This window comes from Argentina anserina, chromosome 2 (assembly GCF_933775445.1).
Source record: "Argentina anserina chromosome 2, drPotAnse1.1, whole genome shotgun sequence".
Classification (NCBI taxonomy): domain Eukaryota; kingdom Viridiplantae; phylum Streptophyta; class Magnoliopsida; order Rosales; family Rosaceae; genus Argentina; species Argentina anserina.
Genome location: NC_065873.1, coordinates 12,565,846 through 12,635,999, shown reverse-complemented (window position 1 = coordinate 12,635,999; position 70,154 = coordinate 12,565,846). Strand labels below are relative to the sequence as shown.

At 37.3% G+C, this 70,154-nt stretch overlaps 6 protein-coding genes across 6 annotated transcripts; 2 read left to right on the top strand and 4 right to left on the bottom strand.

The window, feature by feature from the left end:
- Positions 1–3,049: 3,049 nt before the first annotated feature.
- Positions 3,050–3,541, bottom strand: LOC126784796 (egg cell-secreted protein 1.3-like). The gene has a single exon (XM_050510309.1). The coding sequence runs from the start codon at positions 3,512–3,514 to the stop codon at positions 3,050–3,052; it is 465 nt and encodes a 154-aa protein (XP_050366266.1). The 5' UTR covers positions 3,515–3,541.
- Positions 3,542–15,666: 12,125 nt separating this feature from the next.
- LOC126784768 (cellulose synthase A catalytic subunit 2 [UDP-forming]-like) lies at positions 15,667–21,733 on the top strand. The gene is made up of 14 exons (XM_050510271.1): positions 15,667–16,129; positions 16,715–16,910; positions 17,014–17,246; positions 17,336–17,438; positions 17,532–17,709; positions 17,803–18,069; positions 18,155–18,500; positions 18,653–18,790; positions 18,881–19,006; positions 19,094–19,306; positions 19,483–19,750; positions 19,907–20,103; positions 20,206–20,556; positions 20,690–21,733. The coding sequence occupies exons 1-14, from the start codon at positions 16,049–16,051 to the stop codon at positions 21,269–21,271; spliced, it is 3,279 nt and encodes a 1,092-aa protein (XP_050366228.1). The 5' UTR covers positions 15,667–16,048; the 3' UTR covers positions 21,272–21,733.
- A 273-nt stretch (positions 21,734–22,006) lies between these two features.
- On the bottom strand, positions 22,007–30,990 carry LOC126783967 (uncharacterized). Its single transcript, XM_050509488.1, has 10 exons — positions 29,616–30,990; positions 28,852–29,496; positions 28,645–28,713; positions 28,436–28,507; positions 27,668–27,923; positions 23,690–23,937; positions 23,408–23,557; positions 22,835–23,167; positions 22,529–22,723; positions 22,007–22,410 (listed from the first exon to the last, which is right to left on the bottom strand). Exons 1-10 carry the CDS (start codon positions 30,988–30,990, stop codon positions 22,169–22,171), a joined length of 3,585 nt encoding a protein of 1,194 aa, XP_050365445.1. The 3' UTR covers positions 22,007–22,168.
- Positions 30,991–31,030: 40 nt separating this feature from the next.
- On the bottom strand, positions 31,031–31,697 carry LOC126783966 (uncharacterized). The gene is made up of 3 exons (XM_050509487.1): positions 31,588–31,697; positions 31,432–31,550; positions 31,031–31,282 (listed from the first exon to the last, which is right to left on the bottom strand). The coding sequence occupies exons 2-3, from the start codon at positions 31,546–31,548 to the stop codon at positions 31,031–31,033; spliced, it is 369 nt and encodes a 122-aa protein (XP_050365444.1). The 5' UTR covers positions 31,549–31,550; positions 31,588–31,697.
- Positions 31,698–57,793: 26,096 nt separating this feature from the next.
- On the bottom strand, positions 57,794–60,672 carry LOC126784778 (NAC domain-containing protein 82-like). Its single transcript, XM_050510283.1, has 5 exons — positions 60,577–60,672; positions 59,728–60,223; positions 59,314–59,591; positions 58,582–59,172; positions 57,794–58,265 (listed from the first exon to the last, which is right to left on the bottom strand). The coding sequence occupies exons 2-5, from the start codon at positions 59,882–59,884 to the stop codon at positions 57,978–57,980; spliced, it is 1,314 nt and encodes a 437-aa protein (XP_050366240.1). The 5' UTR covers positions 59,885–60,223; positions 60,577–60,672; the 3' UTR covers positions 57,794–57,977.
- Positions 60,673–61,315: 643 nt separating this feature from the next.
- Positions 61,316–64,243, top strand: LOC126784783 (NAC domain-containing protein 82-like). Its single transcript, XM_050510290.1, has 4 exons — positions 61,316–61,554; positions 61,660–61,937; positions 62,260–62,670; positions 63,761–64,243. The coding sequence occupies exons 1-4, from the start codon at positions 61,398–61,400 to the stop codon at positions 64,067–64,069; spliced, it is 1,155 nt and encodes a 384-aa protein (XP_050366247.1). The 5' UTR covers positions 61,316–61,397; the 3' UTR covers positions 64,070–64,243.
- Positions 64,244–70,154: the final 5,911 nt, after the last annotated feature.

Genomic DNA, 70,154 nt, shown 5'->3' with positions numbered 1-70,154 from the left:
AAAGAAACTGATAAATTAATGGAGAAAATGACCATTTGATATTAATTTGGCTCACTCATTGCCCATTTATATGACACAATTCAAATTGTGATCATTTCAACCATGTACCCAATTAAAACAAAACAACTAGACAAGACATTTTCTAAAGAATGTCGGCGTTTCTCTCTACCAGGGTTTTCCTTAGAGAGAGACTAACCGGAATTTTGAGTGGTGGTGGTGGCGATCTTCTTCGCCCAGTCCATGGTGGATCGGATATCTCAAGACTAGAAGAGAGGGTTTTTTTCTTTTTCTTGCGAAGGGGAAGATTTTGGATGGTGGCTGAGGCACCTATCAAGTCTTCGCGGAGGGGAGAGCCGCTTCTCTTTTCAGACCCCACGGTAGTCAAGCAACAATGATAAGCTCTTTAGGAGGTGTTGGGGTTCAGACCAAGGTGTTGTTTAGGGTCTAGTTGCATCGATCTTGCGTTGAAGTGGCTGACTAAGGATGTTCTTTTCTTGACGACGGCGGCGTGCTCTCAGGGTCCAGGTGGCTAATCAGATATGTTTCTGGGTTAGTTGGTTCCTAAATGACGAGACAGCTTTCGTCGGCTGGTTATGCTTCAATGGCGGAGATTCGGGTTCATGCTATGGGGGCGGACATCGGCATTCTAATTTCAACCGGGATTGCTCTTTGCTAGGAGGAAGAGGGAGGCCAATATGGGCCGGGGTCGAGTTCATAAAGCTGCGTCTAGGCCAGTTTTTGGGATTCCCTGGATCTACTTTGGATTTGGGCCTTCGAGCATGGGCATTTAGACCTGGGTCTATACTCTGCTTTGGATTTTAAACGCTTTTAGCTAATTAGATTATGTCCTAGAGTTATGTTTTTGGCGTAGTTGTAAGAAGAATCGTGCATGATTTCGTAGAATGAGTAGTTAGACCTTATGCTATTTTATCATTGTGAGTATGCTCACAATTCTTATCTACTTGGAGATGATAGTATGCTCATTGTGAGTATGCAATGGATATCTAGCATTTAATCTTTTTTTTATAACCAAGTGGTTTCCTTAAAAAAAAAAAAAACATGTGCCTAATTAGTACAAAAAAAAATTATTATGTTGTATATTTTTTAGAATATTTTGCACTCATATATTCATAGATTGAGAAAATTGATAAAAGAGAACACTAGATTGGAACCTCATTGGAACCTCATTGGACTCCTGTTACCAATCGCCGTATTTCGGTCAATAATAAATTAATGACCGCAATATCATCTATTAATTAGTTATCAACCCCAATAAACATGTTATTGTATTAATTGTAGTAACTATAAACAATGAAATACTAACTCCTAGTAATGTTCAATAATAAATTAATAACCCTATGTAACGTCTCATAATAAATTACTGACCCTCACTCAATAAAGATCTTTTTAGTTTAAAATGATAAATAACTAATATCCACTAACTTCATTACTAACTCTCAGTAATCCTGAATAATAAACTTACCACCAGTTTATTGAGAGGTTACTTACCTTGGTATCATATAAATTTGCTGACTTCTAGTAAATTATATAATATAATTGATTTAGTGACCACTAATAATCATGTTATTGACCTGGAAATGTGATTGTTGGCCTCTAGCGCATAGTGTACAATTGATTACTCACCCCCAAATACATGATTTTCAAATAATAAAAAAGAATAAAGAAGAAGAAAGTGTAAAGTGCTCTCTCTCTCTCTCAAGTGTTAATTTCTACCTCGCTGAACCTGAGGAAGAGCACAACGATTATGACGTCAACACCATCCAGAAGGATCTCAAGTCTGATAACAACCTGTCTACATCGCGATCAACATCGGTGTGAAGGCGGTTTTGTTCTAAATTTGCATTTATTAATACATTATTTTTGTTCTATAATTTACAAATTAACTAAACCTCACATCAATTGACACATAATGTGGGTTCCAAAATGGGCTATCTAGCATTGCTCCTATATATCTTTAATCAAAAATAAAATAAGGAAATTACAAAGTAGTAAATATAATCAAAATAAATATAAATAAAAATGTCGAGACCGAGTCTTAAGTAATGTCTTTTAGCCCTCTCATTATGGCGTTTTAGCCCTAAACTAGATGGGTTGGAGATGGTTTGGACTAAAATTTAACATTTTAGTCCTTAATAAGGTTGAGTTGAAGATAACTTAACACGTTATAAATTATCAGCTTTGAGAAAGAACTACAACTAATATATAACTAGTTGGTGTGTGCTTTTGTGATGGAACCATTCAAAGCCTCAAAGGTATTCTAGATTATCAACCACTATATTCACTCCATTAATTTGTATGATTCATGCATGAATGATGCAGAAAGTTCGAATAGCAGGTTATGAAGAGAATGGTAGCTAGGTAGTTAAAACTTAAAACCAAAAGAAAAATGGAGCCCTTCCTCTCTTTGGTATCATTTGTGTATGCAATTAGTCGATCTAGAACAAGTTTAAACCATTGCCCTTCATTCAAAGCTAGCCTTTGAATCAAAGGCGACTGCCAAGCTACTGTATATTACTCGATATTATATGCCTATCACAGATCGAGCTCTTCACTGCATGTTGGGACTGATCGATATGCTTATATTTATCATATTCAAATTTCGAAGATAAATCCACCGGAGATTCACTTCTAACTATGCTGATAGTAGAGTTTAGATTGGTTTGGCTATGATCAGATTGTCTCAGATTGCGTAGTTCTTTGATAAAAGGGTTCGTCGATCAACAAATAATTCTGCCTATGATGTATCATCAGAGTACGTGAATTATTCCATGAGATGAGTTACTTGACTTTAAGTAGGGTTTATGATTAAGCAGTTGATGATAATGGATATATGAATATATAGGATTCATATATGAAATGGAAAATGTGTTGCTGCAATGGCAATACGATTATTATTTTGGTTTTATTTAGTAGTACTCTTCATTAGTTATACACCTCGTAAGTGTGAGGGAATTAAGACATAACAAGCAGCAAAGAAACCCTAGAAAATAGTGATTCCAAAATCACCATAACTTATATATATATTTCTTCAAGGAGCCATCTCATCCTGATAAGGAACACGAAGTGCTCGATTAGGGTGAAAAACGGACGGTGGTGCTGGTATGGAAGGAGGAGAATGATGAGTCTGTTCAGCCTCGTCGCAATAACCTCTGAGAATATCAGTCTCTTGGATGGTAAACCCTAAAGAACCAAGCAAGGCAGGCCAACACTGGTGCTCGATTACCCGAATAGCTTCACAGCATCTATCACCCAAAGTAGTCTCGCCATTCAGGAAGAACAATATAGCCTCACCGCTACACGACTGGAGCTGAAGGAAAGAATCCCAGCAGTTGGATGAGGATTCTCCATCCAAATTCAACCTAGCAGCCAGGCTCGGATTGGACCCGGTTGGCTTGTTCGTCACCAAGGGTCGATAAGCAATAGCCATGAAAGGAATGGTCAGGGCAATGAGAGCAGTGAGAGTAAGGAAGAGGTTGGAAGTGTTGGAGGCCATTGTGATTCTGTGATCCTGGAGACGATGATGTGTGAAGGGAAAGAGGAGAAGCGAGGGTTTAAGTAGTGATGGAGATGCGAAAGCGTTACGTGCATGTGGTGGTGAAGAGGCTCGTCACGATTCATATGCAGTTAATGGATATTAATCAAGAATGGAAGTGATAACATGACACAGTATCATAGATAATTAGTGACGGTTTTGTGATGTTTGGATCCCCTTGGGCTATATTCTGATTTTTGTGCTTTTCTTTGTACGTTGAGACTTTTGGTTGGAATATCTGGTTAAGTACTTGTATGATTCTTCAATCCACACATCTTCCCCATCAGTTTTATTTTATAATTTCTAGTTATTTTTCAATTTTTACCACATTGGATCGCCTTTGCAAAATTAATTTTACCGTACAATCATTCATGATCGAATTTCAGACGATCCACATAATTCAGTTTCAACAAGGTACTTAATTATTTTCAGTGTCTTTGTACCAATTTCGATCCTCTCATTAGCATGATCATTAGTACCATTCATTTTCGATTTTCACCTGAATCCTGATCGCAGTAGCGCACCAACAAAATTTTAGTTTCTAGCAACTGCTTTCTTGATCAGAGTCTAATTAATATTTGTGGATTGAACATCAATTGTCGCTGTAGTTTAGTGGTGAGAATTCCACGTTGTGGCCGTGGAGACCTAGGCTCGAATCCCTACAGCCACATCTTTTTTGGGAAGGCCGGGTTTTTTATTTTTTTTCCATTATGTAGGAACTACCTTCCCCCATAGTAGTAGGAGACTAACTCTAGTTTTTCTCTTTAGATGGTGTGTTTGGAAATAGGGAGCTAGCTTTTAGCCTCTTTAGATGCCTAGAATCTTCTCTTGAAATAGGCAAGTTAGCAACAACAAACAGATTAAAACATCATGCGATCACTTTCTCAAAATTGTGAGAATCCTTAATCCACGAGATCAATCATAACATCTATGGATATTTGAATGAATAACTCAAAGGAAAAAACTTGTATCCAACTTAGTATGTATGCATGTATCCAAATTCTCATTTGTTTGCACATTCGGGGAATACAAATACATGATTTAAACTGTTCAAAAGTTTAGTTTATCAGTAAAGATCATTTTTGTAAAAGATCAATGTAAATAAAACTCGTTTGCTCAATCGATTGAATCAAACAAATGAACAATTATGGTAAAAGTTAGTAGCTTCATGATCATCGTCAATTTCTTAAATGCAATCGATTATGAAAATAATTTTTGTTGACACTAATTTTTCGCATAGATGATCTTTATTGGTTTATTTCATTTTTGAACGGTTTCAAATGTTTATTCACATTGTGAAAAATAGAAAAATGAGACTGAGTTCGGACGCAAATGTACATATTATGTTCAATGCAAGATTTTTTCTAAATCAAAAGATAAGGGAGAGATGTAGAATTAATAAATTTACCTAGCTGTTGTTGAGCGACACACTTTAGCGAAAGAAGAAAGAGAGAGCATTCAAGTCAGCGAGCTCCTTATCTGAGGGAGATAAAAATGAGTACTCGGTTTAACACTACTTAAGCAAATGAATTTGAAAAAAAAAAAACATGGGCTTACTTAACCCCATTACAGTTTATATTTGTTAACACCAAACATTACTTTGTACACCTTAATGGACACAATCCTGGTCAATACCAGATAACAAACAATGCACTTGGGGTATAAATGTGGATTTACACGTCGAAAGCAAGTTTAGAGTTCAGTAAGCCCAACCCATATAATTCCAACCTAGTTATATGCTAAGATCTCAAAGTCAATAAACCAGAGACAAAACAGATTCTTAATGGATTAGTTAAACACCAATTAACAACTGATAAGGAATAGAGCAAATATTGACTGCCATTTCCAGTCACAGACACAAACAACAGTCTTCTGCAACCCATATATGATATATCATACAATAATATTTCCCTAAACAAATAAAAACAGCAAGAAAACAAAAGAAACGAAAACGCAAACAGAAAACAAAAATAAAAATTGTAACTAAAATAGAAAAAAAAAATTTGTATCAAAATAGGGAAATGGTTGAGAAATGAAGTTGAATATTTGAAAGCACCGCCCTCCTTCCATTTCCCCATGAAAATCTCGCGCGCTTTCCACCACCGACAGAATAGCACTTCCCCACACAGAATCCCTTAATTTTTTTTATCAACCACTAATATTCTATTTGCATCTATTTAATAAATATTAACAATCAAAATAATAATTATAATAATATAACTATTTGTTGGTCCACCCTGACAGCTACTGAAAGAAACGAAACAAACACAAAATCAATTCAACCAAAACAGCCAGCCCAACACGTGCTACATTTCTTTACAAATTATTAAATCCGTCCTTATAATTCCAGTTTTCCTAATTTTCATGTCATTTTATGGGTAAAACAAACAAGAACACTAGCCACATATTAGTTTTGCTGTTTGGGTTTGATGTGATGATGTCTCTTGGACGAACAAGTCGTAGTTAAAACTTAAAAGTGTAAGGACGTCTTGGGAAAACTTCATTGATCAACGCTTGTCACGTTTGTCAATAATCACATTTGATAGGCGAGCGATAATTCTACATCTGTTCTGTTGTAAAATTTACTTCTCAACACATAAGACCAAATGGAGAGTTTAAAAATAAAAATGGAGGACGAGTGTACAACATATATAGTAATTATTGTCAATGAAAACATCAAAGAAAATAAATATAAGCAAAGTTATGTTGAATTTTAGTTTGAGTTATCAATATTTTAGTCAGTAGAAGAAAACATTTATAGCTCTAATTACTATACGTCCGCTAATTAGACCTCTAATTAAAAAGCTGATGCAATGATAATAAACTCGTTCTTACATGTCAATTCATTCTTTTATTAATCAGTCTTGAATAAAGATTATATGTCAAAAATCTGGTAAATTAACATGACATTACGTAATTTTCAAACTCCAAATAGGCAAATATGGGTAGCTGTAATAATATTACTAATTTTTCAAAACAAATTTCTCTAACATTGTCAACCGGAAAAAAAAACGAGGAAAATATTTTAAAAGAAAAAAGTACACAAAATATTTCTACGACCAGACGAAGACACATCGAAAAAAATCAAAACAGCCAGCTGGATCCATCAGTTCACCAGTTCAGAAATCTAGCCTTTATTCTCCAATGAGGGCCCGCACTGGATACGTACTCGTGTGGGGCCTTCGACAAGCGAAGCGGTGGCGTCATTAATCTTAATCATATCAAACCGTTTTGACTGTGCGTCTGTGACTCACTTTGATCAATCATCAAAACCATCATTAGGGTTTTCACTAAACCAAGCCACGTGGAGGGCGTTTATCTTCCGTGCCAAGGTTATGTTCGGATGACACGCGTGGCTTCATTTCTACCTCTTAGCTCTGTGTGTAAGGGCGAGTGACTAGTGGACACGTGTGGACTAACTAATTAGTTACTGAATATTAATCATGGTCCTAACATCCATAATCCATCTGCTAATTGTTGTTGTTTTTTTTGTTTGTTCTGAAGCTAAATTGTTGTTCTAGAGGTCAAAATTATGGCACTATACTATAAATATTACTACACAGGGTTTCATATACACTACACATAGTTGATGTAGCTTTAATTAGCTAGGGCTTCTTTCCAATTTCTACTAATAACGATGTTCAATAGTTTGACTTGATTTATTTATGGGATCTTCTATTCATACCTCCTAAAACAGTAATTATGAGACCTTCGTATATTTTCAAATTAGTGTTTACTTTTTCAATTAATGTGAAATTACCAATACAGATAAATATTAAAAAAAACAAAGACTTCAACAACATACATTTGATTTCTCAATTTTTTTTCTTACAATAATAATTTCAAAACAAAATTCTCCTTCATCTAATTAAATTATGATATAGTTTTCAATAAATCACATATATCCTAATAAAAATACTGTTCTCACTTTGTATACGTTTTTTTTATAATTTTTTTTAGCTTTTTTATACTTCCAGTTTATTTTATACATCCAATATGAATGCATTTTGTTGTTATGAATTGTAGATAAATTTTATTTGTTAATTTTACTGTTATTTTGTTCGAGGTCGAGATGCTCGATATAGTTATAATAGGATTGAATGAATTTTTAAAGTAAAAAATAGAGTTTTATTGATTTTATTTGACTAGGCATTTTGGGAAAATCTGAGAGATTTAAATAGTATTTAATTATTTATCAAAATAAATTGAAGGTCTAGTTACTTAAAAAGTCCAAATATATATTTTTAGATATGAATAGAAGCTCTCTTTATGTACGGCGGCATTAGAGTTGGTAATTCGTGCCATGTTTGACCGTAGAGTGGTCTGAATGATCTGATGGTTACATTACTTACATAATACATAAATAGAGGTAGTTATCTAGCTTTTACAGTTTTACTATCCATTCTACAGCTTTAACCATTGTAACAATGGTAGATCTAGAGCTGAAACATAAGTGAGATGATGAAGAAAAAAAATTAGCATGGTTTGACCTGGGATTTGACACTCAAGCTGATTTTTGGCTTCCTTTCTGATTCCCCACTGCGACTAATAAATACGTACGTGTTCGAGTTTTATGTTATGTGCTAAATACCTTAGCTTGTTAACTAATTAAAGTAGCTATGGCGGTAAGTAGGTTCGAGCCGCTCATGTTTAGTTTGTGTTCGGCTCGTTTTAACGTGTTCCGCTTGAGCTCGTAAAATTAAATGAGTCGAGCTTGAGCTCAATATTTAGCTCGACCTTAAAAATGAGCCGAGCTTGAACAACAAGTATTCGACTCGTTTGACTCGTTTAGCTCGCGAGCTAAGTCGAGCTTGTTAAAAACTCGGCTCGTTTATTAATTAAGTTTGACTTATTAAGTTTTATAGTATATATAAAATATAATTTTTATATGATATATAATATTAAAAATATTATATTAGTTCGAAAAAGCTGAAAAGTTTATTTCTATAATGATTAGTTTAAAAATTTAAGTTCTATAACGAGTTTGATTTTTTATTTTTACAAATAAAAGAGATTTTGTGTGATGTTATAAAATTAAATTTTAAATTTTCATTTTAATTTCTAAATTATTAATTTTTAATTTTATATGATTAAAGCCGGCTCGATTTGAATTTGATCTCATCTAATAGCCGAGCTTGAATATAAAATACAAAAATCAAATTTTGACCCAGCTCGAGCTGGATCGAATGAAAACGAGCCAAACATAAACAACGTAATATTTGACTTAGCTCATTTGCACCCCTAAAAGTAGCATATACATAGCTACACATGAATACTTAAAATCGAGTACCATGTATTGCGAGAAAGAATGGCTTTCAAAATGCTACTTTATTGCGAGAACAAATGTACCATGGTATTTGCACTAAAGATCTAGAGAGGGATCGATATGGCTATAAAAATGTGTGCAAGAAGGTGACTTGGTCCATGCTCCACTAGGGTTGTTTCCTTTGAAGTGGAAACCATCTTACTATACCACACTAGAAGTCTAGAATAGTGTTCGTGTTTGTAAATATATTGCTCATGGATTGTGATCCAACAAATAGTAGTATATAATATATATGGGACAGGTAAGGGTGGAGTTGCTCAAAAGAAAAGCTAGAAAGGCACTAACTATTACATTCTCTCGGTAACAATTATTGGGTTTGATTGGATTTCCTTAGCCATTTTCACCTTTTCCTTTACCCTTTTCTTTCATACTACGTATTCCCTGTTGCTTGCGATTCAAATAATTTGCACATGAAAAAGGAGTAGCAGCACTAGCCAGGTTTCTTTTCTTCCACCTGCAAATAAGTCTGTCATTTGCTTTTTTTGCATCAGATGAAATGATACTAGGTAGAATAGAGATCAATATTTGCACTGCTAGGGTCCGGTTTTTCTATAGCCCTAGGTGCTCGTTGATGTCGCATTTCTCCATTCAAGTGATTCAACAATGGTACGTGGAAGAGATCGATGACGCGATGTCATTGATCCAGCTCGATATTGGTCGTTCATTGATGCATAATGTACTCGATTCTCTTACGCGACTGGTTTTTCGAGATCATATTTTTCATTAATTCTTCTAAGTAGTACGCCCGATTATTGACTAGAAAGAAAAACTGTATGAAGAGGCTTGCAAAGACTGTACCAAAATGATAACGTTAAAATTTGGTGCAATTCAAACTTGAAAGGAAATGGGTGGAGTTTGATCGACTTATTTATTGTGGGTAGAAAAAGAAAGGGGCCATCTAGTACCTGCAGCACAGTACCAAAATGATAACGTTAATATTTGACCTTGATGATATGTACTAGTTGGCGGTCGTGCTTTATAAAACACGTCCAGTGCTTCTTAAAGCCAAAAGCTATACAATTGTACTGGGGGACATTATTGGAATAATAATATCACAAACTTATATTGAGGTCTATAGGCAGTTAGGCAGATTAAGTTACCAAACTAGATACACTATCATATATTCATATTTTAATAATCGTTTTTTGGTCGAACATATTTTAATAATCATATGTGTAGTAGTTGGTAGGATAGGCTTCTAATGCCTTAATATTTGACATTGTACAACATGAATGTCCAAAGGCTCCTCTATTTGACACATTTCTTTTCGTATAAAAAAAATCATATGTGTATTTAGTATTGACTAAGCTAGCAAACTCCAATTAGAAGAAGCTAAACATATACAACCTGATCAAGTGACTTAATAGCTAGGGGACTAACATACAACATGAGATACATTATACGTAACTTAGCTAGGCATGTATTCTATAGAGAAAAGTACATGTATATTAAAAGAATCAAAGAGTTACAACTCAAAATTTATCAAAAAAAAAGTTACAAACCAGGGGAGATCAAAATAGTGAACATACAATGTCACATACCCCTTCTTATTAAAAAAACCAACAATTACAAGTTTACAATGGACAAGAATCTAAACGTAATTAAGGTTCAAAATATCGGTATCGGTAGATATATCGTTTTTTTAAGGGATATATCAGAGATATATCGGAGATATTTCGGGGATATTGGAAAAAATATATTGTTCATGTTCCGAAAATTATTTATTTATTATTAAATTACATATAAACATATATAATTATTAATTTTACCTAATACAAGAAAAATGCTCTATGTACTTAAAAAACGCACATTGGTCAACAAAAATACAATATTTTGCCCAAGACATACGAGCTATATAGTACGAATTGTAATTGTTAACATGATAGACATATATCTCTTTCGAGCTACTAATAATTTCTCTAAAAAGAGGATAATAAGGATAAATCCAACTTGATAATTGATCATATACTTCTCCAAGTTGATCATAATCGTAAATAGGATAACCAAATTGATAGTTTGACTTCATGTGATTCGTTTGACGTCCCACTATGCTATGTGCTCTATCAATATAGAATCAAAACTTAAGGCAACTAAAGTAACATAAGATGTAATACTTTGATCATCAATGACCCTTCTTGTCCTCTTCCCGCACCTATTTTGTTGTTGTGCACCATGACCACTTGCTCTAGATTTATGATCCTCATCTTGGATAGTATGATCAAAATTACTTTCACAAATAAACTGCTCAAATCATCCACCTACATAAGATTGTCCATATTCAAACCTTATATCTCCACCACCTTGCCGACTTCCACCACTACCATCACCTTACCACCACCACCACCATCATCATCTGAACTATCTGGAGTTGTTACGCCACCTCACACACTAGTATTATCAGAATCATTTTTCGGGTCTCCAACTTCATCAGATAATACCTTATGTACATCAATTCTAAAATCAGTTGTTTTTTATACGACGTGTGGAGGAGGTTAACATTTTCATCATTAAGGTAAAGGAAAGCACTTGTCACTGATATAACTTGACTCTTAAGAGTTAAGACTTGAATCTTCACTCCTCATCCAGATTTCTTTTACGAAACATTAAAAATTAGCCGATTGAGGGACTACTCTTCTAATCTTCTTTTTGATATCTATCGAGGCTCGAGGTGATTAATTAATCAAAAACTTCTCTCTGAGAGTCTGAGACATCCTCAAGTTGAGATAAAAATTGTAAATAATTTTTTTCAGATAATTATCTAAAATACCGAAGATATATTAGATATATCGTAAATATCTGAGATATTTTATGTTATCGGAAAAATATCGTAGATACGGGAAAAATAAAATATTTACCCCTAAGATATATTATTGTTTAAAAAAAAGATATCAAAAATATCAGGGAGATTTTAAACCTTGAATGTAACTTGATTAAATTCGGAAGTAGTCGAAGCCGGCCTCCTCCGATTCAACTTGGGTATGTATTTTGATTGTATATATGTAGCTAATACATGTGTATGTACTTGGTGTCAGCAACTAAATGAATTTATATTTACATGCGTATAAAAAATAAAAATATAGAAAATAAAACCCAATTGAACTTTGAGTCTTTGACATGTGTGCAACCCAGCCAACTCATAGCGAGACGATCAATATTTGATCGACTAAATTGAGGGCCGGCCATGCATGCAGAATTCGACTTTTCATTTTCAGGATCTTAAAATTTTCTGAAATTTATTTCTAGTACTGTGCAAATCTATTGAGAGCATTTGTATTCATGAGCCTCGCTTTTCTCACTCATAAATCATAATATTGCGGAAGCATCAGGAACCTTCATTCAAAGAAGAACATGATTGGCCAAAGAAGATTTTTTTTTTGTAAATGATGAGTAATTATTATATGTATCCGGCACACCACATGACATTGTCATGTGATATATCTAGCTAATCATATTACACCATTGTATATTTAACATGCATATGGTGAAAATGACAAAAGTTTATTTATATATAAAAATCAAGAGATAATTAGATATAGACCCAATTTTGAATTCCTCACTTAAATCTAAACCCACACCAAAAGGTTTTTTCAATCTAAACCCAAATTAATTATTTTAACCTAATATTTTGATAATAAATATTTTTCATTTAGAATGGTTTCACTTTTTTACCCTCTAGGGGTTGAAAAATTGAAACTCCTCCTTAAGATTAACTTTGACCAACTTTCTAATTTGGTTAACATTTAATTGTATCTATCATAAATGAAAATTGCAATTTTCATTTTGGAGAAATTTGAGATCGGGTATCAACATTAATTTAGAGAAATTATAGAATATACAAGAGTGAAACAAAGGTGTGATTGAATGAATTTTGATTGTTTTTCTTATTTAAGACGATTAATTATTTGAATTTATCATAATGAGCTTTAAATCTTGCCTTAATTTTTGTTTCTCCATCTCTTGACGTCTATTTAGCCTCCTATCACTTTATGTTATCAAAGATTTTTTTTTCATATATTTGGAATATACTCTTTATTTTCTCTCACTTATTCAGCAGATTAAAAACAACCATACACACTATAATTTAAAAGAACATAATGAAATCTCCATAATTGCCCAATTCCAACACTACGGATGCAGATCTCACTACATACTAAACAATTATCCACTTTACGTATACCTGTTAAACAGATGCAAATCCTATTATCTACTAAGTAGATTTTAATGCTCTATAGAATAGAACTTCTTACCTCAACCTTAGATGCACAACAAAACCACACCTACTCTACGAATACAAATCTAAACCAAATTGTGAAACCCACCTACTCAACATAATTATGAACCTACAAATCTCAACCAATACACAAGTAACCATATAAATCATCTCAAATATTTAGCAGACTTAAAGAAAAACATACATATTTCGTAAAATCACGTACTCTACTAAACAATAAGGATTATGCTTTTTACCGGTTACATAGGTTCTTTAAATTTAGAAACACACACACACACACACACACTGAAAACATAGAATAACAAAAATACCTACTCTAAGGTATTACTTGGGTAAGAGATTTGGAGGTGACAAAGAATTTTCAAAAATGAAGGGATTTCAAGGTGAATGGATTAATATAAAGTGATGAGATATTAAATTGAAGCTACAATTAAGCAATTTAGAAACATACCAAATGTATTTGTACCAGTGGCAAAGAAAGTAATTTTCATCAAGAACAAATTTTATTTCTTATAGAAAATAATTCTTTTTTAATTTATTGTTCAACCTAACTAAAAGAGTTTTAAGGATGAGTTTTGATTTTTGGGTCTATAATCAATTACCCCCAAAATAAATTAGAAATAATCACAGTAAAGAATTGACTAATAACATTAAAGGGGTACGCCACGTGTGATATGTGACGGGTATATATAATAATTTCTCTAAATGATAAATCTTTTAGTCTCAAGGTTGGGTCGTACTTGTCAACGAAATTAATTATAAATAATGCATAAAATCATGCATATATAATTAAGTATTAGAGATATAGATTTCAGTTAGTTGGAACATATGGCTACATGCAATATTATGACTATATAGTTGGAACATATGATTTCAGTTCCTTCATATGACTACATGCACATGCTGACCAACTCTTGTGAACGAATGATAATGATATTTTTTTAATTGATACCACATATTGTGACGAGAAAATTTAAAATCAAATGTAGCTCTATTCTCAAAAATTACTCGCCGCTAAGCTTGGTTAGAGAGTTCGCTATATCATCATTCCGACCAAATTCTTTTTATGTTGGAAGGAAATATAGGTGCAGTTGGGGTTCATTGGCGCCATATCAGATTTGTTTGCGAATGTAGATTAAAGCGTGTGATTGGTAGTGAGACGATAATGTTGTAGTTGGCTCACAGAGGTGGCAATGCTAGTTTGGAATCACGATGGGTTAGGAACTCGTCGATTGGGATCTGAACGTTGGTGTTTGTTGATGTGGTCTGTTTCGATCGAATGACAATGCACAGTGACAAAGTGGTGTGAACCTAGTCCAACCTAAATTAGCCTAATTAGGATTTGGATTGGCTTTGGGTTGCTCCCTTCCATCAATCGTCAAAACCAGAGGTGGCTGTTGAGCTCGAAGATCCTATCTGCCTCGGATGGAATTGACATTGATATAAGTCTCAGGGGTCTCCCCCACCGTGAATGGTGTCTTAATTTAGTTTTATTAGAGGAATGTAGCGAGCAACCTCAGCTACGTGAGAGAGAGTTAAAACTTAGAACCACACCAAGATAATCAATTTCTAAACCGAGGTGCACTGAGGGTATCCCAACAAAGCGTCACTACAACGTCGCATTCGTGGTGTTGGAAACTAAAATAAGTATTTTCATTTACCACATAAATAGGAAAGAAAAGGAAAGTAAAAGTAAATATTGATTATGGGTATTTTTCAATACCTATTTGTCGCAAGGAATGTAAGACAGCAACACATTGGAGGCTGATTCAAACTGGAGACAGCAACACATGAGAGGGAGGCTCTCCTTCATTTCTAGGGTTTACATGGTTTTAGACAGCCAAACAAAAACAAAGCACATTCAATGTCTCGCGAGATTTTGCTTCAGACTCCATTGTACTCTCTCTCTCTCTCTCTGGCTGGCCCCCTCCTCTTTGTTTAGCTGTTGAAGAATAACCTCACACTTCGTCTTCTTCTACTCTCTCCCTCCCTCCCTCAAAGACATCACCGAAACCGTGACAGAGAGAAAGAGACGGAAGCAGACACCAAATCCAACCAAACACCCCACCACCGACACTTAGCACAGTTGCACGCCCACCAGAATAAAAAACAACCACACAACCCCCCCCCCTCATTTTCCAATTTACCGAAACACCCCTCCTCCGCCACCGACGGTGTGGGCTGGTCGCTCAGCCCCACCACCACCACCACCACGGAGGCTTCCATCATCAAACTTCTGGGTCCCACACAAAACCCCACCCCATAAGAAAGTTCGAGTCTTTGATCATCATCAAATTACACTTAAAAAGTGTTAAACCTCATCTCTCTCTCTCTCTCTCTCTCTCTCTCTCTGACTCTCTATATCTGTTATGTTCTTGTTTGATTGTCTGTGTCTCTATCTGTTTTCAAGTTTCAACTCCTTCCTCATCAAAACAGCATTAGATTCTCTTCTCTACCTCTCATAAAGCTGTATTCTAGTGTCACAGATCACACACACACACTCTCTCTCTTCAGTCTTGACTCTTGACAAGTACAGCAAGACTTTCTGGGTCTCTCTCTCTCAAGAAAAGAATCATTCATTTCATTATTATTTTTTCACTGCCAGAAACTCAAGTTACTATCCTTTTCTATTGTTTTCACCCACCCCTCCCTTTCCATTTTCCTTTTTATGTATAAACCCATTTGTTTATTTCCCTTCCCTCTCTGTAAAGTTCTGCTTTTTTATTCATTGTGTAATGTGGGGTTGGTGTTCCTTGTATTGGGTGCCTGCTCAGCCTCTGGACTAAACTACCCTACACACACCAGACTTCCAGACGAAGAAGGAGAAGAGCAAGAAGAAGAACAAGAAAGGTCTCTACTTGGGTTGTGATGAGAGAGAGATCATATATATTGAGCAAGTGGTAAAGTCTTTTCTGAGTTTCTGTTTGTGTGAAAAGTCATGGACACCAAAGGAAGACTGGTTGCTGGTTCTCACAACAGGAATGAGTTTGTTGTCATCAATGCTGATGAAGTTTCCAGGGTAAGTCTTATTCTTAGTAATCTGCAAATATTCAGACTATTCAAAATCTGCTATTTTAGTCTTTGTTTTTGCCCAAAAGTCATTTTCTGGACTACATTTCTGCATTTTGAGGAGTACCTAGTTGCTCAGATTGACTTGTTCTTCTTTAAAATTGTTCCTTCTATTTCTGGACGTTTTTCTATCTTAAATTTTCCCAACTTTTCTCCTTTTTTTAAATATATTTATCAAAGTCACTTCTACCTGATTCAGTTGAGGTTTTCAAGTTCCAAGAACAGATTTTGGTAAAGGGTTTTTTAGTGTAACATATGAATTTGAGTCTCTTACGCCTCACATTCATGGTTTACCTATGGTTTCTACTGAAACGTCTTCCATATATTTGGCCCCTCTTTTTGTTGGTCCCTTGTTAATTTCAGAGTTGCTCAATGAAAGTTGCTGCAGACCAGAAAGTCTGCAGCTTTATTTCTGAAACCGCGTTATCAGTTTTCCATTGAATTAGCTACGTAATTTTTCAGTTGGGTAATTGTGATTTTTTTACTAATTTATCTGAAGTGTTAGTTCTTGAGCTGATGGAGAATGATATTGCAGGTAACTTCTGTTAAAGAATTGAGTGGGCAGATTTGCCAGATCTGTGGTGATGAAATAGAAATTACTGTGGATGGGGAGCCTTTTGTTGCTTGCAATGAATGTGCCTTCCCTGTTTGCAGATCTTGCTATGAGTATGAAAGAAGAGAAGGCAATCAATCATGCCCACAATGCAAAACCAGATACAAGAGAATTAAAGGTGACTATTTCTCTCTATTCTGTATTAATGTTGAATTTGGTTCTTTTTCTTGTAATTGATTTTAGTTGATTAAAGTCTAAATAGAATTTGCATAATTGGTTAGGGAGTCCACGAGTCGAAGGAGATGAAGAAGAGGAGGATATTGATGATTTGGAGAATGAGTTTGACATTGCAAGCAATGACAGGAGAGACCCTCACCAATTTGCTGCAGCAGTGCTGGCTGCTCGCCTTAATATCCGGGGTTCCCAAGTCCATGGTTCGGGTATTAGCACACCGGCGGAGTTTGATACTGCATCCATGGCTTCAGAGATCCCTCTCCTAACTTATGGGCAAGAGGTGAAATAATTTTATCTGATTCTTGTTTTGTCTTTTAAATGGTTGTTATTGTTGATGTGTGATGATAATCGTGTTAAATTTCGGTATAGGACGTTGGGATTGCATCTGATAAGCATGCCCTCATTATTCCCCCATTTATGAGTCGTGGAAAACGCGTTCATCCAATGCCATCTTCTGATGCCTCCATGTCATGTAAGTTCATTAAAATTGTCACAAGCATGTAGCAGTTTATAGTATTTTCATCGTACTTAAGATTGTGATTGTTGGTCTTCATGATGCATGCAGTTCCTCCCCGCCCAATGGATCCTAAGAAAGACATAGCTGTATATGGATATGGAACTGTTGCATGGAAGGAACGAATGGAGGAATGGAAGAAGAAGCAAAATGAAAAGCTTCAGCTGGTGAAGCACGAAGGAGGAAATGATGGTGGAAACAATGAGCCGGATGATTCTGATTTACCCAAGTAAGTTGCATTGACGATTTCAGAATTTGTTTACCGTCCCAAGTGTGTCAGGATTTGTTGTCATTGACTTTTACAATCACATTTCTTTTACAGAATGGATGAAGGTCGACAGCCACTGTCGAGGAAGTTGCCTATTCCTTCAAGCAAGATAAATCCTTACAGAATGATCATCCTTCTCCGTCTTGCTGTTCTTGGCCTATTTTTTCACTATAGAATTCTTCATCCAGTCAACAATGCATATGGATTGTGGTTAACATCTGTAATATGTGAGATTTGGTTTGCCATGTCATGGATATTGGATCAGTTTCCCAAATGGTATCCAATTGAGAGAGAAACGTACCTTGATCGATTGTCACTGAGGTAAACACACTTCTCTCTTTTGGTAAAATGACCATTTGATATGTCCGTTCTATGTTATTAATACCCTACAATTCGCCTGTTACAGGTATGAGAAGGAAGGGAAGCCATCTGGGTTAGCCGACCTAGATATCTTTGTTAGTACGGTTGATCCTTTGAAGGAGCCTCCACTTATCACTGCAAACACGGTTCTGTCCATCCTTGCTGTAGATTATCCAGTCGACAAAGTTTCATGCTATGTCTCAGATGATGGTGCTGCCATGCTCACTTTTGAAGCTCTTTCAGAAACATCTGAGTTTGCAAGAAAGTGGGTCCCTTTCTGCAAGAAGTTCAACATTGAACCCCGAGCCCCAGAGTGGTACTTTGCTCAAAAAGTTGACTATTTGAGAGATAACGTAGATCCAACCTTTGTCCGGGAACGTAGAGCTATGAAGGTTTGTGCATTTTTTTTTAAATTTGCCTAAATGATCACATTAGCAAGACTATTCTCAGTGAAAGAGAGGATTTTTGTTCAGCCATAAATCTTTTGGTTTGATATGGATGATAACGTACTTTACTGATCTGCTGTTGTCTTATGTGTTTGTAGAGGGATTATGAAGAGTTTAAAGTTCGGATTAATTCGTTGGTTGCCACAGCACAGAAGGTTCCCGAGGATGGCTGGACAATGCAGGACGGCTCTCCATGGCCTGGGAACAATGTACGAGATCATCCTGGAATGATTCAGGTGAGTGGGTCTTTGTTTAATTAATACCACATGTTTAGAGCTAATATCATAATTTCATGCAGACACTATCTTTAATCACTTTTTTCGCAGGTTTTTCTTGGGGAAAATGGTTTTCGTGATATTGAAGGCAATGAGTTGCCGCGTTTGGTATATGTGTCTCGTGAGAAGAGACCGGGTTTCGATCATCACAAAAAGGCTGGTGCTATGAATGCTCTGGTAAGGTTCTCTCTGTGTGCACCTTGAACTTGAATTTCATCCTTGACTTCATTTAACTAATAATAATAGTTCTCTTGATAAAATCAGGTACGAGTGTCAGCAATAGTCTCAAATGCTCCTTACATACTGAATGTTGACTGTGATCACTATATAAACAACAGTAAAGCACTTCGAGAGGCAATGTGCTTCATGATGGACCCCACTTCAGGAAAGAAGATCTGTTATGTACAGTTTCCTCAAAGATTTGATGGAATCGATCTTCATGATAGATACTCAAATCGCAATGTTGTATTTTTTGATGTGAGTGGTTTTTTCCTTTCTCTAGTTTTCTTTTTCCTCCGTTTTTTATCTATATTGTGGGAGATATATATATATATATATATATATATATATATCTAGTGATAGAAATTCCAATGTAGTTGCTAATATATGAACCCTTCTAAGGAAAACTGATTCCTTCACACAACTGATTGCAGATCAATATGAAAGGTTTAGATGGGATCCAAGGGCCCATCTATGTTGGAACTGGGTGTGTCTTCCGAAGGCAGGCTCTTTATGGATATGATGCTCCTGTCAAGAAGAAAGCCCCAGGGAAGACTTGTAATTGTTGGCCAAAATGGTGCTGCATGTGTTGTGGATCTAGAAAGACTAACAAAAAAGCAAAGTCAAGTGATAAAAAGAAAAAGAACAGGGAGGCTTCAAAGCAGATACATGCACTAGAGAACATTCAGGAGGGTGTTGAAGGTAAGACAGTGATCTCTATATGGCCACCTTAAATTTCTTCCTGGATAGCATAGACTTGAATTTCCTTGCCCAGGATGGTACTTGGTCCCAAGCTTCAATTTATCATTGTGTTTTCAAGTTAAATAAATGTGCTAAACGTATACAACTTTGTTGCAGGAATAGATAATGAAAAATCATCCCTGATGCCCCAAATAAAATTTGAGAAAAAATTTGGACAGTCGCCAGTTTTCATAGCTTCTTCACTTATGGAAGACGGTGGAGTTCCCAAAGGAACAAGTTCTGCATCACTTTTAAAAGAAGCCATACATGTCATTAGTTGTGGCTATGAAGATAAAACAGAATGGGGAAAGGAGGTATGCTGCACCAATTTATGGAATTTGACTGAGCAATGAATCTCAAGAAAAAAAAGCTCATTGTTAAGCAATTCTGTTTTCTAAGTCATTATCGTGTTTCAGGTTGGGTGGATATATGGATCTGTTACAGAAGATATCCTAACAGGTTTCAAAATGCATTGCCATGGCTGGAGGTCAGTGTATTGCATGCCCAAAAGGCCTGCATTTAAGGGTTCAGCTCCTATAAATTTGTCAGATCGGCTACACCAGGTGCTTCGATGGGCCTTGGGATCTGTTGAGATTTTATTGAGCAGGCACTGTCCCATATGGTATGGATATGGGTGCGGTTTGAAATGGTTGGAGCGCTTTTCCTATATCAACTCGGTTGTATATCCTTTGACATCCATACCCTTGATCGCATACTGTTCCTTGCCAGCTGTCTGTCTCCTTACTGGAAAGTTTATTGTCCCTGAGGTTAGTTCTTTATGTTAATCTGTAATGTGTCAGAATTATATATCCACTTTGAGGTGTAGAAACTCGACCTAAGAATTCTGTGCTTGCAAAATTTTATTCCTTTAGCTAATGTTTTCTTTCTCTGGATAAACAGATTAGCAACTATGCAAGTATCATTTTCATGGCCCTCTTTCTATCCATTGCGGCAACTAGTGTACTTGAGATGCAGTGGGGGCATGTTGGCATTCATGACTGGTGGAGAAATGAACAGTTTTGGGTGATTGGTGGTGCATCATCACACCTGTTTGCGTTAGTCCAAGGTCTGCTCAAGGTCTTGGGGGGTGTTAGCACAAACTTCACTGTCACATCCAAAGCTGCAGATGATGGAGAGTTTTCCGAGCTATATCTTTTCAAGTGGACGGCTCTGTTAATCCCTCCTATGACCCTATTAATCATAAATATAATTGGAGTTGTAGTTGGAGTTTCTGATGCCATCAACAATGGTTACGAAACATGGGGTCCTCTGTTTGGTAAGTTGTTCTTCGCCATTTGGGTCATTGTCCATCTTTACCCATTCCTGAAGGGTATGGTGGGAAGAAATGACAGACTTCCCACAATCATAATTGTGTGGTCGATTCTTCTGGCATCCATATTCTCACTATTATGGGTCCGAATAAACCCATTTGTGTCCAAAGGTGGTATTGTATTAGAAGTTTGTGGGTTGGATTGTGACTAAGATACCGTGCACAAATAGATTTAGAATGGTTTATATATAGAAAGCTGTCTGGGAAGAGGAACTGTCTTTTAGTTGAAGAGCAAGGCATATCCCCTGGAATGAGAACTTTCACAAAAAAAAGGGTTATCCTGGAAGAGAAGCACTGAAGGGCTATCCTGGAAGATTTTTGCATGTAGATACAAAGGGACTTGGGGCTGACAGTTATTGTTTTGCAAAATGTTCATTAATTCTTAAGTACAGGATTTTATGGGTTGTAAGGGGGATTGTTTTGTATCAAGGTCTGTCTGCAAAACCTAGGGAACATAATAAGGTCAGTTTTTATTTATTTATTGTTTTATTTTTTTTATGATTCATCTCAATAAGGGGGTTGGGATTGATCGTTTCATAGCGTCATCAAGTATGTGTCCTGTTGTGCAGTATTAAGAGACAGTAGCTAAGTGTAGGTTACTGATATCTGTAATGTCAGTGTTTATCAAACAAGGCAAATCTTCTTGTATGTGTACTGATTTAGAACAATTAATGTTTTAATAAACGCAAGTTTTAGATTATGAGCAGACTTCATCCTCGAAAGAATCTCAACCTGCATTTGATGGGTATAGCCGTATAGGAGTGTTCAGTTTTTGACCCTAAACACCTAATAATGTATATATATATATATATATATATATATGTATATTTATTTTTTTCTTATGACAGCAGAATGTGAGTGAAAATTGTATATGGCAACACAGCATAAATATGAACATCAATATATATTGACAATAGCTGTGCATAGAAACACCCAGAATCAAGGGTAAGCATCCAAAGAGACTTCCATAAACATCTGCACGAGATATGCTTCTATTTCAGAAAAAAAATGGGTGCACAACTTCACACCAATAGGAACACAAACGAGTATTAGATTTTGTTGTTCTGCAGATCCTCCAAAGCACGCCTGTTATGTTGAGGTTTCACTGTAGTGAATTTTGTTACTTTCTCACTCTTTCTGGCATTAAGATTTTCCTTCATATGAGACATATTGATGAAACTTTTGCGAGATACTAAATTATCTCTGTTCTTCTGTCTAGGTGTTGTAGACACAGCAATACTTTTCTCCAAATCTTCCTCTATAGCTCTTCTCTTGATTGAATCCAGTTTGGCTGAGAAAAAAAAGGGCAACGAGGACAAAATAATTATCTCAATACATGACATTTTACTAAAGACCTATATACAAAGGAACGTTTGATTGGAGTCCTGCTTGTAAAAGGTTAGACTTACCACTAGTAGAAAACTCAGTGACAGCAAAAGATGGGGGCAAAGGAAAACCCATTTCCTGAGGCGATTTGAGCTTCACAATTTCTTCTATCACATGATGCTTATGCTCACTGAGTTCCCCTGCACCAACTTGTGGAATAGCTACAACTCCATTACCTTCCTTGATATTTGACACCTCTAGATCTGATTTCTGAACTCCTAAAATGAGCAACAAGGACAAATAATTATCTCATAACATGACATTTTATTATAGATCAATATACAAAGAAATGTTATAATGGAGTCCTGCCTGTAATAGCTTGGACTTACCACTTGTAGAAGATTCAGTAACAGGGAAAGATGAGGGCAAATGGAAACACATTTCCTGACTAGATTCCAGCTTCACAACTTCTTCTATTGCTTGCTGCTTATGATCACTGAGTTCCCCTGCACCAACTTGTGGAATAACTAGACCTCCATTACCTTCCTTAACATCTTCACTACTTGAAATGGCATTTGACATCTCCAGATCTGATATCTGGACTTCATCTCCAAATAGACAATTCATCCCAAAACTGCTCCCTAGAGGTGAGGCTGTATTCCCCAGGGCATTAATTTTTGTGTCGCCTAGAGGTGAGGAAGTATTTTCCAAGGCATTAATTTCTGCTTTACCTCAAACATAGAAGAATCAGTTGAAAAAGTTGAGCACTAATATTAATGGATTATTACTAACACATGAGTTAGCAAAACTAGATGATGAAACACTGTCTGAAATCAATCTGACAAGCATGAGAAGCAACGATACGCATTGACAATGAGGCTTAGAAAAAAAAGATAAAAAAAAAAGAATAACTAAATAAATGAATTGATAAATTGGAACTTGGGGTTGCATTTAGCACTTACCATGCCTTGGACCTGAAACTGGAGTATCAGCAAAACCATTTATGCATGCATTTAGACCTTCGAACTTCAACCCTGTTACTCTTCCTGGCTTCAAGAATATAGGCCCATTCCCTTCTTGGCCAGACAGATGTCTGCTTTCAGTAACATAACCTATATAAGAACAAGATAATTTTTAATGTGACTAATTTGGAATATTTTAATAATGAATACACTCTGAAATCCAGCAACTTTCTCTTGTGCAAATGAAAAGAAAGAAATAGTTAAGCATAAATCGATCATTACCTAAGCCATCTTTGCTGTCAGAGTCTCCAACTAGCAGAGGCGGGTTAATCCCTTCAGGATCCTTTCCTTTCAAGATTTTTGGTGCAGTTTTGTCATCCCTTGATGTGGAGTCATGTGAAGCTGCAGAAGCACATTCATCTAGCTCTAAAAATATTTGTTTGCAGTTGTCAGGACTTCCAAAATCAATTTTATCTTGTGATTCGATGTAGTCTACAACTTCTCTCTGATTTCCAACAGTTTCAGAAAACCTTTCTTCAAAAATGGCTACGTTGGAATTCTGGTACTCTAAAGATTTATTTCTATCTTCCTCGCCATCTATATACTCTTGTATCATCGCAGATGCAATGTATTGCTCTTTTAAAATTTTATTATCTTCCAACATAGAAAGCTCAGCATGATGATCTTCAAAAGTTTCTTTCTCCTCCGCAGCATCCATTGCATTCTCACTGTGATTAACCTCCACATGCTCATCAGTATTTTCACCTACATCTTGATACCCTGGAAGTATTCCATCTTCTAATCAGTGAGAATTTCAGAGAACATAAAACAAATGAAGCCTATTACACGCAATTTCAAGATAAACATTACCATTAATTTGAGATTTGTTAAGGGGGACCTGAATGATTATTAACTGCTGCACTAGTATTAAGACCATAATTATTTTAAAACTGGAACTTGTAGCATCAGTGAATTAAAACTTCACTTATGACAAACATGTAGACTATGATCGCTGTACAGAATGTGAGCCAATGCCTCTATAGTGACAAGCCAGCTGCTATCACAAAATTACTTTCAGTTATAAAACCCTTAGTTTGAAAAAAAATCAATTTCAAATTGAGATATAGTTTCAAATGATGACATTTTACTCATCTTGTAAACCAAAAACAAATTCCAATTCTTCTACGCACAGAATGTTTTATACAGTCAACCCTCAATGTACCTTTCAGGATAGCTTCCATTGTTTCACCAACTTTATTTTTCTCGTCTTCTAGGAAAGCTGCATTCATAAACACTCGTTGCTATAAAATGATTAAAGATATTAACAACAGAGGCTACAATTATTACGACAGGGCTTATGAATATAGTGCTTTATGTAGCTATCAAATTAAATGAAACTGGACACAAGTACCTAGATCTTCATCGACACTCTCCTTCTCCTTTGACTTTTGGTTGCCACCCTTGCTATAGTGTAGATCTCCTTCTCCTGCATTTGAGACAATGTCTTATGTGAGTGTATACAGCTATAATAAACAAAACATTCATCATTCAGTGATAAATTCACCACAAAGATACTATGCATATGTTTGATAATCAAAGGATCCATAAAATTTGGCGTTTGGTACTAAAGTCATCCGTAATATTCAATACCAACTTGTCCAAGATCCAGCTCACCTTCAATCAAGCAGTCTCTAGTATCATTATTTTCTAGAAACATGACATAGTTCTCCGTATCACCAGTCTCTTGTGATACAGAGTAGTCTACAACTTCTCTCTGATTTGTAACAGTTTCAGAAAACCTTTCTTCAAAAATGGCAACATTGGAATTTTGGACCTCTAAAGGTTTATTACTATCATGCGCGTCATATATACACTCTTGTACCATAGCAGATGCTATGTATTGCTCTTTTGATATTTTATTATCTTCCAACACAGACAGCTCAGCATGATGATCTTCAAATGTTTCTTTTCCCCCCGAAGTATCCATTGCATTCTCACAGTAATTAACCTCCATATGTTCATCAGTATTTTCACCTACATCTTGTTCGGCAAACCCTGGAAGAGAATTTCAGAGACAACATAAAACAATTGAAGCCTATTACACGAAATTTCACGATATACATTTCCATTCATTTGAGATTTATCAAGGGGGAATTGAATCATTATTAACTGTTGTTAATACCAAGACTTTAATTATTTTAAAACCAGAGCTTATAGCATCATAATAATTTTTGTTCTGATAACAAAAAACAATTTCTTATCAGCGTTTCTAAAACTGCACTTATGACAAACACGTCAATATATACATGTACACTATGATCACAGTTCAGAATGTGAGCCAATACCTCTATAGTGACAAGCCCGCTTTCATCACAAAATTACTCCATCTTATGAAACCCTTAGTTTGTATAATCAATGTCAAATTGAGATATAGTTTCAAATGATGATATTTTACTCATCTTGTTAAGTAAAAACAAAAACAAAAATCTAATTCAACTAGGCACAGATGGTTTTATCACTTTATGGAATTAGCAATCCTTTCACCAGTTTAAAGGGCAAAATAAAAAATAAATTATATTCTACTAGGCACAGAAAGTCTTTAGAGTCAGTGGCCCTCAATGTACCTTTCTGGATAGCATCCACTAATTCACCAATATCTTTATTTTCCTCGACTTCTTGGAAAGCTGCAATCATATATAAACACTCATTGCCTAAAAAATGATTAAAGCAATTAACACCAAAGACTACAATTACTACAACATGGCTGATGAATAAAGTGCTTAACATGGCTATAATATAAAATTAAATAAGACAAAAGTACCTAGATCTTCATCAACAATCTCCTTTTCTTTCGCTTTTTTGTTGCCACCATTGCTACAGTATAGATCTCCTGCATTTGAGACAATGTCTTACATGAGTGTATACAGTTATGATGAACAAAAATTCATCATTCAGTGATAAATTCACCACCAAGGTACTATGCATAGGTAAGATAATCAAAAGATCCATAAATTTGAGGCAGAGAACTGAGCCAAGGCCACTAATGGAATCTGTTTGGAAGTCGGTACCTGAGTCATCGTAATACATTCAACATCAAGTTGTCTAAGATTACAGTTATTCAGATCAGACAACTCACCTTCAATCAAGCAGTCTCCAATAGTATTATTTTCTGGATACATGATATAGTTCTCCATATCAGCTTTGCTCCCCATTTTGTTCATCATGCCCCCATAAACGGTTCCTATATTATTACCATCAGCAACCTGGCCATCTGTGTTTGGTAAATCAGGTAGGACACTGTCATCCAAGTTAAAGCCATTTTCAACACGCTCATCACTCTCTTCAGCAACAGTAGGTAACAGTTCAGAGCTATCTAATGCCTCACATTGCCCTTTAGTTCCATCACTAGCATTAATAAAGTCCTCATTTAAGAACTCATCCCCCACAACCTGACCATCTGTGTTGTGTAAATCACAAAGGGGACTTTCATTCAAGTTTGAGCTTTTTTCATCATTTACTGCTGGGACATCTTTTGTCCTCTCACCATAAGTGGATTCGTTCCAATCTTTTTCTCCACTGTCTTCAATAACATCTGTGATTTCAGGAACTTTAACTTCAGCAACCTGACCATCGAACTTTGTTTCAATATGATTTATGTGTATTCCTCCAGCAAGAGCACAATCAGCTTGAACTTCATTCCCAACAGCTGAGGTAGGAAAGAAAATAAACAAAAAAGATAGCTTCAGGATGGACTCTAGGTCAACAATATCATTGAAACAACTGAAAGATGAAACATTTGTATAGAGAAATTAGAGACCAGCTAGAAATATGTGTGATGCAAATAGAGACTACATAAAACTATAAAGCCTATTAAATTCAATTCCCTAATGTAGTCTTAATGTAGTCTTACATGTGACTAAGCTAGAAAGTTTAATAATGAATACACTCTGAAATTCAGCAAATCTTTCTCGTGCAAATGAAAAGAACGAAATAGTTAAGCAAAAATCATTACCTAAGTCATCTGTGCTGGCAGTGTATCCATCTAGCAGAAGCTGATTCATCCCTTCAGGATCCTTGCCTTTCAAGATTTTTGGTGCAGTTTTGTCATTCCTTGATGTAGAGTCACATAAAACTGTAGAAGCACATTTTTCCAGCTCTAAAAATCTTTGTTTGCATTTGTCAGACCTTTCAAAATTCATTGTATCTTGTGATTCAGAGTAGTCCACAACTTCTCTCTGGTTTGTAACAGTTTCAGAAAACCTTTCTTCAAAAATGGCGACATTGGAATTCTGGACCTCTAAAGGTTTATTTCTATCGTGCGCGCCATATATACACTCTTGTACCATAGCAGATGCTATGAATTGCTCTTTTAATATTTTATTATCTTGCAACATAGACAGCTCAGCATGATGATCTTCAAATGTTTCTTTTCCCTCTGAAGCATGCATTGCACTCTCACTGTGATTACCCTCCATATGCTCATCAGTATTTTCACCTACATCTTGTTTGGAAAACCCTGGAAGTATACCATCTTCTAATCAGTGAGAATTTCATAGACAACATAAAACAATGAAGTCTATTACATGCAATTTCAAGATATACATAACCATTAATTTGAGATTCATCAAGGGGAACTTGAATAATGATTAACTGCTCCGCAAGTATCAAGACCTTAATTATTTATAGCTTGATTTTTTTTTAAAGGAAACCCATAACTTGTCGCTTCATATTATTATTATTTTCTACAATTTCTTATCCATGTTTTTAAAACTTCAATTATGGCAAACACGTCAATATTGACATGTAGACTATGATGACTGTGAGCCAATGTCAATAGTGACAAGCCGGTTGTTACCACAAAATTACATTCTCTTATAAATCCCTTAGTTTGTATAATCAATGTCAAATTGAGATATAGTTTTAGAAAACGACATTTTACTCATCTTGTAAACTAAAACAAAACACAAATTCCAATTCTAATTCTACTGGAGACAAATTGTTTTATGGAGTCAGCAACTCTCAATGTACCTTTCTGGATGGCATCCACTGTTTCACCAACTTCAAAGGCCCGTTCTCTATTTTCCTCGTCTTCTTGGAAATCTACATTCATATCAAAATACTCATCATCATATAATGATTAAAGCAATTAACAACAGAGGCTACATTTACTACAAAATGGCTTATGAATATAGTGCTTTAAATGGCTATCAAAATTAACTTGAACAAAACAATAGTACCTAGATCTTCATCAACAATCTCCTTTTCTTTCGATTTTTTATTGCCACCATTGCTAAAGTATAGATCTCCTGCATTAAAGACAATGTCTTACGTGAGTGTATATAGTTATGATAAACAAAAATTCATCAAAAGTTTAATTAATCAAAAGACCCATATATTTGAGGCAGAGAACTGAGATGAGGCCACAAATGGACTCTATTTGGCACTTGGTACCAGATCAATAATGCATTCAATATCAACTTTTCCAAGATCACAGTTATTCAAATCAGCAAGCTCACCTTCAATCAAGCATTCTCCAGTGATATTATTTTCTGGATAGGTGACATTGTTCTCCATATGAGCTTTGCTCTCCGTTTTGTTCACCAGAACCCCGTAAAGGGTTCCTACTTTATTCTCATCAGCAACCTGGCCATCTGAGTTTGGTAAATCAGGAAGGACACTATCATCCAACTTAGAGCCATTTCCAATACCCTCACGACCCTCTTCAGCAACAGTTGATGACATTTGAAAGCTATCTAATGCCACACAACTCCCTTTACTTTCATCACTGGCATTTATAAAGTCTTCATTCCAGAATTCATCCTTCGCAACCTGACCATCTGTGCTGTGTATATCACGAAGGGGACACTTGTCCAAGATTGAACTTTTATCAGGACCCTCATTTACTGCTGGGACATCTTTTGTCCTCTCACCAAAAGAGGATTCATTCCCATATTTTGCTCCACTGTTTTCAATAACATCTGTGGTTTCAGGAGCTTTAACTTCAGCAACCTGATCATCAAAGTTTGTTTCGATATGATTAATGTTTATTCCACCAGAAAGAGCACCATCAGCTTGAACATCATCCCCAACTGCACACCAAGTTCAGGATGGACTTTAAGTCAACAATATCATTTGAACACAACTAAAAGATGAAACATTCTTACGGAGCAAGAAGAGACCAGTTACAAATATGTGTGATGCAATTTACCTTCACATTTTGGCCGGTAGGTGCTTGATTGAACATCACGTACAGAGGTAAAATTAGAAGAAACCACCACATTGCCGAACTTATCTGGAGATGCTAGTACAGCAACACTTTCCATATCATTCACAACAGGTTGTACAGCAGCATGTTCCTCATGATCCATAGAGGTCCCTTGAAAGTTCACAGATTCCACAAGCTGAATTTCGTTCAGATGAGGTGAAGCATCCATGCTTTTCTCAAAGTGCGAATTTACAGTAGATACTGCGGAACTAATAGGCTGTACAACATTCTGTTCCTCATGGTCCATTGAGGTCCCTTGAAAGTTCAAAGATTCCACAAGCTGGTTTTTATACAGATGAACTGCAGTATCCATGATTTGGTCAAAGTTCAAATCTACAATTGATGCTGTAAAACTAACAGGCTGTACAGCATCATGTTCCTCATTAAACATAGACTTCCCTTGATAGTTCATAGATTCCACGAACTGATTTTCGTTCAGATAAGCTGAAGTATCCATGCTTTTCTCAAAGTTCGAATTTACAGTAGTTTCTACCAAATTAACAAGCCCATCCTCTGTGGCAGATTCTACCTTCTTGCTTGATCCCTTCCTCTTCTTCTTTGACTTTTCTACAGCTTCTTTGCTGAAACAAGAATCTGCCTCATTTTCATTTCCCACAGGTTCCGTTACTTCCAGTCCAACATCTATCTTGGGTTCTTCAAGCAGTAAATTGAATTCAGCAGGCATACGTAATTCTGTTAATACAGCAGTCTTGCTATTAGATCTCCTTACACAACCCTTGGGTGGAAGTACATTTTCAGAACTCTGATCATCTTCGGAATTTGCTCCACATTCTTTATTCCTTGTTCGCTTTTTGGCAATATCTCTATCCAGTTCCTTAACCATATGAAGCACAGGAGATCTATCAACTGCCTCATAGACAACTATGGAGCTCTCCTCTAACCGCGACGGCTCTTGGTTTTCCTTCACAACCCCATCCATTCCCACAGCAGTTGCGATAATGTCATCACTGGTTTCTGATGGTACCTTTTTGCAAGCATTCATTTTAGATTTCCGCCCAGGTTTGGCAACATCAGAACTCTTCCTTGTAACTGGGTCTTTTTGACAAATTGCCAAAACCTTCCCAGCACCAGCCACAGAAGAGTACAACGTGGTTTGTCGTCTGGACCTCCTCAAAGCTAATTTCTCATTTTCAGCCGCTGCTTCTAGCCTTTGCACCACCACTTGGGAAGCCCCTTGAGATTTGTCGCCCCTCGTTCTTTTTCTACCATCTTCTCTTGCAACCTCCTTTCCCTTGTGTAGCACAATTGCCTTGCATTCCTTCTGGCCCTCCACAGATTCAATGCCTTCTGCATCCATGTTCTGCTTTCCAGACCTCGTAACACAAACAGGAGTGCCCTTAATCTCCACCACTTCGACTTCCTTCTTCCCCCACAGACTTCCTTCTTCCTCTTCCACCCCGCTTCTTCTTCGGACCGTAATCACAATCAGAATCCGAGTCCTTGTCAGTAGCCACAAAGTAAAAGGTCTCATTGTCGGGACTGAACTTCACTTTCTTAGTTTTCGGACTTGTGACCGAATCAATTGCCATTTCATTTAATCCCAACTGTCCCTCAGCCGGCTCAACATCACTCACAGATTCCTCATTCTTCTGTTTATCAAAAAAAAAAACCCCAACAAATTAAAACACACACCGCGATTATAGTTTGCAAACTTAACCCAATAACCTAATCCCAGAAAATTATGAGTAACATGATCAATTACTAAACAATTAAGATGGAGAATGAAAATAAAAGTAACCTTGTGAAGAAGTAGAGTCAAGGCCTGGGCCATTTCGACGTTCTTCATGTTGGCACGAATCTTGTGCTGCTTGCACAACTCCTGAAGTTGTCTCCTTTTCATCGCGAAGAAATCCATTTCTGCACAAATAAAATTGAGGAGAGGGGTTGTGGTTACCTAAACATGCCCAGAGAGGGGAATTGGGGATCCTTCTTCTTGTTCTTGATTTTTGAATCTTGTATGTGGGAAATTCCCGAAATTTTGGATTTGAATTTTTTGGGGGTTCGTTTGTGGTGGTTTTAAATTTCAAAATGAAGGGGCGACCCCGCTTTGCATCCAACTTTGTGGGTAGAATTGTAATTTGAGATATGGGATCAGGCGCGTGTGCGATTCTCACACCAAAGAGGAAGGAAAGGTTAACCAAAAAGGCGTCGTTGGGAATTAATTCATGGGTGGTTCAATTTGCTTTCTAGAGTATAGACCATTCTCAAAAAACATTTGATACCTTCACCTCTCGTCTTTATTTTTGCTGGTAAACTTCTATTTTACTCACCTATATTATAAAGTAATGTGAGTTCAAATTCAAAACTTATTGGTATTTGGTAATGGATGGAGTGGTCAAACTTTTATAAACCCACCAAAGCTCTCATATTTCCAATGTGATATTTATATCTCAACACGTGTCCGCAGGTGTGGCAAATCTTCAAACCAAACACGTAGACGACAATTTTAGGTGATGTGGATCCTCGTGGCGGAGGGAGGGGGAAAAAGAGAGAGAGAGAGAGAGAGAGAGAACACACACATAGATTCCTGCTCTAATATATATCACGATAAAGTGATATGCGATTCACATTCAAAATCAATTGACAATTGATGTAGTAACTCAAACCCTTATAAGCTTATCAGCAATGCGCCATATTTCATGTGGGATTTATATATCAACATTATAAGACGAACCCTCTAGGAACATACTCTCTCTAGCATATCAATGAGAAAATTTAGAGACACAAAAGTCCACCAAACGGTTAGCTTCAAAAATAGTTTCCCAATATTAATGTCAAAAGACTACAAAGTCTACCTTATTTGCCAAGAACAGAATATCCTGGGCTAGCAAGTATCCTCCACCAAAATTGAGATTCTCCCATCAAGGTATCCTATGAGCAATTTTGAGTTTCCCTGAAAAATAAGATGCTTAAAAATTCAAAACCGTTGTATGAAGTCATACCCTCAGAGTTGTGATTAAGCTATTAAGACAAAACGATGCATCACTCATTGGGCTTAGGGGTGGGTTTGGTATGTTATCAACTCTATTTCTTTAATTTTCATGTATTGACCAACATTAATTCATATGCATAATGTTGTCTTAACACTGCAAGCCGTTAAAAGTTGGTACCAATATATTCGGTACCAACCTTTTTTTTTGGTACAGTACGGTACGGTTGGTACTTATTTTATACCAACTTTGTACTTATAGCAACAATAGTTCAAATGTTAACAAAGTAATGCCACAAAAATTGCAAAACTTCAAGTCTTCAACACTTCATTAAGTCCAAATTCTCCAACCAACTAAAATTACACAGTAAGCAACGTATGCTGCAAAATGCATATGTCCAAATTGTCCAAAGCAATAAAAACTTGTAAAATAACAAGCAAAAACAAGCATGTATATATTGAGATTAAATGTAGAGTCTAAAATATATGTCATAAAACCTAAAGTTAAATAACTGAGAGTAAATCAAAAAAAATTAGCGACTTTTCTCTAGGGTTTCACTCTCTAGGTATTTCTCTTAAGTCCGGCTAGTTAAGATGGCAGGCATGTCACCTTCGGTGGTTCTGCCGCTACTATTGTCGCTTATCCGCATTTTTTGTTGTCGAACACCTTTTGTCCATAAAGTGGCGCAAACCTATGGGTAGGGCGGTGATTGGAACCCTAACCTCAGTTTGAGACTTCTAGAATCGTATCCAGATGCGCGCACATGCGCTAAGGTTTTATTCTGAGGTTCAATTGGTAGGAGTATATCGAGAGAACATATGTTGTTCAATGGGCCTTGGTCATGTGCTTTTTGTCACAACAAAGTATAATGGGCTGAATGGCCTGGTATAGGTGCCTATCGATACCCTCTGTTTGGGTTGAGATCTTTGGCATGCCTCCGAAGTTGCTTACTGATGAAGTAGTCGAGATGATTGATGGTACGTTGGGTAAGTGGACCATCTAGATCACTTCGGATCAAGCACAGTTCTAGAGCTCATGTCTGGTTGACTCACCAAATATGTGTTATGATTAAAGAGGCATACCATTTTGATGTTGTTCGAATCCTAAGCAATGAGGGTCACGGTGCCACTCTCCTTCAAGTATGAGATGACTATCGGCTTTTACAGGGTCTGTGGACTTCTAAAGCATCAAGCGGTTGGTGGAGGTCCACCGGATATGTCAATGATTCATGTGCTTGGGGGAGGCCTGCCATTGCCATTATGTGGTGTGGTGAACCCGTTTGTTGGAAAACTCAAAATGATTACAAACCCTAGTTTATTGGGTCAAGATCTAGGGTTTAGGTCGGTTTCGTCGACTCTCACTCCACGCCAGGGTCCTGGATTAAATGTTGCTTTTAGTTCTAACGTTGTGCGAGTATCGGCTCGATCCAACCCTTTGCTTTTTCAAACCCTGATATGTCTTTGGTGGAGCTGGATGCCCAAATTTCTAAACTCTGGTCCCCATTGTTGGTTACTCTTATAGTCCATGTGTTTCCGGTAGTAGAGAGATGATTGTGAACACTAAGTTGTTGGCGGGGTTCAAGCGGTGAGCTATTTTGTCCATTGCTCCTTTCGAGATGTATGTCGAACCGAAGATGATGTTACCTCGTGAGGACAAAAACCTCAAGGTATCCTTGAACCATAAGAAGAAGGACAGTCGACCTGAAGGTTTCCAGAATAAGGAGATTGGAGAATCGAGTTGTAGCACTGGTCCTAAGAGTGTATCAAGACTCGCACTAGTGATAGTTAACCTCGAATTTGGTTCAGTAGTTGAAACTTCTCCTTGTGTTGAATTTGATTTGGTGCTCGGAAGACATGAGGTGCTGGGTTATGAGAGTACTATGATGGTGGTGGTGCTAATAGAGGAGTCTCCTCTCATATGAGAGCTCTGGTTTGCTTAATAAGTTAGACCTGATCTAACAACTCTTTATCTTTCTTCATTCTTAGCTTTATTTAAGGTTTTGCAACAGTAAAGTTGCTTGATCTAGGTATTGAACTTAGTTTGTTTATGTTTATTTCGCACATTTCAATCTTATCATAGCCAACATGTTGAACATATTCAAATTGATATAAATAAGTATTTATATGCTTGTCCTCCAATTTTGACCGTTGAGAGGGCTTGATGTCATACTTCTAACCCTTGCTAGTTAATAAATAAAATTCATTTTAGCTCTATTTTTTTGTGAGAACATATGACCATTCCCTTGAAAAACATTATTAGCTAAGTATATGATTCAATACATTTTGATTTAGAAACATTACTGAAACAAATGAAAATTTCCTTTTAAATAACTATTTATCTTTCAGTGGTGTGAGGTGCATATCGCACTATGTATTTTTTTTTAATTGGTTACAACAATATGTATATTTTTTGTAAATGATGCATAATTATTTTTCTAAAAAACAATATTAATCTATTAGTATTAATTAGAAAAATAATATCAGTGGATTCTAAAGACAAGTCAATCTTATATGTTTTTCTTTATCCGTTTATAAATAGAGCATTTGTTGCATCTCTAATGCACTAACTACTTTTAATGAAAAACAAACTCTGAAGAATTAGTTTTGCTTGCCTTTCTTTTCTTCGATCCATTTTCTTTGATCTTCAATCCATCCTCTTTATTCTCTCTATGTCAACTAAATCATCTCTCCTTGTCGTGGTGGATGATATTGCTCCGATGGAGTACATTAGGTTGAATATTAGATTCGACACGACATGGACATTAGCCTAGCCAACAGACCTCGGCAAGCACTAGGTAGGCAGTTAGCTGGATATTAGCCTCGCTAGCACGGAACAGACAGACCTGTAGGCTAGAAATTAGCCTCGCTGATATTGATCATGGGCATGCGGCAAACAAGCACATGCAGCAAGCAAGCAGGCATGCTCGATCAATGTGCATAGGTGTCGATAGGAGGCGAAACATGGCATGCAAGGATGCATGACACATGAGCAGCGGTTACTAAGCAGTTCACAAGTAGTGGGCGGTTATCAAGCATGCAAGGAAGTTACCAAGGAGTGGGAAGTTATCCGAGGTAGTTACCAAGTAGTGGGTGGTTACTCATGCAAGGTAGTTACTAATGCTCAAAGATAGGACCAGCAGTTACTCGAGCAAGGTAGTGAGGTTAGTGGGTTGTGTCATGGAAGTTCTTGATTGCTTGGCAAGCATGCATGCTACCACATCACCCTAGGGCGGTTGGGGTGTCAACCGCCATGTACAATGGAAGTGCAACATAACCTAGGCCAATGGGGTTGTCATTGGTGTGTGAAAGAGATGTGATCACAACCGAGAGGGTGAGAACACAAGCAATGAGAGAACATAGTAAGTGAGAGAAAAACAATTGAGAGCGAGGCAGATAGGGCATGTTAGAATTGCGAAGGCTGTAAGCCTCATTGTACCCTTAGATTGAGTGATTAGTGTAGGTGCACTAAGTGAGTAGCTAGGCAGATTGGGTTTGGGTAGACCAAAGCTGAAAGCACTCTTTGGACTCGTTGTAATCTTCTTGATTTTTTAATGGAGTTAAAGGTTGGGAGCGGACTCCCGTAAACACTTGTGTTGTGTGTGTGCATATAGCTTGTATACTTATTTTCGCTTCTTTGATAGTTTATGATGTGCAATAGACAATTGAGTGAGAGAAGGTAGGCTAGCTAGGTAGTGTAGGTTGCTTGGCACCATGACATAGGAAAAATGTTTTGGTATCGACTTTGCCTGTGTGGCACTTAGCTAGGTGTCAAAGGACTGGGGCGAGGTTCACCATGATGGTCTGGACTCGATGGAGATGGTGGTAAATGAAGATGGTTGATGACTAAGCGGACTGGACCTGGGCCTAGGCCTCTAGTCTTGTCTATAAGAGTTCTCAATGCTCTTGACATTCATCCCAACAGATGAGCCAAAGACAATGCTTCTGCATGGCCTTGTTGTATTCTTTGTGAACTATAGCTATAGATCTTTATAAGTCCAACTGGGGTAACAACTTTGTTCAACGAGAGTTTAAATACTTCTCTTCCAATTTCAACAAGCTGATCGATGAACCTTTCTTCTTCTTTGAAGCTTGTTTCACCTTGAACTTCCTCAGTTGCACCCTATTTATTCTACTAGATAACACCTTAGGTTTTCCTTTAATGACATGTTTACTTATCCGGAATGGAATTGAGTTCCATTGGAATCGATTCCATTCCGGCGTTTACCTGCACATGGGAATAGAATTCGCAGTGGGACCCACCATCAAAATCCGGAATCGATTTTGGAAAAGGCCCGGAGTTAGTCCTGAGGGGGGGGGGAGGTGAGAATGGGGCGGAATGAAAAATTCTTCCAAAAGTACCCGACCCTTTTTGATGTCAATAGAAGAGATGCAGAGGCCATGGGCGACGCGGAAGAGGACATGGCGACGACGTAGTCGGAAGGGAGGGAGAGATTGGAGAGGGCGATGTTTGGTTTGAGCTTATCAACAACGGTGGTGAAGACGAGATTTGAGGAGGGAGGTGGGGGCGGAGGTGGCCCGGTGGTGAAGAGGAGAGGGGCGGCGGCGGAGGAGGATGTGATGAGGGAGGTGGGGGAGGAGGAAGTGGAGGCGGAGGAATGGAGTGGTGGTGGAGGTGGCTAGGTGGGGGGAGGAGATAAGGGAGGTGGTTGGGTCGATGAAGTTGTGGAAATGGAGGAGATTTGAGATTTTGTAGTAGAACACATAAGAAAAGTGTTGGGATAATACTTAGGTAGGTGATTGAGAGAGAGGGGAGAGAAAATAAGCTAAATATTCATCATTTTCAAGAGATAATAAGTACAATTTGTCCTACTTTGCAGTAGTCATTCAGATACAAAATGATCTAGTGCTAACTAGATGGGTGTAGAGAGCAGATTGATGGGTGTAGCTGTAGTTGGGCGTAATTGTGCATGGTTAAGGAAGTGTACTGCAAAAAAAAAAAAGAGAGGTAAAAGAGAGATAGAGACTTTATGTGAAAAGAGAAATAGTGAGGGTGGTAATCTAGAAGCAAAAGGAAGTGTGAATCTTCATGAAAAGAAAAATGGTATTATGGTAATTAACTAAAATTTAATTATGATTCTTTTATCGTAAGTAAATAATAATAATCGTAATTAGTTTCATTTTTATTCTTCTGTATTATTCCATTTTGTCTCTCCTTCCGATTCATATTCTATATTAATTATGTTCCGGGTAGTATACGTGCCATAAAAGGAAAAAGAAAAAAAAACAGTATCTCCTTTCATTCTCCAAAATACCCTAATTGAGTTTTACAATTTACACCTGGTATCCTCTTCATTCTTCAACATGAGGTAAAAACATGTTAAAAACGTCGCACAAAGTGCTCCTATCAACTACCCCACACTTGGCTTTTGCTAGTCCCTTAGTAAAACAAAACTAAATGAGACACTATTGCCCCTAAATGATTGTCTCAGAATCTCAAAACACATAGTTTTCAAGTTTAAGCATTTGAATGTAAGCACATAAATTCCAAGTTTCATAAACATGCTTCATAGTATGAATAAGTCAGATACGAGACAATAAGCATTTAACATGTTTAGTCAATCAAATCCTCCTCACAAGGCATACTCTCTTCTTTTCACTCAGATTCATGGTTATCATTCACACATAAGTATATGCAAGAGAAAGGATATTAAGGCATCAAATAACTTGCATATTTCAACAAATGAAAGCACTTTGTGAATAACATAGGAAAACCTCATTTAACAACTAAGTGCACAAATGGACCAAAACCATATGCTTAACTCTTGTGATCATCTCCACAAACCAAGATTTGCTCATTTTAAGAATCATTAGGATCATTAGATAAGGTAAATGTTTAGGCGTAGCTAAAGGCATGGAATATCAAGGAATCACAAAGGTAATCCTATAGACTCAGCAGAGTAAACATCATCCTTATGACACCACACACCATCAGGGGCCGAATATAACAAGTTGGGCACAATCATCATTCAAACCACAAAGTGAACATGGACAAAGGTCAAGTAAAAATTTTTAGACCTTCAATTACAACTCAACTCCAAATCACAAATGAAGGACAACATAACATTTTTTCTTTTCTTGCCGAGTTCATCATTATCTTTTTTCTTTCTTTTTCTTGTTTTTTTTTTCGGCAATGCTTGCTTAAAAGCTTGTTGATTTTTTTTTCAAATGTCTTCCACCCCACACTTATTTCATGTATCATCACAACATCATCTCAATAAGAATTCTGTCAAATCTATAGGACAAGGTAGAGGTAACTATACTAAGCATGGTGATAACATAGGTGATGAATAAAAGGCTCAATGTAGGCTCAAATGTGGTTCAACTAAGGGGTCCCAAACATGGCACATATAGGGATACATGGTTATTTGGCCAAAGTGGTGGTATTCCTATAAATGATCCATAAATCATTTTCAAAATCAGAGCATTTTATAACTTAAATGTTTCAACAATCACAAAAGTGAGTTCTAGTAAATTGTAGAGTCCATTAAAAGCTATGACACATAGTTATTGAATATGCAAAGAATAGTGAGGTTCATGAATAATCACGAAATTTCAAATTACATCTCATGAAAAAAAAAGTTACATATAGGCTCAAAAACTCACAGGTTGTTATGGACTTTAAACTGACCAAAACATGTACGTCATAATCAATCCATCCAAATCTCACATGTTCATATCAAATCCACATCATCAATGAAACTTACAATTCAATTCGTATGAAATGCAAAACCATCATCTATGTATTTTAGAGACATAATCATCCTAGACTTTAGGGGCATCCTAAGACTCAATAAAGCAATATTTTTTTATTATTTTTTTGGATTTTTTTTATCATGACACAAACAATCAATGAACTTGAAACCCTACCCCACACTTAGAAAATTATATTGTCCTCAATGTAAGCTCAATAGTAAGAATGTAATTCACAAGCATAGAATAAGATCACATATCAACACATATACAAGTCAACCATAAGAGTGAAGGGATTAGAAAATTCAAACTCCCGTAGACGACTCCTCCACAGATACGGTTGAAATGGGTTGCCTCCCATGCATCGCTTGAGTTTTATAGTCTCTCAGCCTAGACTCTCTCATGTTCATTCTCATTTAGGCGCATTTCTCACAATTGTCTTCTCATGCGTGTGCTCCTCATATGGCTCATAGTAGGGCTTAAGTCGATGCTCATTCACGTTGAATGTCTTCCCTGTTTTATCATTTTGAATCTCAACTGCACCATGAGCAAACATGTTAGTAACAACAAATGGGCCAACCCAACGCGAACGAAGTTTCACTGGAAACAACATAAGTCTCGAATGGAATAACAGAACTTTCTGGCACACTTGGAACTTCTTTCCTCTAATCATTTTTTTGTTATTATTTTTCATTTTTTTTGTTTTTTATTCTTTTTTAATTTTTTTAATTTTTTATTTTATTTTATTTTTAATGTTACGAAATCTACATAAAGTATTACTAAGTCTAATTGATTTTATTCACACACAATCCTAACATTTAAGGTACGTGGAGCAGAGGAGCTAACTGTGCAACGGACTGAAACAACCCCAGGTAAGGGTCTTGCTTTATCCGATATACCTTAAAAGTTAGAATATCATTTTCTTTTGAAACTATATACATCTATTTATACAAAGTTATTTTCTAAGTTATAAAGCGAGGTGGACATGCGGCCTAAGTATGTTGTCTATACACAAACTCATTCTTTTGTTTCAGAAGGCTGGATAACTAGATTCAGAGATAGTCGCAAGGCAGGACTCATTTGTTGGACACCACGGGGGCCACATCCTCGAAAGGATGCTTTCCCAATCGACTCCATCACCGAGATGTATGTCAGTCTATGGGCCTCTGAGATCCAATTTTGTAAACCTTGAACCAGGGTAATGAAAATAGCATGCCCCTTACTCAGCTTGGAATAAATTTGTGTGTTAGACTGCTCGCAAAGTGTTAATAAAAGCCGCCCTCAACCCCAAGTGACCTTAGCAAGATACAAATGGAGGGTTAAAGCTAATATTAACAAAATGGACTTTACATATTCCGTTCATTTTATAACTTACAATAAACTAAGTATAAATAAACATTTTAGTTTCCTTAATTATCTAACTGTAACAAGTATCATATATGCATACTACAACAAAATTAAAACATTTATCACTAAAATATAGAATAAAAAAAAGTTAATTTTTTTTACAAAGTTACTGTTCACGGTTGTTAATTTACTGTGAGTACTTTACTGTTACCGATTACTGTTCATATACATATTATTTTTTTATTATTCCTTTTTTTAATTTACTGTACAAAATTTATTTTTACTTTTTTTACAAGTATTTTACATTTTTACACTTTACAAAAAAAAGTAAAAAAAAAAATTACAGATTTACTTTTTTTTAGATGTAAAAAAAAAACATATAATTGTTTTTATTGAATGTTACTGTTCACTGTACTATTTACACGAATTTATTTTTACAAATATACAATATAGTACAAAATTAACACTTCAAAGAATTGAGATTTTCTCAATTCCCCGGCAACGGCGCCAAAATGATAGAGCGTTTTATTAAAACGTCTATAATAAACCCTGTAAAACATCATCGTTAGTATAGAATAAGCAGGGATCGTTCTTTCCGGGAAATTGAAGGGAACTCTAAACGTTTAGTGTTAACAAATAATGAGGGGTTTGAGATTGATTATTAACTACTAAAATAAAACCTAAATTACTATTTACATGATCGACTTCTCTTTAACAAACTTAAACCAAATTTACCATTACACCACATAATTACAAGTTCGAACCTATCATGCATTCTAATTCGACCAATTACATACTTTTTAGACACCAATACAATTAGAGCCTTAGGGGATCATCTAATCGTGTAAGATTTCAATTAACATTTAGATTGACTTAGGGCCTAATCTAAATTTGCATGCAATCGAATTCAATAACACTTAGAGTAGAAATCAAACAAGATTACATTTAAGCACCAAATCTTTGTTGGAGACATGTTTCATGTGTGGCGTCACCCACCATGGTTTCACATGCAAATTTCCAGAATTTTTACCACTTTTAATCAACACAAACCGAACCTACTTAGGGCATGATTCGATTTGTGTCAATATGGTTGATGAATCTAGCACTCAAACACAATCTTAGGGATTGCATCCAACCGCTAAATTCATATGCACATATCTGAAAATTATCTAAAAATATGAGAAAGATGATTAGAACACAACAATAGAAATACAAACTCATTAATTATAAGAACATAGATTTGGCATAGTCTCAAAAAAATATCAAATACAACTGAAATTTAAAACAAATACAAAACCAATATTTCCACAAAAACAACAACTTACAATCTTCATAGACAAAGAATTGTAGATTAACACAAATAGACGAAGCCATGGAGATGAGTTGCGAGAATCACACATTGTAGGAACCTTGGAGGTGTGTCTTCAATGGTGAAACTCGGTGGAGATGATGATGGTTTTGGGGTGGACGGCTTGGCTAATTTGTGAGGGAAGTTTATGGTGGTGTTTTGGTAGAGTTTTGGCTCTTGAATGCTAATGAGAAGTGATCATATTTGAGAGGTGAAGCCATGTATATAGAGGAAAGATGGAGGGTTTGAAATTGCTTCTTTCTTCCTATAAACATGCCATGCTTTAATCCCTAAAACATGGAAAGTTTTATTCCCTAAAACATGCCATGCTTTAATCCCTAAAACATGTCATGTTTTATTCCCTAAAACATGCCATGTTTTATGCCTTTAATGATCATCTTCTATTTAATTGTTGCATGACTTGGCTCCATCTTTTTTTCTTTAATTATCTCTTCCATCAAATCTGAAAATAAGAAAATAAAATCATAAGTAAGAGATAATTAGTTTCAAACCCTAACAAGGATTCCTAGTCAAACTAGGACTCTAAACCAATTATGCGTTTTAACTTATGTAAGCACAAAAATGCATCCAATACCGCTCAAGACTCTTACTACGACTCAATGACTCAATAGTACAATAATAAGGGCTAAGTAAAGTACAAATTGAGGTAAAAACATGTTAAAAACGTCGCACAAAGTGCTCATATCATACAAAAAGAAGGGGATAATGTACATTGATGAGGTTATAAAAAAGAAGCAAGGGAAGAAGTCCAAGTGATTGATTCAATGTCGCAGAGTTTATCTATGCTTGGATGTGGTAATGTTGAACTTTCACTAAGTTATAATCAGAAAACCACTAGAGTGGTTTGGGATTTTTTTTTTCAGACTGTTGTTATTTGAGATATCTATTTCTTAGTGGATCCTTATTTTCTTGCACAATAGAAGACAACTTCACATCATATCAAAATTTAAGTAGTTTACTTGAGGATAAATTTATTGTTGGTCTGGATGAACCTATAATTTCGTTGCATCATGTATACCAGGTTTAGTAGAGTTACAGTCATGGTAGGAAAGCCTGAGAATTTGCGTATCTGTGCTTTTGCTTTGGTTGTGATGTAAGATTAAGGAATGATCTAGGTGAATTCTATCTAGTGAAACATGAACTATGTTAGTGTCCGCTAATGCACATTCTGAAGGTACTGATTTATTGAAAAGGCTTCAAAGTTACAATTCCTCCTGTACTGTTAGGATGGTTGTGGAACTGTTGCAAATTGTGTTTCTATCATGTATAAATATAAAATATGTATGTCAGAGCTCAGATAATAGAAACTAGAAAGTGTTCAGTATATATTTATAAAGGTGTCAATAGAGTTCTTAAAATCTTTATATGTGATGTTTAGGCAAAGAGCTTTCTATCCTTTTTGAAATATGTGAATACTTGATTTAGTCTATATTCTTTATATTCAATTGTGGTTTCATCTACATTTGTTCCTAGCAGAGCCTAATTTGCTTCCTAGTTTGAAAAATTTGATTCTTTTTTGTTTGATATTTTTTTTTGGATTTATACTGTGGTTGTGTAAGTGGAATCTGGGCTGGCTGTTTTAGTATTTCTTTTTTGGCTCAGAATTGTTTCCGATGATTTCTATCGTGCTTAGAAGTTAATTTTGTTTTTGATAAGAAAAAAAGGTTATGAATCTTCTTTTTTCTTCGTATATGAATGATTTATAAGTTTACAAACTGTTGCATATTTGTTATCAATTATATATATTTATATATATGATTTTCTAATGTTTGTAAACATGGATTTAGGCTTGTTCAATTCACATACCAGTTATTAAACTATAGGTACAATTGAAATCCTTAATGCTTGCAACTAGGGGCTGCTAGGATTGAAGTAACTTGAAACTGTAAGATGGAAGAACCATGATCTACTTTTGTCTTCGCGTTGTGCAAATCTTAATATAACTGAAACTATAGTTTTTCTTTTGGAATTGATTACAGTTTGCTTCTGACGCAGCACAGTAGCTGCTTAGAAACCTAGATCACAAGCTTTAAGAATTGTATAGTTAACACACACTAATTTTAGGACTCACTCCTAGGCTTCACACCCTAGTCTAGGCTTCACACCCAAAAACACTATAATTTGGGAATCTCTCCCAGGTTTTTGACCTTAATCCTATCACAGTAAAATTTAGTAAACACTGATATTCTTATTCAACATAGCATGTCTCAGCCTATCGGCACTTACATTATTTATACTAATGTTTATAACTGACACCAACTAGCCTTAAGTACTCATTAGGACTCTTAAATTTCAGAAACTGAAACATAAAAGGCCTAATAAAGTAATAATTAAAAGACACAAGAAGACTCTTGAAATTAAGTCTGGAGACTTCTAGATCAGACCCTTCTTAAGCTGGAAATGAATAACATGAGCAATCAATCAAACCATAAAGAGATATAATTATTAGCTGCTCTCTTCTTCCATCTCTTCCGTTCATAAAACTTAAAAGGCTTGGGTGTGATGTCCTCATTAGTTCTCCCCTGTTGAGAAGAGCTCGCCTCCGACGAGATAAAGCTGTAATATCTTTCAAGGATATCTGGATCAATGTGCTGCAGCTCCTCCTTAGTTCCCAAGTGTTAGAGTCGGGTATGTCCTTTCCTTTAATTAGATACTTCTGGTAGCCACCGTGTCTTGTGGAAACCACTTGTTCATTAACTATGTTTTCTACCACTTCTCTCTTGGAGGTTTTAGAACGTAGTAGAGGTGTGGTGACAGTTGTAAACTCAGAAGAGAATGGTAGTATAGGTATTGCATGCTCTTTATATGGAAGCAAGTCCTCCACATTACTGATTCCCATCTCGGGTGGAAGGTCTAACACATATGCATTGTTTCCAGTTCTCTGCAATACTTTGAATGGTCCCATGCTGCGGGCATGCAACTTCCTATTTGCCTTCCCTTTAGAGAAGCGCTCAGGTCTAACTTGGGCCATGAAAAAATCTCCCAGTGAAAACTCCTTAAACACCCGATGTAGATCAACAACCTTCTTATACTGATCATTATTTGCATTAATCCAATGATTAATCTCAGCATACAACTCATGGATATGTGTTGCAAACTCAGTGGCCGACTGTGACAGTCTCTGTGACATGGTCATAGGAATGAGATCTATCGGCACTCTAGGCTTGTGACCATAGGCAACTTCAAAAGGACTCATACCTATAGTTCGGTTGACTGAATTATTATAAGCAAACTCAGCAACTGGTAAAACTGAACTCCAGGATCTGATATGCTCACCAACCAAACACCTCAGCAAGTTTTCCCAAGCTTCTATTCACTACTTTAGTTTGCCCATCTGTTTGCAGATGGTAAGTCGATGAAAACTGGAGTTTGGTACCCATCATGTGCCACAAGGTCTTCCAAAATTAACTCATGAACCGAACATCACAATCAGACACTATACTTTTAGGCAACCCATGTAACCGAACAACTTCTTCCATGAAAAGCTTGTCTACTTCAGAGGCATCAAATGTCTTAGAACAAGGAATATCAAATGCCAGTTAACAAGTACGACATCTTTCAACAACTTTAGCAACATCACGTTTGAGACTAGGCCAATAGAAATGATCATCCACAAGAGCAATGGTTTTGTCTCTACCAAAATGCCAAGCAATTCCACTAGCATGTAGCTCTAAGATCAGAAAATCCCTTACTGACATGCAGGGAATACAAAGTTTGGTTCTTTTGAATAGGAACCCATCTTGTAGAACAAACTCAGCGCTTTTGGACTGCTTTTCCAAGAGAGCTGAATATATGCCTCCAAAATCTGGACAACTCAAATACTCTTCTTTCAAATTTTCAAATTCATCCACCTCCACACTCATAGAGTGTAAAAGTAGATTTCTGCGACTAAGAGCATCATCCACTTCATTCTCCACTCCAGACTTATGCTTCAACACAAAAGTGTACTCTTGGATAAATTCAGCCCACTTTGCATGTCGTGGGCTTAACTTCTGAGAATTGAGGTAACGCAAGGTCTCATGATCAGAGAACAAAACAAATTCTTGTGGCAGCAAGTAATGTCTCCAATAACGCAGAGATTGAACCACTGCGAAAAATTCTTTGTCATATATGGAATACCTTTGCTTGGCTTCATTCAATTTCTCGCTGAACTATGCAATATGGTGCCCTTCTTGACTTAGAACTTCACCAATTCCCACACCTGAAGCATCAAATGTGACCTCAAAAACTTTTGTAAAATTAGGAAGGCGCATAACAGGGGAATTGATCATTCTGGTTGTGATCTCTTGAAATGCCTTTGTTGATACACTTATCCACTAAAACTCCCATTTCTTCAAACAATTAGTGATCGGGGCCATGATAGAATTGAACTCAGCAATGAATCGCCAATAAAACGTAGCCAATCCATGAAAACTACGCACCTCATGAATATTTTTTGGTTCAGCCCATTCAACAATAGCTCTGACTTTCTCCGGATTAGCTTTAACACCTTTTGACGACACAACAAATCCCAAAAAGACAATCTCATTGGATATGAATGAACACTTTTTAAGGTTTGCAAACAACTTCTCTTTTTGAAGAGCTATGCAGACTTGCCTCAAGTGAGTAAGGTGCTCTTCTTGGGATGTGCTATATATTAGAATGTCATCAAAATAAACAACTAAGAACTTACCCATGAGTGGCCTTAAAACTTGTGTCATAACTCTCATGAATGTGTTGGGAGCGTTGGTTAACCCATATGGCATGACTAGCCATTCATACAAGCCATCATTTGTCTTGAAAGTAGTTTTCCATTCATCTCCAGGTCTGATGCGGACTAGTGATAACCACTCCTCAAATCAATCTTAGAAAAGATCGTTGCTCCTACCATCATGTCCAGCATATCATCAACTCTCGGTATTGGAAATCGATACTTGATTGTAATTTTGTTTATGGCTCTACTATCGACACACATACTCCAAGAACTATCCTTCTTTGGTGTGAGGAGGGCAGGAACATCACATAGACTAAGGCTCTCTCGAATGAATCCTTTTGCGAGAAGTTCATCAATTTGCCTCTTCAATTCTGCATGCTCGGTTGGGTTCATCCGATAATGTGGTAAATTAGGTAATGTTGCTCTTGGAACCAGATCAATTGCATGTTGAATATCTTGGAGAGGAGGAAGTTCATTGGGAAGATCCTCAGGGAACACATCGCTGACCTGTTCTAGGACTGACTTAACACCCTGGGGCAGCTCCAAACTACTCAAAGGGTGAGATTCTTTTGCAAACAATACAAAAATTACATAATTTCTTGTTGTCTCCTTCACGAAATCTCTGACACTGATGATGTTAATGGGTTTTGACTGCTCCTTGCTTGGTATCAGTTGAGATATAAGTCTGGGCTGAATTGGATTCAGTTTGATATGTTTTCCTTTATGAATAAAAGAGCATGTATTGGCACGGACCACCGTAGTAACATCAAGGTCATACAACCATGGTCTGCCTAAAAGAATATGTCCCACAACCATTGGCACCACATCGTACCACACAATATCCTTGTAGGATGAAAATTAAATGGGTACCTGACATCGCTGCTATACATGAATGGAAGACTTATTAATCCATGCTACACGGTAGGGTTGATGATGATCAGCAGGGGTCAAACCCAATTTAGAAACGGTCTGAGGAGAAACCACATTGATGCAGCTCTCATTATTGTTGAGAATATAAATCCCACATTGGGAATTGGAACCTAGCCTATGGGTCTATAAGGGTTTGGGCCATTCCATCCATTGCCAATTGGTTTTGGATGTGAACCCCAGATCACTTTATCATGGTATCAGAGCGGGTTACCCACGTCCACGTGTGAAGCCCAAATGGCCACACAGACTCTACGTCACCCAAAATGTTGTCCACGTGTATGGCTTGAAAATTCGCCACACGTGCGGGGGCGTGATGAGAATATAAATCCCACATTGGGAATTGGAACCTAGCATGTGGGTTTATAAGGGTTTGGGCTATTCCATCCATTGCCAATTGGTTTTGGATGTGAACCCCATATCACTTTATCAATTATCAATGATGACCTTATAACTTATGTCTCCCCTTTTAACATAAGTGTGAAAAATGGTCATTGTCTGCCAATCTTCAGCTTCCTTAGGTTGAGTCAAGGTGCATCTCACCACAGCCGTTTTCGGTTGAACATTTTCCTCTAGATCATCATTAGTTGGGATTTCAAGGTCATAAACTTCTTCCTCTAGGTATACTTGAACATCAGCCTCTCCTTTTGTGCTAGCAGCAAATAGACTTCGTAATTGCTCTTTAGTTGAGCATTGACCAGTATAATGGTCATAACCTTGACACTTATATCACCGTGTGAGTCCTTCTCCCCGATTGCTAGATTGTACTCCCTTTCCCCTCTCAGTTTTCACTAGGGAATTGGTAGCATTAGAACCACTAGAATATGGAGATGATTTAGTGCCGGAAGCGCTAGGACAAAATTCAAGATTCCGTTGGTCAAACTGTCTTTGCACAGGGGCTGTGGTACTTTTCAAATAACGCTCCAATTCCAGCACAATCTAATAGGCTCGCTCCAACGAATATACCTCATGAGGAATCAACTCCCTTTGAAGTTCTGGACGAAGGCCGGTTCTGAAACGAGCAAGGGTTACATATGGATCTTCAGTTATGTTACATCTCACCATAAATTCTTCGAACTTATCGATATACTCCACAATTGGCATGCTCCCTTGACGAAGAGATTGCCACTGGTCCAGCAAATGTCGTTGGTAAGCCAAAGGAACATACTTTTCCTTCAGCCTTTCTTTCATCTCATCTCATTCTATAACAGGTTCTTCACCTGTCCTTGCAAGTTGCCTTTCCAAACCAGCCCACCATTCCCTCGCTTTTCCCACCAACTTCATCTTGCAAAGCACCTTTCGAGCTTCTGACAATTCATACCAGTCAAAATAATGATCCATGTCTGAAATCCAATCCAAACATATCTTTGCATTCAGTTGGCCATCAAAGTTTGGAGCTTCAACTTTAATAGACCTCAAAGCTTTCTCTTCAGGATCATATCCATCTTGCCCATTAATATTCTGGAGGGGCTGCTGCCTGCGAGCAATCCTTCTAGGCTGCAGTCTCAGTCCTCCACCTACACTCTCTTCTTCATTGAGAATGGAGGCTTCAAGTTCTGCCAAACACCGGTCAAAGGCTTCTGCATGGTCTTGCATTCTTGTCTCAATCTGTCCAAGTTGAGCGAGTACGGCTTCCAAGGTTTTAGCCACGGTTTTAGCCACAGTTTCAGCATCCATGGCTGAATGAGATTTCTATAGGCTGGAGCTAGCAATATTAGAGCTTGTCCAGCTCTGATACCAAAGCTGACGCAACACAGTAGCTGCTTAGGAACCTAGATCACAAGCTCTAAGAACTGTATAGTTAACACACACTGATTTTAGGATCCACTCCCAGGCTTCACAACCTAGTCTGGGCTTCACACCCAAAACACTATAATTTGGGAATCTCTCCCAGGTTTTTCACCTTAATCCTATCACAGTAAAATTTAGTAAACACTGATATTCTTATTCAACATAGCATGTCTCAGCCTATCGGCACTTACATTACTTATACTAATGTTTATAACTGACACCAGGTAGCCTTAAGTACTCATTAGGACTCTTAAATTTCAGAAACTGAAACATAAAAAGCCTAATAAAGTAATAGTTAAAAGCACAAGAAGACTCTTGAAATTAAGTATGGAGACTTCTAGATCAGACCCTTCTTAAGTTGGAAATTAATAACCTGAGCAATTAATCAAATCATAAAGAGATATAATTATTAGCTGCTCTCTTCTTCCATCTCTTCCGTTCATAAAACTTAAAAGGCTTGGGTGTGATGTCGTCATCAGCTTCACGATCGGTTATCGGTTAGTTGAGGTTAACCAATCATTCTTTTGTTAATTATTGTAAATGTTTTATTGTTTTACCGCAATTTCTGGATTGGTGATACTTTTGTGATATCTAACTCACAGTGCATGGATTTAGATAAGGTATTTGAGGATTAATTTACACTTGGACTGGATGAAACTATGAAGTCGTAGCATAATATATTCCAGGTCTATTAGAGTCCAATCCTGATAGGATATACTAAAAACTTGAATATATGTGCAATTGCTTTAGTTGTGGCTCAAGATTAAGGATTGAGTTAGGTGAAGTCTATTGAGGGAAACATTAAAGGTTTTAGTGCCAACATGTGCACATTTTCAAGGTACTGACTTATTGAAATGGTTGCTGACTTATAAATCCCTTGATTAACTCACTTCATGGAACTGTCTCATTATGCATCTATCATATATAATAATGTGTATATAAGATTTCAATTGACAGATAGTGTTCTTTATACCTTGAAGTAAAAAAAAACCTTGACATTCTAGAAAAACCTTGAAGTTCAATTTAGCTACCATGTCGTTTATGAAATAGTCGATAGAGTTCTTGACATATTCATAAATGATATTTAGGCATTTTTAAAATTTTCTTTTCCTTTTCTATATATGTGAATATTTTGATTTACTCCAATTGGTTTTATTATATATTTGTGATTTCATCTTTATTTGTTCCCGGACACCGCCTTATTTGCTTCTGGAGAAAACAGATGTTTATGAGATATATACTCTGGATATAGGTGTAAGTGTAATTGTAAAATCGAAGCTGACCAGGCTGCATAAGTACTTCATTCTATACTAGATTTTTTTTTTTAGGATTTCAATCGTGCTTTGTGGCTATATTTTGGTAGTTGAAAAGAATGCATTGTTATTCTGCTCTATTGTAAATGAATGGACACTGCTCCATTTGTCATAAAATAATAAATTTTTGTGTTTTGTTTTTTTATAACATTGCTGGTAACGATGAATTTAGGCTCTATTCACTTCATACCACTTTCCATAAATAGTTAAATTAAAAATCCTCAATACTTCTAATGAGGGGCTGCTAGGATTGAAGTAGCTTGAAGTTGTAAGACTTTGCCAGCTAGTATAAGCAAAAGACTGATCACTGAACTTGGGTGACCATTGATCACCAATTGTAAAAATGTAGACCAGATTTTTAAGTTAAGAACATTATATGTACTTTTTAGTATGGCAATTTTTTTAGGAACTTTAGTGATCTCTTTGAATTTATTTGTTTACATACCTTTTTACCTGTTTTTGTTTTTTTGGCCTGTCCTCTTTTTTCCTTCCTACAAAGAATTTGTTTGGCGTATATTGTACATTGCTACTGGTACTACCCAAACTATTTCTGCAATTGGTTTAGGGTTTTGTGTTCTTTTTGATGTGGCACTCTGCACACTTTCATTTAGTCATTTGTACAGTTCAAAATCATGTTACTCACCATCGAAAGAGCTTTATGTTTGGTATTTTCAAATTTATTTACCTGCTGGTTTTTAACACCTAACTAATATATGGGATGCTTATCTTCTTCTTCTTCTTCTTCTTCTTTGGGAATATACACCATGTTTATCTCAGTCACCCTAGATGTTGAAACATTGCATTGCAGGTCTGATAGCCTTTCTAGTCACTATCCACCGACCTTTAAATGGACGAGAGGGCTCTACAGATCTCATATGAAACTTAGTTTACAGGTTTGAAGGATACTTCTTGCATGTTGATCTGCCAGCACTATTTGGACTCAGAGAAAGAACTTGAACATCACACTTCCAGTCATATCCTTTTTCACTGTGAGGAGTTCTACTAATACCAATACAAAGCAAGATCAGATGCAACTCCTTTATATAACATATAGATTTGTGTCATCCAAATCATGATCAGTTATAATTTCTCCACTGCATATCCAATGCCACTAGAGGAACAACTTATGCGCACGTTCAAACCAAAAGTAAAGGGCACCAGGTGCGAGACAAAAAAAATTACAGAAAAATTTAGGAGAAAGTGCAGCCCCAATCTTACTATAAAACCTGATAGAGAAGTTAGAAAATTAGGAAAGTGAACACCAGCGGCTGCAGCAGGGGGCTTCTTTGATAGGAGCACAAAGTGTGACGTTCTTAATGTTTATATGCCCTATTCTTATGCTTTGTTACTTCTTATTTAGTTGTTTTAGTTTCATAATTGTCATTTCTATGTTCTAAGGAGAGCTATTTCGAATTTTGAATGAATTGATGATGAAATTGTGCTAAGTGTTAGAAATCCTTATTGAGCTAGGATTCCTTACTCGACTATGATTCTACTTTCCTATTTTCATTCTTTCATATTCCTTAATCGACGATTTCTTTTAGGAAAGGCAAATCATATTTGGAAAGGAAGAAGAGTTGTCGAGATGCATTCCTAGTTGAACAAGGAAATCATGTTCGAGTTGAAGAAGGAGAAGAGGAGGCCGGCCTAGCTACCCCTAGTTGGACCAAGAGATGATGCCGTGCAACCCTTATTGTGATCTCCCTATTGGACTTGGTTTCCTACATCAAGTTGGATATGGAGTACATGAATCAAAATCCATAACAAAGAGGATTTCAGTTTCCCAATTGGTTTCTATCTCCTTATGGGACGGCAAGATGGCTTCCTAGACTCCTATATATAGAGGCTCGGCCTCCCCATATATGCATCATCAGCCTTACACAAAAAACACAAGCCATAGCTCTGCCGAAACATTCTTCCATCCTCCAAGAAATTCTAAAACCGAAATTCTAAAACCGAAATTCATCCTTTTCCACCCTTTGGATTCGAAGCAAGTAGCCTAGGATCTTCGTTTGCTTGGAATAAACCCCGTAGGAATATTTCAAAGTGTAACTCTATGATCTTCATGTCTTATTTCGGTTTTATGTTTTCTTGTTCTTGGATGATTTCTGTTTTTGTTTTGTTAAAGTTCAATTCAATCTTGTCTATGAGATAGTTGTTCTTTCGAATTGTGTAAGAATTAAAGATTTCAATTTCTATTTCAATGATCTATGTTTTGATGCCGTGAGTTATTGTTTCATGTTCTTAATCAAATTTCGATGTGTTGTTATATTGCATGTGTGATTAAGACAAGTAGTTGATGTTGCATATGTTAATCATTCAAAGTTAGTAACGATTATGATACAAGTAGTGGATTAATTCTTCTTTAGTTTTTCACCGATTTTTGATTCTAAGTTCGGCATTGGATAGGTGCTTAAACATGTTGATTTCTCTATGTGATATGTAATTGCATGATGAATTGGTATGTTAAATTTCGTAGCAAGACAAGTAGTTAAGCTCGAATGTATCCATGTATTAGGAACCAAGTAGGAACTTGATGCATGATCGAACTTAGTGTGGAATCTTGATACCTATGGCATGAACATGAATGAGAAGGGAATTCGATGGCTTTGTTCTTACATGATTTGTTTGGTGATTGTTTATGTGTTGGTTGGTTGATCACATGTATATATTAGCTTTGGTTTTATTTACTGTTTTTATAACTCAATCCGAAACCTATATCAAACCATTTATATCTTTATGAATTCGTGTTAAGTGTTGTGATCCTAAGCCCTGGCTGGATCCCCGGTTTGTGAACGATACCCTCTTGCTTTATACTACTAATGATGTGTTCATGGTTAAATATTGATGTCGAGTAATCGAGCAATCATCATTCTTCATCAAAGCCAAGCTGTTGAGATCGGAAGACAGATAAAGTCTGCAATACGTTTCTTGAAGTTTGTATCAGATTATTGCATGATGTGCAGAATGAAACGAAGCCAGAACAATCGATGAGGAGAAGTCCGGGCCAGTTTAACTTGGCTGTTTATGACTATAAGGAGTGAATAAGACTGAAATTCGCAATAATGTAACGAAATACTTATTCTCTCGTACTCCACAGTTGAATTTATAGCTGATATTCATGGCTAAAACAAGATTTTAGAAAGAGAGAGTCCTACATGCTTAATACACTCAGGAGAGCCTTCTGTTTCTTACTTCGTGATTCTGTATTCTTAAACACTGAGGAATTACTTAAAATATGTATGTGTGCTTGTCAAAATGTGAATAATTTATTAACCTGGCAAAGAGCTCAACATCTGCGAATGATCTGGTAGAGACGCTAAACAAATAGATTTGATGATTTTACTCTCGATCTTATGGAGTCTTCAAATAGTAACAAGCGTAAGCCTTCTCACCGTGACGATTACAGGAAGTTCTGAGGGCGTCTGTTTGAATTGTTGTTACTTGTTCAGTACTCTTCTTGTGGCGTCTGATTGGAGCAGACACAGCAGTGATGTAAATCTCTAAACTCGTTAGCCTGGCCTCTGTATTAGTTCTCGGATGACCAGGGTTTTGAAATGCTGCAGCATGCATTATTTCGATTAGGAGCTCAAAAGGCCTGAAACACCTTATGATCCATACTAAAAATTTCGATGACATCTCAGTGGAAGGAAGCTCAACCTTAATAAAGGAAACCCAAACTCATCATCAGAACAAGTCTCCCAATGCATCTATGTTTTCTGGAAGCAAATAACACAGTGACTTCAGTTCGTTCAGTTGAGCCTTTAAAGGGATCATCGAAAAGCATGCAGTCATCTGATCTGCATCAAAATTTGGAAGAGCATTCAACAACCTAGCTCATCCCAGTGTCAAAAGTTTAGTCATCCTCAAGATTAAAGCAAGTTGCAAGAGAAAGAATTACAATTTAGGTTGTAAGTTGAACCAACTAATATTCCTTTTTAGCGTCTAAAGTTTCGAGATTTAACAATCCATCGCATTCGGCATTCTGACTCCAAACAAGCTGGTTTAGAGAACCCGAGTCACCAATGCCCACCAGTTCAAGTTTCCAATCTGATTTGGCCAAAGTCGCAGTAATTTGACCAAAAACCGAAACCCCATTTTCTGAGTACATGAAACAGCTGGGATTCCAAAATCATGTCAGAGAGAGAGAGAGAGAGAGGGAGAGAGTTCAGGTTCAGTTTTAGCCGCTATCCTATATTGATAGAGGTGTTTACCTTTGCCCATAAGTAGTAGTTAGATTCAAAACATGCACAATTTTGCTTTGTATGTCAGAGCAATAACATTTGAACCAAACGGAAAAAAATCAAGATCTTGGTTAAAACAGAAAACTGGAAAGAACAAATTAAGCATACGGTATGAAATACAAAAACTGAAATGCAAAACGTAAAGCAAGCAATGACCCAGAAAAGATAACAATAACACGCTGTTGAGATCAAGACGACATGAAAGAAACAAGAGATAGAGAGTCAGAAATCTCGTGTGGAAGTGCCGCTCATCGAAACCAAAGATGGTACTGCGTTTGCACATCGCTTATCATCATCCTCTCTCTATAGTTTATACATATCAATTCACAATTTCATACCAACAATCATCGATGAAAAAACACAAACAAACAAACAATGAAAGAAATATGAACTGAAGAATATGGAGGCGGAAGAGTTCCAACTCATGGCGTTTAAATAAGACTAGGGCGAGCTCCGGTTGGACCCGAAACCCGACATGGGCCCATGACCCGAACGTGTATCCTGTCCAATTGGCCCAACTAACATATTTCTTAATTTTGTTTTTATATCAACGCACACAATAGGGTTTAGGGTTTTGGAACGACGGGGACGGGAAAACAAAGGTTGGCCCGGAAGAAGAGGCTGGAAAAAGCAAGAGAAACGGCTGTATATGTACTTATGAGATCTCACTCAAGTAAATGTAAACTTGGATATCGTGTTCAGACAATCGGATTGAGCGACTTGTACAGGTTTTCTGATGAACCGGAACCCATTCTTTCTTCCAAGTTACTTCGCCAAGTAGATTTTCTACACGACGTTGAGGTTCCCGCCCAAATGAGTTTTGGTGTCTTTGGCTCTCGAATTGTTTTCGCCGGCGGCCGGTTTATGAGATCCGTGTGCTTAAAGAAAAATCTCTCGAAATCGACCTATGTTTTGGACACTAACTATCCCGAGCCTAGCTTCATCCCAGGGGTGTTTCCGGTACTGGAAGATTGTAACCTTCATCCTTGGCTGCCGGAGATCAACGGTAAGCTATATGCTCCTTCTGGTCCATTCAATGGAGATCCGAATTTTGAGGTATTACTCGACCCCGAAGACGACCCACAATGGGCTCCTCTCCCTAGCCTTCACATTCTGCCTTATTTTTCCCTTGAATTATCAACATCTTACGTGTTGGGCACCAAGATCTTTGTCACTATTCCGATCATGCAGACGGTAATAACGCCGGACGTCAAGATATTCTGCTTTGACGTGGCTCACCCTAACAGTCAATGGACTATACTCCGACCACTCTGCTCCGACCGTGTTTGTGCTTTCCCCGGCAACTACAACAAGGTGTAAGTTTTAGACTTGGAGGATCAGGATATAGAGAAAGAGACGCTCATGCTTTATTATGATTATGATCTTAGCCTTATACGGGTCTCCAGCATGATGCTCTCCGACGAAGGGAACCCGGATTCGATTAAACCTGTAGATACGATCAAGTTGCCTGATCTTGGCTTCTCTTCAATTTCATATAGCTGTGCCTATCTCGGAGGTCGAAGAGTATGCTTCTTATTCATGGATTACTTTTCTATTCTTGTCTTCACCTTCGAATTTTCCTATTCCCCATTCTCTGTCAAACCCCTGGCCGGGTCGTCTCCTGTTCGATTTCCAATATGTAAGCGATTCGAAAGATCATCTTTCTTGGGGCAAATAGGGTGGTTGCTTTGTGCTCTAACTCCATATCGATCACTCCCCTTCTGTCAGCACACAAGTCAAGTGCTTCATTACATTTGTTGCCTATCATGAGTATCATCTATTGTAATGTAAATATGTAATGCCCCTCTTCATATTTAGGTTGTCCAACTCGATTGCGTAAACTGCTATGACTTATGCTTTAATTAAACTAAAAAACTCTTAGTTTTAGACCATTTTTTGGTAATTTGTTTATTTTGAGACTCGGTTATTATCCTGAGATACAGAACTTTCCATTTGAGACTGCTTTCTGTGAGATTCACAGTAGTAGTCATCCCTTGGCATAGTAAAACATTTCTCTGCGAGGAACTAGTTTTCGTCATTGTGCAACTCTTATCTAGCTTTTGGAATTGAAAACAGGGAGTGAGTCCTCACGATTCCAAATTTGAGCAGAATTATGAGACCTCAAGTTGGAGTTATTCCAATTTGTTGTGTCAAACTACACATCAATGCTCACCCTGTAATCCTGTATCAATTATGAACTAATGCTCTAATTGGGAGAGAGAGATGTATTTAATTTTTACTGAGAAAAATTAGAAGAAAATAAGAAATAAAATAAAAAAACAGTTTGATAAAAAAAAATTAGAGGCCATCCTACAGTACATGGAGTATCGGTGAGGGGCTCGGTGCGTGTGTTACCTAATCTCTAGTGTTGCCTCATCACACTACTGATGCCAAGAACATTTGAAAATGGCCTTTTCAAATCCCTACAAAGATACCCGAAAAATTCAAGGTAAGTTGCTTACAAGTTACATTTAAGCAGATATTCAGAAACTTGAATTTTCTGTTGCTGCTGGATTATTTGGAAAGGGACATTTGAGATTTGAGACCAACTCCCTCTAACATGTAAGCACCTCTGTTGTATAATGTATGAGTACCCTGAGGCACATGAATCACCTAAATATTTCAGTCTGATATCTTCAAGTTGATTGTAAATAGTTTCCAGGGCAAAATTAATGGTACATCACAACTTAAACAAATGATCAGAAGTGAAATAAATCTAGATTCCTATTTTGAGGCATGTTGAGCACAACTTATTTGGTCTTCACTAGTTGGTACATGGTACCAAGCAGATGCTTCTTTTTAATATATCTAAAATTATAAAACACAAATTATAGAACACAAATCAAACTAACAAAAGTATTTATTTTAATACAGAATATAATGTCATGCAAAGTCGGATATCAAGGAACTAGATGCTGGAGCAATGATTGTTCAAAAGTTCACATTATTTAACAAAGTCTTCATATGTCATCTCTCCATGAAAAGAATGAGTCTTCATTCTGTGTCTCTCCATGAAAAGTACGAGGCGGGCTGATCATCGGGAACAGAGAATTATCGCCATCCAAAGGTTTGTCAAGATCAAATAGCTCCATATATGGCTCATTCTCACCTGGAGCTCCAGAAATGGCTCCATTGGGAATATCATATCTGTCTTCGCTCAAACCTCCCAGACCATTAGAAGTATCAACTCGTCTTTCGAGATCAGCAATCGGATCAGCATCTTCAGAATAAATAAGATCATCCTGCTCCTGTAAAGTGTAAAACACATGAAATCATCAGATATTGCCCGCAACAAAAGTTCTAATTTCAGATGCACTGCTAATCAAATAAATATTAAATAAGTAAACATCTCTGAATGGGGTACAGCCGTACAGGTGATGATTCAATCTTATTATAAATGATAAGTTTTAGAGGAAATAGAAGACATTCGGTCCCTCCACAATCTTTAGGTTCAGCACCATAACAATTCTTATTAATCACAAACGCAAGCAACCAACTTCACATAATAAACTAAAAGTATCTCATACTTTTCAATCAAATGTAAGAAAAGAGTAAATTACAAACCTGATTTCTGCCAATGTCACCAATGGAGAAAGTTTCGTCTTCTGTTAAGTAATTAAGCATCAATATCAAATCATCATCAGGTGGCACATGAGGCTTCTCTGTTGTAACATAACTACTGGAAACAGACCGGATAACATTGCTAGACAACGGCCAGATATCAGAAACACAGGACTCATGAGAATTGGTGAGAGTGATATAAGTATTATAGTTGCTGGGAGAGACAAGGTGTGGCTCAGACATGTTTGCATAGCCAAGGTCTGATTGAGGCAAGTTTGGATAAACAAGGTAGGGATGAGGCATGTTTTCACAAACAAGATGGGGGTCATTGATATTTGTATTAACAAGTACTTGATCAGGTAGGTTTGCTTGAACAATGTCAGGCTCGGTGATAATTGGATGAGTAAGATCTGACTCTGTCTCATACATGTTTGCATGAACAACATTTGCCTCTGACATGTTTTCATGTGGAACTACATCAGTTTCAACATCATCATCAGTCCAGTCCTCCTCTTTAAAGGGCGCACCATATTGTTTATTACTTCTTGGTCCAATCCCATCCTTTTGGAATAATATACAGAGCACATAAGAATCCTGTAACACAAAAAGAGCAGAGGTGATCATTATAATAAGCAAGACAATTTTTTTGTAATTACAGTAACCATTAAGAGAAAACACAAAATAATAAAAACCCAAAATCATGGAAACGTAATGAAAACAAAGACCATCAATTACCTGAAGGACACCCTTATCAGCAAGGTTCTTGTCTTCAAGCCTATACTCATGTAAAACCCAGTCTGTCCGCTCACCTTTTGGAGCTCGACCCGTGTGAAAAATCAACGTTTTTATCCATCCGACAACTTCGCTATTGTACAGAACAGATCTATCCTTTCCCGTGGTCTTCCAGTAACCACGGTCAGTGGCACGTTTCATTCTAGCTCCGCTTGCATATTTCTTCTCTCTAGGACAAAAGAAGTACCACTTCAGATCTCCACTTCGCCAATCAGATTGGTCTGAAAATGCAAGAAAAGGACATACAGTAAGACACTACATACTACACAGTACAGAAAGGTAGGTAAATAATCCAAAGCAAATGTACAAGCAAATAGCCTCAACAAGTTAGATCAAAACTAGTTGCATAATATTCACCTGGAAGATCCCAAGGTTCCCACTTGTAAATATCCACCTCAGCAACAACTTTAACATGGACTTTCTTTCCCATTATCTTCCTCTTCAGATAATACTGCACCAGCTCAACATCCGTTGGATTAAACCGAAACCCAGGAGGCAGAGATGATTTCCCCATCACAGAATCCAAATGAAAACTCCCCGGCACTTCAGAACAATCCCCCTCCCTCACGAGACGTGAGACAACCAATCGCAAATCCAACCCTCGCCTTACGAATACCGCCTTTCCACACAATAAAACTTATCCAAAGCCCGGAGACGAACAAAAAAAGAAGAAGAGAAAACCAATCTACAAAACAGCAACCGTAATGAAAAAGGACACGAAATTGTGTCAAGTCCAGTCACGTAATCTCCACGAGAACCAAAGCCTCCCTCGGTTCATGAAAGGGAACTCCCTAATAACTGACGAATGTTCCTCGTTCAGATCAAAAGACATCGGGTGGACAAAATAGAGTTCCTGTCCAAATTTCACCAACCACAATAAGACCACAGCACCACAAAAACACACCTCTAATATGCAAACAATCAAACGGTGCCGCAAATGCATATACGAAATCTCAAAAACCTAAAGAAGCAACAACCCTAAATTACAGATACGAATAATATACAGAAGAACAGAAAATCATCTATAGAAATCGTGAAACCAAGCAACGAAGACTCAAAGAATCATAATTGATCACCCAATCCCTTACATAAAAATTAAATAAGATCAAATTTTATGACTGATGAGATTTGACTCCTAAGATCAAATAAATCGCGAACGGAAAAACAAAACAAAACGAAGAGAGAGAGAGAGAGAGAGAGCAAAACCTGAAGAGAGCTGGAGATGGAGAGTCGAGATGAGTGCAAGGGCGAAGTCAAAGGAGGAGGTGGGCGAAGAAGAGGAAGAGCATGTTTAAGCTTTGGCAACGAGACCCTCTTTGTTTCCACCACCTAGGGTATTTAACACGCTACACCATCATCTTTTGGGCCGGGTCTATTCTTTCGGGCTGTTTACCCAAGACCCGCCCGGCCCAATAATAGTGGCGTGTTCAGTAGAGAGAAACGCAGAAGGGCAGAGCTTATTCTTGTTTGTTTCACAGTTTGGCTAGTTTCTCGGCATTTTCTCCAACATTGCTGGTGCTTCTTCTTCTTCCTTCAGGTAATCAAGGGTTTTCTCTCGATTCAGATTGAAGTGAAGTTCGCTTCTTTTGTTTTGTTTTTGGGGTTGCATATGTGTTTTTTTTAATGATAATTAGGTTTGTGAAATTTGAGAGACTGTGATTTATTGTGATTGGGTGTTGTTTATTTTGGGTTTGGTTTTCTGGTTTTGAATGTGTGAATATGTTCGGAGAGCAGGTTCTTCATTGCACACCCATGACTTTTGATCTCAACAACGAGAAGCACTTATCAATCATAAGAGGGTTTTGTTTAATGAATCGAAAGAGGCTGTGGTGTTCTCTGGAGATTTTGTTTCGACATTGGACTTGATAGAGGAGGGAAGTGTGTTTGTGTGTGTCCGAGTGTTGTTTCTGTTTTCTAGGCTTGGGAGTTTTGTGTTTTTTTTTTTTGGGAGTTCTGTGCTTTTTGGGGGAGAGTGGTGTGTTTAGGAAGCGGGTTTGGGAGGGGTGGGTAGGTTTTGGATTTTTGGGATGGGGAAATTGCCATTTCCGCCTGGTTTTCGGTTTTCGCCTACTGATGTTGAGCTTGTGAAGTACTATTTGAAGAGGAAAGTAATGGGGAAAAGTGTTCGGATTAAAGTCATTGCCGAGGTTGACATTTACAAGTATGCTCCTTGGGATCTCCCAGGTATACAACGTCGTTTTACTTTCTATTACTTGCATTATGCTGCAGTGGTTCTTGGAGATGTACTGGATTTGTGTTGTTTCATACCCTATTGTTTTTATTTTGCAGAGAGATCTTGTTGGCGATATGGTGACCTGAAATGGTACTTCTTTTGTTCTAGAGGAATGAAATACGCAAGTGGGGCTAGAGTGAATCGTGCCACTGAAGCTGGGTACTGGAAAATGTCAGGAAAGGACAGACCTGTTAATTACAATGGTGAAGTGGTCGGGTGGATCAAGACTTTGGTTTTTCACAGAGGTAAACCCCCACGAGGAGAACGGACCGATTGGGTTTTGCATGAGTATAGGCTTGATGATAAGGGCCTTGCTGATATGGGTGTGCCTCAGGTAAGTGATAATTTTCTTTTTGTTATTCTTTTTAAGTTCACTAGAGTTTCGTTAGTTTCAGTGTCTCTGTGTGAAAATTCTGAATAATAAATGTGTGTAACTGTGTAAAACAGTCGAATTTGATGTATCACCGTTAATAGCTCCACCAGCTTTTGATTTTGATTTGTTTAATTCTGAATGCCCACAAGCCATTTGTATCTAGTTTTGTAGTATCATCTTACCAGAAAAAAAAAAGGATTTGTTTCATACTTGTAGCTCTGTTACTTCTGTTGACGGCTCAGGTGTATATTGATTAACTTTCTTGGCTATTTTCATACTGCAGGAATCATGTGTTTTATGCGTAATTTTCCAAAAGGAAGGTGCAGGGCCTAAAAATGGTGCGCAATATGGTGCGCCTTTTAAAGAGGAAGATTGGACTGATGATGAGGTTGAAATCTGTTTAAACTCTGTCCCACATGCAGATAGGCCTGAGCCAGACTTTGTTCCGCCTAGGGGATATGGTAGTTCCAAAGCTACCAGCTCTGATATCCCTGAGGATGTGGGCATAGGTCCTTCATCTGAATCCTGTGTATCAGATGCTGTACCACCTTCTTGCAATGTTTACCACTCAGTTTCCAGTAATACTGTTACAAAAGAGAAGCACTGTGTTTCAGCCAATGGTGATATTCTGTCCATGTTAGATTGCTTTGGCCAAGAAAGTGCTTTCCTTATCAATGGCAAAGACCAAAATAAGGTATGTACTGCACTCTTCCTTCTACCTTTTGTTTTAGGTATTTCGCTTTCCTGAATTAATGGCAACATAAGTGCAAATTGTTATTCAAGCTGAGTCACACTTACACTTGGTACAATGGTCGACCATCAGATGTGAATCCAGTTTTGACTTATTCAGTTTCCTTTAAGTTGTATGAATGCAGGTTAAAATATTGGTAATAGGCATTGTAGGATGAATTTTTTTCTAAGAAAAATGAGTATCTATTACACTGAATTCCAAAATGTGGTCAACATGTTTGGTCTTTTCTATCCCTTTTACCTCAACATTTTCGACTGATGATTCTTTATCTATTTTATACTGTAATGTAATTGAGATAGATTTTTATTGCAATATTGCTCCTGTTATAGTTCACAGACATGTGATAGGTATAGTTTTGTCAAATTTTAATGAATATAATGAAAATTGGTGAACAGAAATTGTGTACAGTTACTTTATCGCATCTGTCATCCAGTTTGTTACTTTGTCAGAAAGATAAATTTTTTCTTTTTCCTTATACTCCTATGACCTATCCAGTACAGTATTTTCGGGCTTTATTTCTAGTTTATCTTTCTTTCTATTTTTTCTTTTTCTCAGCCTAACATCTTCCCTTTTTTCTGTTTGATACTTCTTTCTTGGATTTCTGGTGCTTCCCTTCTTATCTATTTTATTTATATTCCATAGATAGAGGGGATTTTTTTTTCAAGCAAATGTCACAGATGGAGGATTTAAATAGGCAGTATCTTTCTGTGCTGCTAGGAGCCTAGGATCTTGTTCTCTTCATTTTCCATTAAGTAATTATCTTAATCTGTTAACTACTGGATACACTTTATATCAGCTGGAAGATTTTCACGAAGCAATAATTCTTGATAGATCTCATGACCTGTAATTGATTTCCACAGCCTTTTTAAATGTGTGTGCGAGAGTGGGTATGTAGAACACAAAATTTCGATATTATAATCAAACTTTTCTCAAGTACATTTATGTACTACACTGTCTACACAGTACACATTGTAGTCTGCAAGTATATTAATACTTCAGCCATATGCTAATACCACTTATTGATTGTTTCCAGGAACCTGATAACCTGATTCCTTCAGGAAATATAGGCACTGCTCAGAATACTGATTCGGCAAATGCTACTAAAGAGCTTGATGATATTCTCCCTTCTGGGAATGAGAATGCTACAGATCATCCCAATAAAAGTGATTTTTATAGAGATTTAGAAGACTTGGGCAACTTGGGTAAAATTGAAGTTGGATACAATTTATCCAGTTGGCATGGTTCTTCGTATACTATGGACGACATTTTTGAGCTTGTGGATCTTGACAAACCGATGGACTGTGATGCTTCCTTGTATAATGTACCATCTTCCGAGGTTTAGTTGGCTATTGCACTTAGCTGGGAAATATGGCACCAGAGACCCGAAATTGAGACAATTTCTCTGTATCTGTATCAGTATCACTATTTTCTTTTATGGGAATTTCTCAGACTCGATTTCCCCATGATATTTATATGTTATTACATTCATAATAATAAGGGAACTACTCCTTGTCTTTTAATTGTCAGTTTGTCACTAGGTCATATGATACTGCCATACTGGGGAAAGCAGTTGTGTAGAGTGAATCTCCAAAATAACCACTTTAGACTCAGCAGCTAAAGCAAGCTTAAGACCCTACTATGTTAAATCAAGACAGGACAGAAAAGGACTCTAAAGTCTAAACCACTTCTTGATATACAGTCAGAGACCAGCACAGCAAGGGCGATTCAAGCAAGCTCTCCAAAAGATATGCTGTGCCTTTAATAGAGGGGGGAAGTTGGAATATTACAACACAAGTGAATTACTTGTCCTTCGGTCGCTTCATGTACTAGAAACCACCGGTACCTTATGGGTGTGAGAAAGTGAATAATTATTTACGTGAAAAAGTAGGTGGTTTTTAAAATAATATTTTTAATTTATTTATTTAATTTTAACCATAACACCCCTAATAGTTTATTTGTCAATGAAAGACATAAGTGGATATATTCAAAAGTTCACAATTTGGTTAATTTTTTAGGTGCTCCCTTTACAATGATAGAGATTAGATCTCAAAGTAAAATTCACCATTCTTCTAGTCAGACGAGAATGCATATGAAGCCATGAAGGAGATGGTTGGTAAGACAAGAAATTTAAATGTTTTTTCGACAAGGTAAATGAAAATTACAAACAAAATCCTCTCAAACAACAGCACCCTAGTCTTTTAAAGGGTTAAAATACAAAACAGAGCTGGCTAAGAGAGGCAGTGAATAAGTCAAGAAACTTAAATGTTAAGAGCACAGAGTTTAATGAATCCGTTTATTGAATTGAATTGAATTGACTTTAAGATATTTTATGTGGTGCTTCTCGTTAAATACTATTAGAGTTATCATACAAAATTATACAAACTTGAAAATACAAGATACAACGATAGCGAATAATAGCAGCGGAATATATAAAAGAATTTTACTTTTTTATTGAACAATTTATATTACAAAGATTACACTTTAATCTATAATAATATAGTTCTCAAAAGTAAACTACTTCTTACTTGATAGTCACAATCAAGTATTGAAACTACCTCACTAAGATCGTTGCTTCAAGTGTCAATACAACCTCACTAAGAACGTTTTAGTCACACGCACGTCGACTTCACTAAGTTTGTCGATGTTGCCACTAAGGTCTTCAATGGAGTCACTAAGATCTTCTAGCACTAAGTTCTTATTTGATGTGAAATTCTTCTCTCTTCCTTCACCTCATATTTTTTTGTCCATGTATGTCATAGCAGTCCCCCAACCTACTGCCTCTCTATGCCTTATATACCATGCGGCAATATCCCTTAACCCTAGTACAATAGGTAATCAACCCCAAATTCGTTCCTAATACAACCTTATATAGAAAATGAAAAAACAATGCATACGAAATACACCCTTTAATATAAATATATTTGAAACTAATTTTCCAAATATAATCTATTCTACCCATATATAATCTAATATAATCCAATATATATTTGATTCGGCCAAATCGTAAAAACCTTGCCTTAAGTGTTTCCTAGTCCGACTAGGAAACGTTCTCAATGCTCCCCCTTTGTTGTCACAACTTGTTATTCACATTTTTGGTTCTTCATCACCTCTATGGAGGCCAATATATGTACCTTCAAAACCATTACTCATATTCATTGAAAGCTTGAACTAGTGTACCGGGGCAATACATGAGGAATATATATATATATATATATATATATATATATATATATTTCAGGGAAAAGGAGTTCAGCATATGACCAAAAGACAGGGTCCATGAAAGTCCAAAATATTTGAAATGTATGAACAATGATGATACAGTGCAATGATTCTTCTTCTGATGAATTCATGCGTCGCTACAAGTTGATTAGATGTTTAATTAGTTGTGCATAAGACCTCTAGGACGATTCGGTCAAACACCTTTGAAATGTGAGCTGTAAGCAAAGGGAAATCGTTGATGATGTGATTTACTTTTTCATACTCCAGTAATTGGAACTTGTTGATTGGCTTGTGTATTTGTAATTTGTAAATGGTCACCTATATATAGTCTTGATCTTCCCTCTTAATAATTTGTGCTCGATTTTTTCTAGGTTAGATTGATCATTGATGGATCCACAACAAGTGTGAGTGTGTGACTGCATCATCAGTGCGTTGCTCAGCAAGTTGGGTCTCCTTTAAAAACCGATGTCTATGTTTGAGATCGTGTTCATCTGGGTATGTAATTCTTTGCATTTGAGACAACAGTTGAGATGTCTCTAGCTTTTTTGTTCGCCTTCTTCTTAGCTTTGGGGTGCATGCACATTTGAAGGGCTTGTGGAGTGATCATCCCGTGTGACATCTTTCTCCAATTTAACAGGTGATGGGCTACTATAAAAGATTTAACTGAAGTTAATCAACATATACAAACACACATAATCAACAATGTTTGGGCCTAAAATAATACTCCGGTATTATCTAGACTACTTAGGCTCGTGGACCGGATATTTGGGGAAAATATATCACAAAGCAAGATTACCTGCCGTATTGGAATAGATTTAGGGGACTGTCGCGGTATAGAATCGGAGTTGATTAAGGAATGTGAATCTAAATCAACTAGGAAGTTCTCAAGACTTGATTCGCAAGAAAGAACAAGTTGTATTCTCTATATAAAGGGGTTGAATGCACAGATTAACACACGCAACGTCAAACAAACTATCGCGCAACCGCATAGTCAAAATCTCCCCACGGAGTAAAAGTCCGATTCACTTCGGCAACCAAGTCTCCCATTGGAGCGGAGCTACCCAGATGCACCCCTCGCGCTGCATGTAGCAACAAGTCCGATTAACTTCGGCAATTCAAGTCAAGTCTATCGAGTCGCTAGCCTAGCTTTTAGCAAACCCAAAAGTCTACACTAGTCAGCAAATTCCATTCGCGAGAGAGTCATGCTATTAACGACACAATATAAGCTCTTCTTTTTCCCAAGCGGTCAAAAGTAAGATCGGCCATCTACTTGAGGTGGAGTGAAATGTACCTAGCAACTCCAGTTGTGTATAGGTCATTCGAACTTCAGCAGTTTATCAGCAATTGCGGAGCAATCATCTGAGAGGAAGACAGTACGTGAGCGCGATCATTGTCAAACAAAGCAACAGTTATACCTAACTCAAAGGTACTGGCATGCCAACAACAACAGAGAACGAAGAGCTGAACCGTCTACCTTCCTTTGCAACCAATCATTAAACCTTGGCCGGGTCGCGGTTGGGCTTTAAACTTTATTGGGGAGATTCATCCCAATTCTTCCTTACAGCACAAGCACATTCTACTGGCTACAGATTTCTTCACCAAGTGGGTCGAGGCCATACCAGTCAAGACGACGTCTTCAGAGGTGATCACGGACTTCATCTTCAAATATATTATCACTAGGTATGGCATTCCAGAGTGTTTGGTTGCAGACATGGGGGCAGGTTTTGTGGCTGAGAGAACCCAGAAGTTCCTAGCTGGCTATGGGATAAAGTTTATGCATTCTAGTCCTTATTATGCCCAAGCGAATGGTCAGACTTAGTGTCTTCTTGGACGACATAGCAGGTGTTTGGACTTAGTGTTTTCTTGGACGACATTCTTTCAACCAAGTAAACAGGGGGGCAACACCATGGATACTCAGAGCAATCGTGAATTAAGACATTTTTGCTCGGTCGCGAACGTTACTATCGGTGAGTTCGCGAGCCCCCGAAATTTTTTTCGAAACTATTGAGTTTCTTAATCGTGGTCCGGCATTTTGTGTAACACATTGGACCAATATTTGTGGTCCAGAATGGGTTGTAACTTTGGTTATGCATCAATAAAACAGTATAAGTGTTTTTATGAAACAAATTGTGTTTTATTCATATGGCTTCGTGGCCAGAAACTTCATACAAGATCTATACTATTACAGGTGAGCTTTAACAGGCTCTGATACCATCTATGCTAGGTGGAAAGGTCTTCGCGATGCCTCATGTTTATCCCACCACCGCGAAAAACTTGAGCTTAAACTGCACCAGTTGAGGACCGATTGGAACCAGCTTGGTGCCAAACATATGTTCTAATTCGAAAACTGGTGGTAGCATGAGGGATCCAGAGCCTTGGTTTGTAGCATTCGCCTGATGTTCATTCAAAGAAGGGAGATTAGAGGATATTACACATGGGAGGTACAACAGTTGGCGTCGTGTATCAAAAGAGGTATGTGACGAGCATGATGTACCTATTGGCTCTGGTCCTGGATTCGGCAGCCTGCTTCCCGATGCTCGGCGACTAAACAACGATGAATAGGCCGCAGGAAGGACTGCCTTTTCCTCTCTCACTTGTAATCCTTCACTAGGAACAACCCTTAATGCAGGGCAGATCCCCGGTGGTGAACTACAAAGAAGGGAGGATGTGAGGGTGGAATAAGACTCCCACCTCACATTTGAGGGTAGAATAAGGCTCTCACAAATTGCTATTGAGTTTGCAAATCTGGGGGATGAAATTTAAGAAACCTAAGGGGTTTCGACGGAGGAAATGGAATTGACATGGTTGGAGGCTGCGGAAGAAAGCGTGGTATGTTCTTTCCTTAGGGTTTCATTTTATAGCAGAACAAACGTGGATTCAAGGGTTGAGATTAGAGATACGGATTTGGAGATCACACCCAGGATTAATTGCAACAATAATGGTCAACCTGAAACGGTTTTTGCGTTTTCCAGTATTGATTGCTCCAGTTTACGAGGGTTTGCATGCAAACTTACATGGCGATGAGTTGAGTTGGGCTCAGGTCGTGGGCCCGTAGTTGGGTTTTGGATGAGTCAAGGAGATGCGAGTAGGAGAGGCAGACAGAGATAAGTTGCAATTCTTACTATTAAAAGGCATTGATATTCAAGTTACATTTTATGCCCAACAAGGCGAATATCTAGGAGAAGCTTGCCAGTATCGTTAGCTTTGTCGCATATCAGATTGTTGAGCCTCCTTTCTTCAGCCTCGGACGCCGCCAGTTGCCTTTTGCGCTCCTGTATTTGGGGTACAATACTTCTTATCTCTTCCTCCACAGCCTTGAGCTCTCTAGCTTCAAGCTCCGCTAGTTGTTGCCGCAATGCACTAATTTGTTGCGCACGGCTGGTCTTGGCATGATGAAGCTTGGTCCTAAGTTGAGCAGGGCTTTGCGTAATAAATTGTCTGGCATCAGCATTGTGTTGTGACAGACTCTGAGATTGGTTCCTCAAGGTGTGGCATTCTGCCATGAGGCCCAGAATGGTGTTCAATGCCTGTTCAGCATTCGCGACTAGGCTGGGATCAGGTGAGTGTAGCTTCAGGTAGCGAAGGGCGTCATTCACCTTAGCCATACGAACTGGATCAGTTAGGTCTTCAGAGGATAGTTCCGCAAGTTGTGCCCGGGCCTGGACAAGTTCTTGAGACTCTAGAGACATTAAGGGGATGGCCGGACCTAGTATATCATCCAGAAGGTCTTCCAAAGACGGACTGGGATAGTTCCCGGATGGATCAACAACGGGATTATGTTCAGAGGTTCCAGCAGTGGGCACAATTGGCAGGCTGGAAGTAGTTGCGATTGTCACAACCTACAGAGAGTAAAGAACAAGTAATAAAACAGTTAAGTGTTTACAAAGAAAAGCATAAACGTATAAACCAGGAAGTGGTTAAGGGTGTTACCTCATTAGAATGAGAATAAGGAGCTTCGTTTACTAGAAGAGGTTGCGGTGTAACATCAGGACTCGCTAGGGCCGCAGTCGCGAATGGATGCTCCACATCTTCATCTTCTTGGTGAGAGCTGGTCACACCTTCTTCATCTCCTACCTCATTCTCCAAAATTTACATTAAAGAGGAGTGGGAGAGTACCGCCGTGGGGACGATTGACATTTGCGACTCCAAGGTCTGAGTGCTTGCCACCATAATGGGGGGAGTGACTTGAGTGGTTTCTTGGTTCACAA

Bases quoted from the DNA above. Each gene is read 5' to 3' on its own strand.
- LOC126784796 (XM_050510309.1), bottom strand. From the start codon at position 3,514: ATGGCCTCCAACACTTCCAACCTCTTCCTTACTCTCACTGCTCTCATT.
- LOC126784768 (XM_050510271.1), top strand. From the start codon at position 16,049: ATGGACACCAAAGGAAGACTGGTTGCTGGTTCTCACAACAGGAATGAG. The intron at 20,104-20,205 runs GTATGCTGCACC...ATCGTGTTTCAG, and splicing joins AAACAGAATGGGGAAAGGAG to GTTGGGTGGATATATGGATC. The intron at 20,557-20,689 runs GTTAGTTCTTTA...CTGGATAAACAG, and splicing joins GAAAGTTTATTGTCCCTGAG to ATTAGCAACTATGCAAGTAT.
- LOC126783967 (XM_050509488.1), bottom strand. From the start codon at position 30,990: ATGGATGCAGAAGGCATTGAATCTGTGGAGGGCCAGAAGGAATGCAAG. The intron at 28,714-28,851 runs GTGCCAAATAGA...TCTTTAATGCAG, and splicing joins CATTATTGATCTGGTACCAA to GAGATCTATACTTTAGCAAT. The intron at 27,924-28,435 runs GTACATTGAGAG...GTATACTTCCAG, and splicing joins AGTGGATGCCATCCAGAAAG to GGTTTTCCAAACAAGATGTA.
- LOC126783966 (XM_050509487.1), bottom strand. From the start codon at position 31,548: ATGGATTTCTTCGCGATGAAAAGGAGACAACTTCAGGAGTTGTGCAAG. The intron at 31,283-31,431 runs GTTACTTTTATT...TTTGATAAACAG, and splicing joins TGACTCTACTTCTTCACAAG to AAGAATGAGGAATCTGTGAG.
- LOC126784778 (XM_050510283.1), bottom strand. From the start codon at position 59,884: ATGGGGAAATCATCTCTGCCTCCTGGGTTTCGGTTTAATCCAACGGAT. The intron at 59,592-59,727 runs GTGAATATTATG...TTGCATTTTCAG, and splicing joins GGAACCTTGGGATCTTCCAG to ACCAATCTGATTGGCGAAGT. The intron at 58,266-58,581 runs GTTTGTAATTTA...TACACTTTACAG, and splicing joins GTGACATTGGCAGAAATCAG to GAGCAGGATGATCTTATTTA.
- LOC126784783 (XM_050510290.1), top strand. From the start codon at position 61,398: ATGGGGAAATTGCCATTTCCGCCTGGTTTTCGGTTTTCGCCTACTGAT. The intron at 61,938-62,259 runs GTAAGTGATAAT...TTCATACTGCAG, and splicing joins CTGATATGGGTGTGCCTCAG to GAATCATGTGTTTTATGCGT. The intron at 62,671-63,760 runs GTATGTACTGCA...GATTGTTTCCAG, and splicing joins ATGGCAAAGACCAAAATAAG to GAACCTGATAACCTGATTCC.